We start from the raw sequence: 71,862 nt of genomic DNA, 5'->3' as shown, positions 1-71,862 counted from the left end.
GTTCCCGAAAATCGACTTCTGTAAAATCAGAGTAATTTCATAGAATAGACAAGGCTCTAGACACATCAGAAAACTAGACAGTTTTAGGGGCTAGCGGCCTTTGGGAAGGGAACACTGTGTAAAATTTTCTGCTCATGCCCCCAGATCAACTGCTGGCATTATGGAAGCTTAGTGTAATTTTATTAGTATTGCCGCTTTCAAGCAGCTGTTACAGACCAGTAAATAAAATGAGGAGATGAAAGAAAAACATTATTAGTCCCACAGAGTATGGAGAGAACTTCTCCTCTGCAGTCTAATATCAGATTTAGAACTTGTTTGACCTGCCAAGACCAGAAACATTCACAAGTTTTTTCTCATTCCAGCAAGTTTCCCCTTTTTTGCTCTCACTTTCTCTTCATCATACCAGAGAGCTAAAAGTTCTAAAAATAGTGAGAACATTCTGACTACTGCAAGCCCTGTGTTTTGAGCCTACTGCAGGTACCCAGCCCATTTCTTATTTTTAAAGGTATACGGACAAATATATATGCAAGTTATCGTACTTCTCATGCCATTTCCATAACACTGACAAAAGAATTTATAAAAACAAATTCCTACTATATACTCCAGAATAAAAGAAAAATGTATAGAAGACTGTATTCATTCTGAAGTTCCTATTTCCCTTAATTTCTGGAATCCTGTATAAACCTAAAGCATGCTTCCTGCCTTGCCTTGTTTCATTTCAGACAGCTGAAACATATAGGGTCTGCTTACTGATACTAGCAAGATATAATTGTTGCATTAAGCCCAGAAATGCTTTTTAAAAGCTTCTTTTCACAGGTCTTCTAATGATGACCTTTTCCTTAAATTTGTGATGGTTTCAACTGGCTTTTCGATCTTCTGTGTAGCTATAAAAGGCAAAACACCTCCTCCTAACCCCATTAGGATGAAAGCTGAAGATTTTATTATTCATTTTTAATAGGAAAAAGCTAAAACTCCCTCAAGAAGTGTAAAAGGTAGGCTCTTGATGTATCAAATACTGAGAGGTTGCCACAAAATCATGCCTTTCATAGACAGTCTGATAAAGAGCATACTTTGTAAGAGAAAGAGAGAGGTTGTCTTTTTCCCCATCTTTTTAAAACAAAAAATAATTAAATTTCAATTTGATAGGTCTCATTTTATTCACTCCTATTAGCCTGCTGGGTAGTATTTAAACAGAGGATGTACCATCAACCTAAAATACAGCAAAATGTTCAGGCCAAGACATTGTCTCATGATAATTGTCTGTTAAACAGTAACAGCACACTACATAAAGGTAACTAAATATAACATATCCCTCCAGCATTCTGTAGTTTATAATTGCAAGAAAACCCCTGCTGCAGACAGTGTCATTATCCAAAAGACATTAACATCAATATTAGTATCAAACACCATCTGGCAAAGGAGACTGCAAACTGAAGCAAAAACTAACTAAAAACCTGGTCGGCATAGTGGCTGACTGGCAATAAAAGGAGATTTCCAGAAATGCTGCCCTGTAGCTGTTACGGAAAAGGGCGATGGTCTGAGATGGTGAAGCACGAAGCATTGTCTAAGCATTGAGCATTGTCTGAACCCTTTTTTCTCAGCAAGGGGTTGCAACCCTCAGGGGAGTCACGAAAGGCACTGAAAATTAAAATTTTATTACAATCTGAAGCAGAAAAAAAAACACGTCACTCCCACACACACCCTTACCCTTCAAGTATTTTCTGTCATCTTCTTGAAACACAAACAAATTATATAAGAGTATCATTATCATTTGATTCACTTTTAGTAAGGGTGAGTGAACATTTTTGACTTTGCATAATGGATCACCAACCTGAAAATGTTGAGAAATACTGGCCTAGAGTCAAAGTCACAAGAAGAGTATGGACAAATCATTAGAGTAGCTTAATCTCTCCATGTGTGAAAGAAAAAAAACAGACAAGAAAAAATCCAAGTCTAACTCCGCTGCTTGAGCCAGAGACCTTCGCTGTAAGGAAGAGGTTTTTGGAAGGCCATTCTCCAAGAAGGCTCTATGACTCTGAAACCCACTTCCCCCCTTGGTTCACCATAGCCTATAATCCAGTCATGTTATCTGTTTATCTCCCAGGCATTTGAGAAGGGAATGATCTGTAGGAGCCTATGGCAGAGAGGAAACAAGCAGTCATTGTTATATGGGATAGTACTGGGAAACTGCCAATGTCAATTGTTGTTTGCAGGGTTGTTATAGCCATGCTGCTCCCAGGTTATTAGACCGACAAGGTGGGTGAGGTAATATCTTTTATTGGATCACCTTCTGCTGGTGAAAGAGACATGTTTTCAAGCTACATAGAGCTCTTGTCCGAATGAGCTAAGAGCTCTGTGTAACTCGAAAGCTTGTCTCTGTCACCAGCAGAAGTTGATTCACACAGTCAACCTGTGGAACTCCTTGCTAGAGGATGTTGTGTAGGCCGAGGCTATAAGAGGGTTCAAAAAGGAACTAAATAAGTTCATGGAGGATACATCCATTGATGGCTATTAGCCAGGATGTGCAGGGATGGTGTCCCAAGCCTCTGTTTGCCAGAAGCTGGGAATGGACAACAAAGGATCAATCAATTGATGATTACTTATTCTGTTCATTCCCTCTGGGGCACCTGGCATTGGCCACTGTTGGAAGACAGGATACTGGGTTAGATGGACCTTTGGTTCATTCTTATGATTCAGTAAAAGATTAACTTCACCCACCTTGTCTCTCTAATGTCAATTGTTGTAACACTACCCAGAATGCAGGTGAGGCCCGTTAATGGAATTACAGTAGAACCTCAGAGTTACGAACTGACAAGTCAACCACACACCTCATTTGGCACCAGAAGTACACAATCAGGTGGCAGCAGAGATGACAAAAAAATAAAAAAGCAAATACAGTACTAAAAATATAAAGGGAAAGCAGCATTTTTGTTCGGCATAATAAAGTTTCAAAACTGTATTAAGTCAATGTTCAGTTGTAAACTTTTGAAAGAACAACCATAATGTTTTGTTCAGAGTTAAGAACAACCTCCGTTCCCAAGGTGTTTGAGGTTCTACTGTACATTGTTTATAAATTTGAAAGAACATTTTTTAAAAAGTATCAATAGCTAGAAGATGGCCAGCAACATCACAAGAATAGGTGGTCTGATACCACGGTAATGGGTACCAAGGAAGAACAGAGATATCAGAAAGAGTATAGCTTAGATTTTCTCTTTTCACTTAGAATTTTTCCATTATGTGGAACTCTCACAACAGTAAGGTGTCAGGCTCCACAGCAGCTCTCACCAAGCATCGCAAACAAGTGAAAAAGAACTTCAAAATGACTGAGTCATACTGTACTCCAAATCCAGCCACTAAGTGCTGGGAATTCCAAGTGTCAACAGAGCAGTTTCCCTGTATTCACCCACCCTCCATCATGGCACGTGCTCAAAAATATCCAGAAGACAAATATTTTTCTGATTGCTACCCAAAAATATTTAGCTCAGTGAACACAGACAATCTTCATGCTATCTGGGATGCATCCAGCGTTAGAAAATAGCCTTTTCTTCTGTGTATTTGTACACTACATTGTAGGAAGTATTTCATAATTTGTTGTGTCACTAAACATTGGGCTATATTTCATTTGTTCTACTTATTTAATACAGCTGACATTTTCATTCTGAGATCAATATGGTCATAACTATGTTGAAAATTATAGCGTAAATTATAAACTATAGTAACTTTATTTACTTTTTTTTTTTAAAAGTACCATAAAAAATTATTCTCAGGCAGGACCTAATCAATGTTATAGACTAAAAATATGCCACTCTGCATGAAGCTATAAAAAGATTAATGTACTTTTTTTTGGTAAGAAATTAGTAGCTTAATGAAGTGGATAAAAACGCTGTCACAATTTTTATTGGCTCTAAATTGCGTAGTAGTGGAGGTACAGTAAGTGCCTAACACATAATGACATAATGAGTCATGACTGGAGCTGGAAGGCTAATTTACCCTTAACTGACACACAACCAGGGAATTAACATCACAGTAGTTTCAAGCCAATATAAGATACATTATTTAATTTTACAGCAGGTTTTAAACAGAACTGTTAAATGTAGGAATATTGATCTATTCTTCTGTGAAATTATGGAATTTGGATTTTTTTAAAAGTACATCTTAAATTCTTGTTGCTCCAATGACATTTCTTTTCACAGCATCATGTGTTACAAGTGTATTCAACACGCCAAGTTTGGATATGAACACTCCCTGTGCATCAGTCATTATTCAGACATAAGAGGGTTTGCTCAAAAACAAAAAATGAACTAATGCTAAGTTTATGAAGTGAATACTATCAAATATCTGTGAGTCTGTTATAAACAACTTCACGCCAAAGACTATCACTTGGAAGATACCGTATGTGAACAAAAGTACACTTATGAGCAAAAAAGTGATAACTTTCAAAATCAGAAACATCCTGTCAAACAATTGATGGGAGAAGGAAAAACGGACAGCAAAGGAGCTGAACTTCCAAGTAATAAAGCAGCAAGTGACATTTGGTTACATAAACTCTGTCTCAGGCCTCACTGATGTTTTTTATTTAAAACTTCTTTATTCACAAACAATCTACTTCCTAACTGAATCTAGGAAGAGTCTATGAATATTAAAGCAAGGGTATCCGGATTCTGTATTCATATGTCCATCACAGAACTCTCTCTCCTGTTTCACAATGATTGCATCATTATAAAATTGCTATTTATAAAGGTATACAACTGGAGATAGAGATATAATAGCTGACACCATATATACATGGATAGTGTGGGTTTCATTCAGGACTCAACTGCTACACCAAGTTAAGAACCATTATTTGAGTTTAAATCTGGCTTAAGTCACAAGTAAAATTAGCAGTTTTTCCATCCTAGCACATAGTGGACACATCAATAACCAAATAGTGCAGCATGAGTGGCAATGAAACTCAGGAGCAGTCAAGAACTGGAATGACAAAGGGTTCAACAAGTCCAGACTGAGGTGTGTTAAACATACCTGTGGTTGTGGGGGGAAAGAGCCTGACAGATTTACTTATTCTAGGTAATGTTACAACTTCTATACTTAAATAGCACAAAATTCACTAATTTAAAATACTACTGTCATAAATATAAAGGGAAGGGTAACCATTTTTCTGTATACATTGCTATAAAATCCCTCCTGGCCAGAGGCAAAACCCTTTCACCTGTAAAGGGTTAAGAAGCTAAGGTAACCTCACTGGCACCTGACCCAAAATGACCAATGAGGGGACAAGATACTTTCAAATCTGGACGGGGGAGGAACAGAGGGTTCTGTCTGTCTGTGTGATGCTTTTGCCAGGAACAGATCAGGAATGCAAGCCTTACAATTCCTGTAAAGTTACTAAGTAATCTAGTTAGAAAATGTGTTAGATTTTCTTTTATTTAATGGCTTGTAAAATAAGCTGTGCTGGAGGGAATGTGTATTCCTGTTTTTGTGTCTTTTTGTAACTTAAGGTTTTGCCTAGAGGGATTCTCTATGTTTTGAATCTGATTACCCTGAAAGGTATTTACCATCCTGATTTTACAGAGGTGATTCTTTCAGCTTTTCTTTAATTAAAATTCTTCTTTTAAGAACCTGATTGATTTTTCATTGTTCTTAAGATCCAAGGGGTTTGGGTCTGTGTTCAGCTGTACCAATTGGTAAGAATTATTATCAAGCCTTCCCCAGGAAAGGGGGTGTAGGGCCTGGGGGGGATATTTTGGGGGAAGACGTCTCCATGTGGTCACTTTCCCTGTTCTTTGTTTAAAACGCTTTGTGGTGGCAGCATACTGTTCAAGGACAAGGCAGAGTTTGGGGAAGTTTTAACCTAAGCTGGTAAGAATAAGCTTAGGGGGTCTTTCATGCAGGTCCCCACAACTGTACCCTAGAGTTCAGAGTGGAGTAGGAACCTTGACAACTACATATGTATTTTGTACCCTTAGAGTGCCTGATCCTGTAAACACTTGTGCACAGAAGTAACTTTATTCTTGCAAGTAGTCCACACACTCACTTTTGTCTCTGTTTATTGCCCAGTTATCTCACAGTCCTTTGCAGAAAGATGTTTGTTGAATCATTTACAAGGATTCTGACCAAAAAACCCAAAACAAAACAAAAAACAGTAACAGAAGCCTAAATAAAATGGTCCAGAATAATTTACAGAATTTTAGACATAACATTAATGTTAATGGGAAAAAACACCTTTCCCAATACAAACTGTATACCACAGAGCAAATGTCTGTTTCTGATGTGCCCATCATCAAGCTGTCTGGGTTCTCTGCCCCCACTGACATTCTCTCTCATTCACAGTTTATATTCAGTTCAAAACGCAATAGTGCACCTGCTGTTTATACAATTTTTTCTTCACTGGTAGCCTTAAAAAATGTTGTGCTCATTTACACATACAGTAAAAGAGAATAAAAGCTTAACAGTTATGGGGGATACTTGTAGTTGCAGAACAAGGGTGATGAGACATGTTCAGCACGAGAAACTGTGTTGAGATCTCTAGGCCACCTAAATGCTTTGTGTCTCCCTTTATAATGCAGAGTAGAAACACCTAACATGATGGGTACGAAGAAGAAAACATTCTTTAGGCAGAACTCTATATTAGGGCTGTCAAGCGATTAAAAGGGTCAATCGTGATTAATCGCTCTGTTAAACAACAGAATAGCATTTATTTAAATATTTTTGGATGTTTTCTACATTTTCAAATATATTGATTTCAATTACAACAGAGAATACAAAGCGTTAGAGTGCTCACTTTATATTTTATATTTTCCTATTCACTTAAGTACTGTAGTGCAATATCTTTATCATGAAAGTTGAACTTACAAATGTAGAATTATGTAAAAAAAAATGATTGCACTCAAAAGTAAAACAACGTAAACCTTTAGAGCCTACAAGTCCTCTCAGTCCTATTTCTTGTTCAGCCAATCGCTCAGGCAAACAAGTTTGTTTATATTTACAGGAGATGCTGCCCGCTTCTTGTTTACAATGTCACCTGAAAGTGAGAACAGGCTTCCTCATGGCACTGTTGTAGCTGGTGTCACAAGATATTTACATGTCAGAAGCGATAAAGATTCATATGTCCCTTCATGCTTCGCCTATCATTCCAGAGGACACGTTTCCATGCTGATGACGGGTTCTGCTCAATAATAATCCAAAGCAGTGCGGACTGATGCACGTTCATTTTCATCATTTAAGTCAGATGACACCAACAAAAGGTTGATTTTCTTTTTTGGTGGTTCGGGTTCTTTAGTTTCTGTATTGGACTGGTGCTCTTTTAAGACTTCTGAAAACATGCTCCACACCTCGTCCCTCTCAGATTTTGGAAGGCACTTCAGATTCTTAAACCTTGGGTCAAGTGCTGTAGCTATCTTTAGAAATCTCACATTGATACCTTCTTTGCATTTTGTCAAATCTGTAATAAAAGTAGTCTTAAATCGAACAACATGTGCTGGGTCGTCATCCAAAACAGCCATTAACATGAAATATATGACAGAATGCATGTAAAACAGAGCAGGGGACATATAATTCTCCCCCAAGGAATTCAGTCACAAATTTAATTAATGCATTATTTTTTAATGAGCGTCTTCAGCATGGAAACATGTCCTCTGGAATGGTGGCCAAAGCATACGAATGTTTAGCATACCTGGCATGTAAATACCTAGCAATGCCAGCTACAACAGTGCCATGCAAACACCGGTTCTCATTTTCAGGTGACATTGTAAATAAGAAATGGGCAGCATCATCTCCCGTAAATGTAAACAAACTTGTTTGTCTTAAAGATTGGCTGAACAAGAAGTAGGACTGAGTGGACTTGTAGGCTCTAAAGTTTTACATTGTTTTGTTTTTGAGTGCAGTTACGTAACAAAAAAAAATCTACATCTACATTGCACTTTCATGATAGAGATTGCACTACAGTACTTGTATGAGGTTAATTGAAAAATACTATTTCTTTTGTTTATCATTTTTACAGTGCAAATATTTGTAATAAAAATAATATAAAGTGAGCACTATACACTTTGTATTCTGTGTTGTAAATTGAAATCAAATACTTGAAAATGCAGAAAAACATCCCAAATATTTAATAAATTTCAATTGGTATTCTATTGTTTAATGGTGTGATTAAAAATGCGATTAATCGTGATTAATTTTTTTAATCGTGAATTTTTTGAGTTAATCGTGAATTATCTGTGATTAATCAACAGACCTACTTTATATACATGTATACTGTGCTTGCGATCGTCTCTGACAAAGAAGTTGTCTGCAGCAAAGTAAGTTGCTATAAGTGATCAAGTGCCATTTCCTTCTTGCCAAATCATGTGAAAGCAAATAATAAAAAGAACCTACTAATTTCTCAATACTACACATCATAAGTTCTTAGAGTGATTTTTCTCCTACCTGAGAGATGACCAACTCCGAAGAGTTTTGTGGACGCCAGTAGGTGGTACGGGCTGAAGATCATGGAAGATTTCTGGCAAATGGGAGTCAGGCTGGGTCAAGACACACTCCAACGCCTTCTCAGCTCCATAAAGCCTACCTCTTTCTCTATTCTCCCAAGATGACACCCCTGCCGCCTTCCCTTCCTACCAGATTCGAATCCTCAGGGTGAAAACTCTCCAGAAGGGATGGGGGGGAGGAGAAGTGAGGTGTGCTGGGATTCAGGCCAGTGGATTAGGAGGTACTGGAATTGAAAATATCATCAAGGTGGCATGGCTAGTGGAGAGCAGCAATAGGCACTTGTCCCAGGGTAGGGAATAAGCAGTAACCAGTAAGGGTAGAGAAAGGTACTGGAAATAATTGTATTCAGCTGCACTGTTCTGAGGATCAAGATAGGAAAACTTACAGACACCGCTGAGCTGTATCTATTGGTACATCATCTTAGTGTGCAGATGGCACTGAGAAAATCAACTTGATGCAGAAAGCGGAGGAGGACAACTTCAAAAAAAAAAACTTACTGGAAAACTCAGACATACTACAATAGTGCCATCTAGTGAGAGAACAAGGAACAACAAGAATAATTCAATCAAAGCAAAAAGAAAAGGAGTACTTGTGGCACCTTAGAGACTGGTTAGTCTCTAAGGTGCCACAAGTACTCCTTTTCTTTTTGCGAAAACAGACTAACACGGCTGCTACTCTGAAACCTGTCAATCAAAGCAAGTAATAGTGTACAACATCAAATGGAAGTAGTTAGAAAATTTAAGACAAATATTTCCTATCATGGACAAAAACTAAGATTATAAAAGGTTGTATCTGTGATTTTTAAGAGTTTGGTGGAAGATCTGGGGTATGGAGGGAATGGAAAGTTATATTATCTATCTATCTATATAAATATCTATATCTACATCTATATATCGATATATAAATCAAAATAAGAGCAAGGTCCCTTGGACTTATTAGAGAACCAAAGCGCAGATTATTTGAAGAGTAGTCATCTATGCCTTTCTGCAGACACACCTAAAGAGATGGGTGGATGGTGAAACAGTGCATTTTTTAAAAATAAGATGAGACAAGGACATGCATTCCAACAAGAGGACTTTGACAGATGTTTAGACTGTGAAATACTCAGACTGACAGGACCCTTTTCAACAGACAATCTTGTAAAGCCAATGCGGTCTTAAACTCAGAGCAGGAGGCTAGAACTCCTGAGTTTTAATCCCAGCTCTCACACTGACTAGATGTATGCCTTTAGCAAATCAACTTCTCTGATCAGTTTCCTTACAAGGGTGAGGGGCCAAACAAGGGTGAGGGTGAAGGCACAGATAGTGAGATACCACATATCTCTCAGGGTGTTGTGCGGATTAAATATTTGTACAATGTTTTGAGCTTGCCAAATGTGATGTAAGTGATTAGAATTATTAGTAAAATAAACACATATGTGATGGCTGCTACTGTCAAAACTTAAGTGTAAATAGTGCATTTTAGAATGAAGTACTGCAGAAATGGATTAGGATGAATGGCAGCAGTTCTGGCCACCAGATGGCCAAAGCATTTGCTAGAATTCTGCATATTAGATTAAAAAAAATAATCACAAAATCAGTGCTACAGTAGTAATGAACAATAAATATGTGAGCAACCAACAAACACATCAGCCATATTATATCAGCAGCAATAATCATTTAATGCAAGTGCCCACAGTATTTAGCGCCCAGACACAAATATATGCCAGATAAGAATATTTGCTCTTTAAACTCCACATAAGGAAAAGGTAAGCTGCTGTTTTTTCTAGTTCCTAGTGTTCTTGCTGCAGGTTCCTTTCAGCCTGATTAGTGAATGCAGGCCCCAAGCACACTCATTTAATTCTCTCTTTCAATCCTCTCAGTTATGTTTGCTTATAATTTACTGCAAAGAAACATCAATAATTCAAAGTTATGGTTGCCTAACATTGTCTTGAGCCATTCTTAACTCTCTGAACACCATGAAATACAAAGTTAAGATTATGTCTCCCTCACCACACACCCCTTACAACCTCAACTCACCCTCAGCCTTTGAGCAATGCCCAAACCCATGCCTGTCAGATATCACAAGACTGTAACTTTCCTAGACTCTGTAATATTGGCTGCACTTGAGGCAAAACTTCCTAAAGAAGCCCCTACAGAAAGCAGGCTTAAGTACTGTGCACACCAAATATTCTCAGAAATCTGCCAATGGCAGGACTTGAACTCATGCTATTTGGTGGTGCTCAGGTTTGAGGTTTATCGCTTGTTTCTCTAAACCACTGAGTGCCTCTGATAGGGTCTGAATTCCTCTGCACCATAAGTTGCTACAACATACCAGATTTGAGAAAGCATGTGCACATGCACAAATCACTCTCTGAAATGCTTCCTAGATGAGTGCCAATTTACAGAGCTGGAGAGACCCTCTAATAGCTTCTCTGATGTGATACTGGATGCTGGGCACTAGCAGAGATCAACACTAATCAAGTAATCTCAGTTTAGTGTAGATTAGTCCCATAATGTGAGCCACAAGTGTGTGCACAAGTACCATGTGTCCAGACTGAAATATGGAGCCATACTGATGTTTCCTCCCTTCTTCCCAGGCTTTTAATATATTTTCTTTCCACCCCTGCTCACACACCTCAAACGTACTTTGTTCTATTCCATCCAGTCCCTTCTTGCACTATACACCCTGGTCATTCTGGCTTCAAGCCCAGCTGCTCTTGAAGCCTCGCCCTCTCCTCTGTCCTAGTAAATGCAAAGCAACAGTGACAACTCACCTTAGGAGCATGTTTTCATCTTCCTGTCTGGGCAGCCCAGCAAATCTCTTATTGTCTCTTTCCCATCACTTCCAGCAGGGATGTCTCCTGCCTTAAATAAATGGGAATCCCCAGGTTAGTACCCAGGCTGCAGACCTGCCAAGATTAGGGCTGCTCCGTCCATGCACGAAGCTCCCTAGCCCTGAACAGAGGGACCCTGGGCCTATTCCCCACATCTCAGGAGGAGAGGCAGGAAGGCCCTTCCACCGGCCCACGGGGAGCCCCCCTCTCGGGAGGCCTCAGGACACATGGAGGAAGGAGTCTGGGTCTCCTGGCTCGGCGACAGACACAGGCCGGAGCGGGGTGGCTTGGCAAGCTGCTCGGGAGGGGGAGGTCAAGGCAAAGGGGTACTTGGTCAATGGCAGAGCAGACTCTCTTCGCCTCTGGCGGTCGGGAGGAGGTACTACAGGCAGGATGTCCTGATGCCAAAAGCGTGGGGATTATACCAGTGTCTGATGCTTGGCATCTCCAAGAAGAGCACAAAACGGGTGCACCTTTACACAGCTCAGGGTTATCCAGCATGCTAAAACACTCAGTGAATGAAAACACTCTGGTCTTGTCTGTGTTGCAGCTTCTCTCACTGGTTACACCACTGCAGAGGCTCACAATTCTCCTAGTGTACAAACCCCTCAGGGCTGCTTTGCTTGCAAAACATAGCTCAGGGTGTTACTTTCTATGGTGGGTTGGGGAATGAAGCAGCTCCCTTGGCCTCCTTCCTCACTAATGATTCAGGGTGTCAGACTTCCTGTGGGTTAGAATGACAGTCCCTAAGCACAGCAGGCTCTTTATTATCTTGCAGAAAGAGTTATGGGAGATGGAAAACACAAGTACTCCTTTTCTTTTTGGAAAACAGAATGTCAACGAACAGGGTTGTTAGAGCAAGGGAAACCTTGAGAGGGAGGCCTAAAAGCCTGCAAAACCAAGACGTCAAACAGCTTGGCTTAATTTACACTTTGATTGGAGAAGTCCACTGCCTGTTTGTAATATGTTACAGAGATTGTTGAAGTTTGTATTGCACTTTAGTAAAGTGGATAGAAACCATGGAGGAAGGGAAGGATGTGGTACTCTCATGACCAGCCTCTTGCACTAATAGTTCAGGTATGCAAAGTGGGAGACTAGGTTGATCAGCAAGGAGAGCCTAGAATGACCTCAAAAGGCTGACAGCACCCACCACATTAAACAAATTGGCTCTAGTCAATTTAGAGATGTTATCTGGCCTAACACTGTTAGAAAGAAAATAAACACAGAGAATGTGAACACTGTAACAGAGGTCTCGTAAATTAGAGCTGGAGTGTAATCTTGTGGATAAGGCACTGGAGTGGGACTCGGGAGATGTAGATTCAATTCCCATCTCTGTCAGAGACTGCCTGTTGACCTTAAGCATGTCACTTCACCTCTGTAAGCCTCAGTTCCCCATTTATAAAATGGAGAAAATTATTTTTTTCCTTTCTCTTTTATGTATTAACCTTGTACACTCTTTGGGGCAGGCACTGTCTCTTACTATTTCTATAGGGCACTTATCACATTAGGGACTTTAGGCACTAAAGGAAGTTATTAATTCTCAACAGTGGCCTGAATTTTTATTTTGTATTTATTTATTTTTGACAGCTCCTCCACCTCTCTCTCCAACCAAGCATTACATTCTCATAGGTTTTTAAAGTTGGCTTACACCAGCTTCTCCTCCTCCAGTCTACCTGCCTTTTCCTCCCTCATGTTCCTCCAGCTGTCCTATCTTCTCCATTTTCCTATTTCCTCTGCCACCCTGTGACTCAATTTAATCCACCTGGAAATGAATTATACACTAGCTCCTCCTAGTTAGTCATTAGAAACCATATGGCCTGAAAGCCTCTAAAAGCAGGACTTGAAATTCAGGAAAAAGGTACCTACCATTAAATATAAAGCAATTAATCACAACAGCTGCATCATTCTACAAACCCAAGGCATCTGTCCCCATGCAGTCTGACTGCTCCATTTTCTCTCTCCCTCCACCCCATTGAATTTTAGGACTTCTTCCCCCTGCAAGGATCTGCAAATCCTCTGTTATCCTGCAGTTTCTCTACATGGCATCTGCCACAGAAACACAATTTAAAAAGACAAAACAAAACATGAAACACAATCCTAGCTTCAGTTTTCTTCCTCTCTCTCCCCCTTTGTGCCTGTGCAGGTACTTCAGTCCCATTTTTTAATGTATTCTGTCTCCCTTTTTTAAATTAGAGCAGCATCCCAATGCCCTTGCTTTCTGTCACGTTGTTCCTCCTAAGTGCTGTTGCTTCCCCACCCTTTGTTCTGCAAGATTTCTCACTGCAACAAGCCAGCGACGGGAAGAGATGTTGATTCCCAGAACAGGGGAAATGGAAACATTTTCTTCCTTCACATTGGGGAAGACACTGTCAATGAAGGCAGAAACGCAGACTACTGGAATTATAGCTAAAGAAACTGCAGTTCCAGACAGAACCAGGGCAGCCACTTGCTCAGAAGCAATCCTATTAAGCCTGTAGAGTTGCTGGAGTTGTAGATTGAGGCTGAGTTTAACGAAAATATACTCCTGAATTATCTGACAGCAGCAAGAGAACTTCTGGAGCACGATATTAGCACAGCCCTAAGCTTTTTGTATATTTTAGAAGATAAGGGGTGATTTTATTTTCTTTGATACATTTATTGTGCCAAACTACATTTCACCATCTTTGATGATTAAATACCTGAGTATGGTCAAGCGCTCAATTACAATTCTTACAGCCTAAGGAAAGGGGGACAAGACTAGAGAGCAACAGAATTCTATGTGCAATTTGAGCTGTTTTAGACTTATCAACTCTTTTGAGTGAAAGTAAACAAACTGATTTAAGCAACACCTCTATGCTGACAAACACATTTTAGAAATATCTTGTCAAGTTTTTCCCTTTCTCATTAGTTAATATTAACTCAGAAGGTTAGCACACACAACAACTCACTCTACTTTATATTCCATCCCTGATTAAGATACAAAAAATTAAGGACACCCTCTCACGTAATTCTGTAAAAGCAGTCCTTATCTCTGGAAGCTGCATTTTAGAAATAAAAGTATTTCACACTGTTTACTGGGAAAAAGAAGAAAGCACTCTTTCTTCTTTATTGGACCTAATTACGTCCAGTTAATTTTGACAGTTAACTTTTTTGTGGATGCATCGTTTATCCTCTGACAAAGGAAGGTGCTAGTGATAAATTTGTCGTCATCTCTCACTTTATTTGTGCAGCAAGGTAGAGAGATCAAAGGAGAGAGAGAGGTGAAAAACATCTCTCTGCTTGCACTGTTGAGAGACCAGCAAATGCACTGGAATGATGTCTGCTACCATGCTCCATTACTGGTTAGGTGGGCTGCTAATTCTGACAGTACACACACGTACACACACACACACCCACTGTAATACAGATGAAGGATTATGCTGTAGTGCTCTACTGATCCTGTCAAACCACTTACATGTTATTCTTCAGCATCAACTGCACCCCCACCCAGGTAACTACAATTCTATTGTCAACATACAGCCAAAATCGTATCGGGTGCATGTTTAGAAACTTACTAAGGAACCTGATCTAACCCATTGAATCCCTCCATCCCTGATTTGAATGAGCTTTGAAACAGACCCCTTTATAAAAATGGATGCTAGGTGCAACATCCCTGAAGTCATGAGACAAGGTACAATACGTATGCCAGATGAACACTTGCTGGGGTGAATGCATTTACTCATACACATTTTAAACAGTTCAGGGAAAAGGGGTTCTCTCCCCTGAATATGAGGAGTCAGGTAAACGCTTAATTTGCAGAAATCACTCAAGTCACAATTAAGTATATAGAACTTCATATATACACATTTTACAGTGGGCACTTGTGTACTCAACTGGTCCAGTGACTTTTGAACATACAAGCATTGGTACTAAGGGGAAAGAATTGAAGGGAACAGGGAAAGGGCTTACCACTCATTACATGACAGATAACTTCAAACTTTCATAGTGTATAACTATCAATAAATTAGATTAACGATTCACATATGCTGGTTTTCATACTATGGAAACTATTGAAAAGATCAAGGAGACACTCAGTATTTAAGTAGGTCTGAGGCAAAAAACAATATCATAAGCTATCTATTCTGGAGGGGTATCAATACAGGAAATGGTCAAACTGGCACTCTCGTGGTCATTTAGGTCAATGCCATTGGAAATCAATTTTCCATTCCTACATAGATTGTGCTCATCACCCCAGCCTCTGATTTAGAAATGGGATGAACTGTAGAAAATCCAAAGACTTCTGACATCAAAAGGTGAAGGATTTGGGTTTTTACCCCCAGGAAAGTAGCTTTGACAATTATAAAAATGTTACCCTAAGTGTTAGATATTATGCTAGATGTTTGTAAATTTACAGTTATTTATTTAAATCCCTCTCATCACTGGGACCGAGTAATCAATTCAAGGTTGAGAATGTTTTAGTTTAAGCCTCTTCTGATAAAAGCACAGTGAAAGGTGGTGGTTCTTGCCTTTAGCATTTTTCACCGTATTTGTAAAGAAGATATCTGAAACCTAGGAAGGTAACTGGTCTAGAACAAAGCTAGAGCTCAGTCTTAACTGGACCAGAACATATGAGAGCAGGCAAACCTTGGCCTTCCCTCTGTTTATCAAGATAAGGAATTTTCTGGGACATTCTGAAGAGCAATGCAAGTATAATCAAAGGAATTTTATGGAATGTTTGGGTTTTACTGAAGTTATAGACCACAGACCTTTACAAAGCAAAAAGCATGAATTTAAGGACGTTTCTACATAGTGTCCACACCACCAACTTCTTTGAAAGGCAAAAGGTTCAACTTAAACAAAACTGGATATTTTACAGAACAACTAAAAATGAAGATGAGCAAGTCACTGCAGTATTCCACATTACACAATCATTTGTAAGTTCCACCAAAAGGGACATTTCTCCCATTTATATTATATCCAGACTCTTAAAATAGGACTTTGAACAGGAAAAGCCACCACGATCAGGCTAAAGCTGGTTTTCAGTTGACAATTCTAACTCCACTGAACTTCAAATGTTTTACAGTAGTTTCAGTTGTCCAACATCAGTTAACAGGCTGCTCTTCCAGAGTTAGTGTTGCTCTTTTCTTGTGGAACACACACCAGACTAAGACAGTATTCTTATCCTGTTCTATAAAATTAAACTTTGGAGTGAAGAGCTGGTAAAAGTTGGTCCAACCAGTTTTTAAATCTTCACCTAGACTGCATTTCTAGGTGTGCCATTGTGAGTCACTGCTTTCATGTTTGGGGTGGTTGCTTGATTGCAGGTTCTATGGGAGACAACACCTACTTCAAAGACTTCATGAATAGCTTTGCGAAAACAATGGAAGTTGTAGTCTATCAAACCTGTGGAGGGAAGGAAAAAAGGTTCCTCGGTTCAGTGTCTCTCTCAAATACCCAATGAAACTTAAATTAGCATAAAGTAATTCTGCTTAATTTATTAAGAGATTTCTGAGCAGTGAAAGACTCTATAAAAACCAAAGGAGTCAGAGGTAAGTTATTGTGCAGAATATTTAATGAAAAACAGTGCCAATCTTTATTTACGCTGTTTCACTTTTTAGGATGTAAAGGCATTTGTTAGGAATGTATAATAAAATATGCCAAAAACAGCAGATCATGACTGGGGGCTTGGCTACACTTATATTTTATAGCGCTCTAACTTGCTGGCTCAGGGGTGTGAAAAAATCACCCCCGAGCGCAGCAAGTCAGAGCGCTTTAAAGCACTGTTGTAAATAGGCTCCTAGAGCTGGGAGCCATGCTCCCAGCACTCAGAGCTAATCCCCTCATGGAGGTGGATTACCAGGAGCGCTGGGAGACCTCTCTCAGCGCTCGCACGTGACCACACTCGCCCTTCAAAACACTGTCGCAAGGTCACTACTTCAGCATTACTATTTGAAAAAAAATGTTAGCAGTGATTTTTAGAGACAGCTAATAAAAAGATCTTATATGTCAGAGTTTATAGACAGCCATAGAGGTGGGATAAATGAAGATGAACAGTGAAGAAAAAGGAATCATGTAAAATTAAATATGGCCAGGAACAATAGTAAAGCAGAACCTCAGTTACAAACAGACCGCTCAACCACACACTTCATTTGGGCCCAGAACTACGCAGTCAGGAATCAGCAGAGACCAAAAAAATAAAGGAAAATTTTAAAAAAGATTTGACAAGGTAAGGAAACTGTTTCTGTGCTTCTTTCATTTAAATTAAGAGGTTAAAAAGCAGCGTTTTTCTTCTGCATAGTAAAGTTTCAAAGCTGTATTAAGTCAATGTTCAGTTGTAAATGGCTGAAAGAACAACCATAATGTTTTGTTTAGAGTTACGAACATTTCAGAATTACAAACAACCTCCATTCCTGAGGTGTTCATAACTGAGGTTCTACTGTACACTACCATTCCATCCCTAACACTGCTTTTGAACTCCAATTCAGTAAATGATGTTATGAACACTGTTTAAATCTAAGTTCAGATCAAAAGGCCCAAACTGGAGTAAGAACAAAAAACCACTAAACTTCATAACTATTTTCTAGCATAAATACCCTTACATTATTATGAGTGAACATAAACAGAGGAAAAACAGCAATCGGAGCTACTATATGTTGCTTCAACTGATGTAGATGTTACAGAGGCAAATTACTCAGCCAAAGTTAGATTATCCAGCCCTTATATTAATGGGAGGATAGATCAGAATTAAAACTGTTTAATTTATTTCCACATACTGCAGAGAGAATGAGACGTCTTCACACTTCTCTCTTTTAGAAGAAGAAAAAAAAAGTTTACTCAAAGAATGGAAGAAATAAAGACATCCAAGGTTTAAGTCATCTTAAGGAAGCTAATGATGGTCAAGATACAAATAGTTTTTAATTAGACTTCTTCAGTTGCTTCATAAATCAACATAAGATCTTTTAAGTGATCAACTGCTTTTTTTTTTTCTGGAAAAAGTTTTTTTAGTCAAAGTGCTTACCTTTGCGCTCAAAGCTTTCTTCTCTAAGTATGCAGACAAGTGCTAGAAACTTTGTCACTTCCTTTAAATATAGGACAGTTGTATTATTGAGTTTGATAATCGCCATCGACTCTTTATCGTAAGCACTTCCACTGCCATCTTCCTTTAAACTACAATAATGATACAAACAATGAACCATTCAATATACACTGACAATTTAGATCGCTTTTCAGAAAGAGAACACTTTGTGAATGCCCTACCCCACATGGCTGTATATCAGAATGAGACATGAGAAAAAGAGGAGAAACTCAGCAGCAAATACATTTAGCAAACCCTAATATTCTTATCTTAAACCAGATATGGGCACAAATTTTCCTTAAATGTCAAATCAGCAACATCAATCATACCTCCAATCAACTTCCAGTTAAGAGAGCAGGTTTGAAGCTAAGCATTTCATTTTACCTTTGCAGTAGGGAGATAGGATGATCATGTCTCCATATTTAAGGTTGCCATTTAGATCCATCAGCTACATGTAACTTTGGTTAGAACTAGTTTGATATCAAAATTCCTAGTTTCACTTAGTCAAAGAAAACTGGTCAAAATGCAAGTTCAAACATTAAAATATTGGATTTTGTTTCACTGATTCTTCTTGATCAAAGGCTGCTTGTTACTATCCTTTAAACATACCATTAGTTAAATCTTATACACAGGCTACATTTGAAGAAGTTGTGTTGTAATTAAACATATATAAGTGTGTGGTGACTATAGAAGAGAAATATAGAGAGGGGAGGTTAAGCTTTAAGACCATGGGTGGACATGCAGAATTATTTCACTGACTCACCCTGATAGTTAAAACCAGATGGGTCTCAGAACCAACAAGAGAAAAGGCTAAGTGTCCCTGCCTCTAGCTTTCTTGTCTCGGAGCCAAGAAGTCTCAGAGAAAAGTCCTAGGAAGAAACTGCTTGAGAGGAAATATAGGCAAGCATATATGGAGAACTGTTCACAAGTACAGCCCTGCCTCATGACTATTTCTTACATTTAAGCCATAGAATAAATGCATATCTCATGAAGGGGTGAAGAAAGGAGTTTGGACAAGCCTACTGGAAGTGTGGTATGGGAGACAGCACAGGACTCCCCTTTGTCTGTTATGATTCCCCACCCCCAGCTTATAGGGCATAGGGTCCTTCTACAGTCAAAAGAGCTTCCTTCAGCTCAAGTAGTAGAGGCCTGTGCTTTGAACTGAAATACCAGGGTTTTAACCCTGTATTTGGGGAGGATTAAGGTTTGTTAATTTGTAGGAATGGATTCATTGCAGAATGACACTCAAATGTGTTTTCTTGTATTAAAAAAAAAATAAATAAATAAATAAAAAGACTGTAGGGTTTAGGTATTTAAAGGTTACACTCATGGAACTACTCATTAGCATCCATCACTACAGAGCTGCAACTACAATTCCATGATAAAGTTTAGTTTAACATCCTCCAGTTTATCCCTGGAAAAAAGTATTTTCAGCCATAAAATTGCATATTTGTAACACACCTTATACAGTTAGATCTTATAAAATCTAGAGTATAGGCCAACTTAAAACTACTTGTGGCTTTGTCATCACAACCTACTTATTTGGCATAGCAAAGCACACTTTAAAGAATCTTCTGAATATCAGGCCACGTAGTGCTAAGCACATCAACTTCACTAGAAATTGCTGGGTGTTTGATGCTTAGAACTCCTGAAAACCAGACCACTTATTTAGGAGTCTAAATATAGACTTAAAAATTAATGTTAGATCCTTGTTTCTGGAAGTCTTGTGCCTATATTATGGAAAGAGACGGTTAAGAGAAGATATTCAAGTATTTAGCTACCTTAAAATGGTAATTTAATCAGTTAAAGGAGCTGAAGTGGAGAAGGTGTAACATGTTGATACACTAGAATTATAATGAAGCCTGGATGTCAATTTAAAGGCAAATGATTAAGAAAGCTGCAGTTAAGTTTTAGTTGTGTGTACTTTTACCCCTTAGTGTTTAGCAACAGCATGTATGTACTCCAGAATATACTTCATTTGCTCTTCTCTGTTGAAAGTACTTAGAGTAGTGGTGTCCTCCACCTGGCCCACTCGCTGTATCTATATATGTGGCCTTACATGACAAATTCAGGTTCTACAATATCTCACTTTTAATTTAAAAGCAAGGAGTCTCTGGACCCCCACAGTTGCAAAGAAACACTTGTATCAAATTGGGGAGGTTAACTCATGCAACACTATCTTCCTGGTTCTGGAATGACTGACTAAGAAAGTGAACACCCCTGCCCAACAGTTAGTCTTGTGTATTAACTTTTTAAGTCTATTGAAAACATTAAAGCAAGAATTAACTATTTTAACTGCTCCACAATTCAGTGGATGGAATGGGTAGGGAGTAGGAATCTGGAGTTCTGGCATGGAAGGAAATCCAAAGGGGAAAAAAAAAGAGAGAGAGAAAGGGAAAGAAAGAAAAAAAGAGGGGCAGAAGCAGTGGTCCTATTTGTGAGCCCATTTTCCCCATAAACGATGCTGAATGTAATAAGGTACTGAAAGAAATACTATATTCTACCTGATCTGCATAAAACTTCACATTGATATTGGAGGAAGATCCATCGAGGATTAACAATGTTATTTAATCCTAAATTTATATCTCACCCCTTGGGCTATAATTAAGAATGGAATTCAGCCTTCTCCATGAGTTTGACACCGTTGTGTGAGAGGGTATTTCCAAGCAGCTGTCAATACAGACTAAAGACATCCTATCCGTAGTTGCATTAAGGTCATATTCTGGTTGTGAGTCAAGAGAAGCTAAAGCACACACTGCAGCAGTATATGTGCCACCTCTGGAGGAAATACTTTTCTTATTGCTCTAGCAACCACCCTGAGGCAGTGCAACATCCATTAGATACCACTTAGATGTGAAGCTTAGACTAGGCTGCAGAGGAAACAGTGTTCAGTCTGCCTCCATCAGAAAGGTGTTAACGAAGACTGAGCCTGACCTGCTCAAAAAAGTAACTTCCCCCAGGCAATGAGAACCTTTTGAATCAGTGTAGTTTCATTGCATTGTTAATTAATGCTCATTAGGAAAGTGCATAAGAACAGGAGTGGATGGTATAGAATTTGTAGGCTTTTGTACAGCTCTCATCATCAAGCATTACAGAAATTAAATGGATTTACACTCAACACTGAGGCAAAAAAATGTATATTCACATTTTAAAGTGGAAGCTGGGGCTTAGAGAAGTTAAGTGACTTGTGTAAGGTCAAAGAGAGCTGTGACAGACAGAAAAAGCTCTTATCTGCACAACCCAGTCCAGTTGCTGAACCAGAATACCATCTTTCCTCTCTAAATGGACCAGAGAAGAAGCTCTACAGCCCACCTCACCCTGTAGCTAAGGGGACTGACATGTTTGCATGAAGTTTGCCGCTCTCATCTAAGCCATTTTATAGAGCTTATCTTAAGCCAACTCTCTAAAAGGATTTGTCACTTACCCATATATACAAGACACATCAATCACTACATCGATCATGTCACAGCACAGCTCATATGACTGCATATCCACAGGGGAACTGTCTGTCGCAATGTAGATTTTGCTGACTACATCAAAGAGAAAGGCTTTTTCAATGCCTGAATTCTTCAAAAAGAAAGAATTGGAGATGCATGCTGAGTCATCAGAACATCTAAATTTTAAGTCTTACGTAGAATTCATAGTTTCACATTTTTAAGAGCAGGAAAAAACAAATTTCAATTACTCAAAAGGACCAAAATGGGATTAAGATTTGAACAGTTTCCATAGTCTCCAGAGATTCTGTACAGGGCACTGCATCAGCTTGGAAACCTTTTAGCAAAATGCAGCTAGCTAACTAAATTATCAATTTTGCATTTTAGCTGATGGGAAATTGTACTGAAATTTAGTCTTTATTAACCATAAAAACCTCATGAACTGATGGCAAGTGGGGGTTTTAAAATGTTGCCTTCTAAATTTTTTCAGTAGCTTATATAATGGCCGTTTACAGCAAATAATTCATTCATTCATTCAGAGTGGTAGCCTGTATCAGCAAAAGCAACGAGGAGTCCTTGTGGCATCTTAGAGACTAAAACTTATTTGGGCATAAGATGCATCTGATGAAATGGGTTCTAGCCCACAAAAGCTTATGCCCAAATAAATCTGTTAGTCTCTAAGGTGCCACAAGGACTCCTCATTGTTTTTGCTGATACAGACTAACACGACTACCACTCTGAATGAATGAATTATTTGCCGTAAACGGCCATTATATAAGCTACTGAAAAAATTTAGAAGGCAACATTTTAAAACCCCCACTCCCCATCAGTTCATGAGTTTTTATGGTTAATAAAGACTAAATTTCACTACAATTTCCCAAGGACCTAACTGACAATTACTTCTCTACCTTCTATAGAATTTTTCCTCTTCAACAAGATAGCTGCACATGTGCAAATGCCAATAAACTAGCTCTAGCCACTAAATGAATTCAGTAATGAAAGGTGAAGGACAAGTATTACTATGAACAAATTATATGCAGCGGTGTTGTGGTGTGTCAGTCCCAGGGTATCAGAGAGATAAGGTGAGAGAAGTAATCTCCTATTGGACCAACTTCTGTTGGCGAAAGAGACAAGCTTTTGAGCTACACAGAGCTCTTCTTCAGGTGAAGAAGTTATTTAGGCAGTGGCAAATACTTTCTATAGACCGGAGGCTACTCCTATACAGTTGACTTTCTCTGTAGGTAGCAATCACACCGTAAGTAGCCCAAATGATGTAGGGAATGGACATTCTGATGGGAAAGAGAGGGCAACTAAAATCAGCTACCATATTTGTGACTGCATGAAGAGTATCAGATATTACAGAAGTTATTATCAGAGGACACTGAAGCGATCACATGTCCCTAACGGTCACTTCTTTGAGAATATTCTGACTGGATGACCTAGGGTGCATATATGCATACTGAAAGTTCACCAAATGCCTACCACTGGCAGTAAATAGGTTCAAATGAGTGCAATATGGATTTCAGTCAGAATCTCTATTTATGAGCCAAAAGAAGCATTTATAGTAGCCTCTCCCCAGGTGGTTTGTATACCACATTTCGGGCACATATCCCGGACATCTCTCTGAAGACTATTCACTGGCCACTTCCATATTAAATTTATACTCCATGTTCTATTCCTCAAAGTGTTACACAGCTCTGTTCCAACCTACAGCTCCATTCTTATCCCTTTATCTGGCTAGGTTCTTACAGAGCCATATCAAGAGGATATCCAAGCACTTCCTTGTCTCCTGCTATACAGCATGAATAAGTGAGCACACCCCCCCCCCCACACACACACCCCTCACTCATTTCTTTCTCAGGAGGGCTTTTTTAAAGTTGCCCCTATGATAACAAGGATCTCTTAATGTTTGCTGTACACAGTCCTCCTCATGCAAACCTTTCTGTTGTCTTTCCACTCTACTATTCTGCTTCCTCTCACCAGAGGTTATATTAAAAATAAATTTCAGTGTAATCAACAGAAAACAGCAACACTACCTCTAGCAAGTAATGCTCCCCATGAGCAGTTTTCCCTTCCCGACACTGTGCAATTATCTATAATTGACTAAAACCAGGTCTATACTATAAACTTTCACCAGCATAGTTATGTTAATGAGGAGTATAATGAGATGTGATTTGTGACTAACATAGCTGTGCCAGCAAAAACCCATAGTGTAGATGCAGTTATACCATCAGCGTGCTTTTGCTGGTACAGCTTATTTCACTGGCAAGGGTGCAAGAGGAGCCTGGAATATGCTAAATTTGCAAAAAGCACAATTTTGCCAGTATACACTACAGCATATATTTTAAAATAGTTTATTTTTAAGATAAGGTTAGTAACTAAAAGTAATAATATTTCACTTACTGATATAAAGATATTTAGTAGGTTTTCCAAGGTTGGCAGTTGTGGAATGAGTTTTTGTACGACCTTACTGAAGGCTTCAAATATTGAGTGGTCATAGATACTGGTCAAATAAAAGCTGTAGGTTTAAAAACAAAAAAATCCAATCTAAGAAAATGTAAATCAGTGCTGCAATAAATTGTCAAAGTTAAAAATCCTAACATTTGAACTCTATTGTTTTATCCAAGTTCTACTGGCACAATACCATTCTGCTGCTACAGAAATGAGGAGGCATTTACAGAGTTGTTGGAGTAAGCAAGGGATGATCTCCCACCAAAGCAAGCGAGCGAGAGATCTGGGCATGTTTTTCACATTACCTTTTGCTAGCAGTATTACAACCTCTGGCAGAGAGCTATTAAAAATGTGTTAAAAAGGCCCAGGCCATTCCCTTTCAGAGATTTAAATTTTATAAAAAACTTCCTGTTTTCTACCACTTCCACTTAGGTCATGTCTACACTGAGATAGTGTTAGAACCAGTGGCAATTTTTTAAAGATTTCCCCAGAGTAGAGATGGCCATAAAGAAAAACAGACATTGACCTCAATGTACTCAGACAGAATAATTTAAACAATTAAATATCAATAAGCAAACGACAGCCCATCAACCATGACTATATACCAGAGTTAGCGCTGACCTTGAGTAAAGAAAGAAAAAGTGAGTTACAGAGACACGAAAAGATGCTTTAATACTTGATAAAGCAAAGCTTGCAAGGTGCAATACAACATACATTTAAATTAGTAAGGAATTGGCAAGCAAAATAAAGCCAGGATCATGTATCATAAATTATATTTTCTTTATTGACAACTCATTTAATTAATAATGCTTAGTTCTATACTAGTGAATGTTCTATAGTATATTTTGTAAGACCGAAGTAGTCTGTGTAATATTAGTATCAAAGTGTGGACTAGTCCTCATTAAAGTCCCTCGTATTAAATCTGATGAGAAATTAAAGAAAAAAAGTCACTAGTTTCATGTATACAGTTGTGAGATTGTTACAGATCAAAATTTCTATCACTCACCTAAGATGAAGTTTTTCAAGCCCAGCATCTGCAAGATCATCATTGGCTCTCTGATGAATATCCCTTTGAGTTTCTATTTTATGGTCATCTGACAGACCATCAACTTTGTGAATAAAAACCTCAAAGTTCATTTCTGGATTGACTTTGTAGGCTTTAGAAACTGTAATGTGGAGTCTTGTTAAAGCTTCCATGTAGTCATCCTGTATATCAGTGTAGACAGAGGTTAATGTCACAGCTGCCAGCCAATTAACTGATCTTTCTTCGCTATCCCCCTTCTATTCCACTCTTTGCACACATACAAAAATAGTGAAATGAAAAAAAAGTTTCCACCTTTGAATAGAAGTGTGGCAGAAACAATCTAGTTTGGCAAAACAGAAATCCAGATATTAAGTTCTAAATCCTGTCCTGTCACCTTTAAAGAGGATTAGATCTCATTCATAACATAAATGCACTCACTTAAAAACAAAAAACAAAACAAAAAAAACACACCACCCAACAGGGATACAAACCCTACTCCTGGAGGAATTCTGCGCCACTGTGCATGTGCACAATTTATGTTCCCCCACAGATTTCTTTGCTTCCCCATAGAAAAATGACTTTCTGATGTGGGGAAGCAAAGAGAAGCCACAAGAGTGGTTATGCAACCCTCCACAGTAGTATGTTTCGGGTGTCCAGGGCAGCCAGCAGAGAGGCAAATCACTGTGGGGCACGGGGCGGGACTGGGGAAGACCTGGCTGGTGGCTCCTACCCTGTGCAGGGCTCAGCTGCTAGTCCCAGATGGATTGGGGAGGATGGGACTTCCTCTTCCCCTGCACAGCATCCAGGGCCATGTCAGACCCACCCCCAGATTTCTCCCCCAGCTGTAGGAATCTCTGCAAACTCCCCCACTCCCTGCGACCATTGCTCCTCAGCTACAGGGGGAGGGATCACTGTACAGCGAGCTGCTCCCCCCATCTGCCCAGTTCCTGTGCATCCAGACCCCCTCATACCCAGGCCTCCCGCCAAGCCTCATGCCCCCAGACCCCACCACCCCCATTCCCCCTCACCTGTACCACCTCAACAAGCCACCTGAACCTGGATCTCCACCCCATTGAGCCCAATTTCCCCAGCATCTAGACCCCACCCAGGACCCACCAACAAGCCCCTGTGCAGCCAGATCCCCCACACACACTCTGATCCCCCATTGAGCCACCTGCACCCAGACTGCCCCACACAGAACCCTCTCAACCGACAGCTGGATCCCCTCCACACTTGGATTCTGCCTTGCTGAGCCTGCCTGTCCAGACCTGGCAAGGAGGGGCAGGGCCCTGGGGTTTTTCTGGGGCAGGCCCAGTCCTTGCGCTGTCAGGGTTGGGTGCAGGCTCTCTGCTGAGTCTGTGTCCCGGGGGCAGCTGCACTATGATCTCCCACCTCTGTGAAGCCAGTGGTCTGTGCTCGCTCCCCAATGCCATGCTGGAGCCTCCACATTTATTTGACAAATAAAATTTGCAGAACTTTAAAATATTGTGCGCAGAATTTTTAGGCGCAGAAGGCACCCATGAGTAAAACCCTCAAGCTCAAGGGTGTCAGCCAAACACTAAGAACTAAGACAGAGGATACTGGACTATATAGACTCTCTGCTTTGATCTTGCACAATAATTCTTATGTCCATTAAAGCAGCCAAGCTATGAAATGTAATGGGCCAGTAACAAAGTAAATTCAGGTTTTTAAAAAAAAAAAAAAAAAGAAAGAAAGAAAGAGATTGGTTCTAGCCAGTATTAGGTTTTTAAACAGTCATCTCCGTCTCAAATAGCAAGAAAACTCCCCAGCATTATTAGCTATTAATATCTACCTGGGCGTCAATAACATATATCAGTGCCCCTGTGCCTCTGAAAATCATCTCATAATCAAATGTTGGGTCAAAAAAGTCCATTTGTCCAGGAAAGTCCCATATCTGGAAATTCACAAAGGAACTGTTGGATATATCATCTTTGTAAATCTTGTTGGTACTCTCCAAAAACAGGGTCTCATTGGGAGACATTTTATGAAACACCACCTGTTAAAAGGAAAAAGTGAAGACTGATTGGCTTTTGAAGATTTGACAAAAATCTAGTTAAGAATGCTGCTTTTTCCTCTCAGAATGAACAGATAAAGTAATAATGACCAGAGGATAAAGCCACACAATCAGCATGCAACTTGCCAATAAAATACAAGTCTCAGAATGGAAGAAAAATGGGAAAAAGTTTTTAAAAAAAAAACACATAGCAAACATTCGCAAAAAGAAAAGGAGTACTTGTGGCACCTTAGAGACTAACCAATTTATTAGAGCATAAGCATCTGAGGAAGTGAGCTGTAGCTCACGAAAGCTTATGCTCTAATAAATTGGTTAGTCTCTAAGGTGCCACAAGTACTCCTTTTCTTTTTGCGAATACAGACTAACACGGCTGTTACTCTGAAACATAGCAAACATTGTTTATTTTATCTGATGAAGGAAATTAACCTAAAGTTAAGTTGCACTAAATAGTTTTTCAATTACGTGGATTTTACAAGACTGAATTATCCCATCCCCCAGTCAGCAAAAGACAAGTTGCTTTTTTTCCCATTGTACTAGCGTAATACAGTACCTCCAGATCATCTGTGTACTGCCACAATAACTGTAAGTGGGAAGCTATAACCAGTGTTATAGGGGTGGAGGGTGAGAAAACCTGGATTTGTGCTGGAAATGGCCCACCTGTTGATCACTTTAGATAAGCTATTACCAGCAGGACAGTGGGGTGGGAGGAGGTATTGTTTCATGATTTCTGTGTGTATATAAAGTCTGCTGCAGTTTCCACGGTAAACATCTGATGAAGTGAGCTGTAGCTCACGAAAGCTCATGCTCAAATAAATTGGTTAGTCTCTAAGGTGCCACAAGTACTCCTTTTCTTTTTGCGAATACAGACTAACACGGCTGTTCCTCTGAAACCTGTCATAACCAGTGTTGTGGCTGTGGCCATGTAATATTACAAGTCTTTGGTTCCGGAAGTGTTCACACTTTTCATTTCAGTGGGATAATTAAAACTTGGGCTCCTTAACTAAATGTGTTACTACCACTCCAGGATGAACTTTACAAAGTCAGAAACAACCTGTTCTAAAGCTGTGATAAAAGTTAAGAAAATTTTAACAGATTTCCCAGTTTTAGAGACCCCAAAAATCACAAGAACTGTAGTTAGTCTAACTGAAAGAGTGAGGACAATAATACCACAACAAATCATTTGCTCTTCTTACTGACAGATTTGAGAAAAGCTGACCCCATTCCCTTCAAGAATAAGTGTAGAACAAACATCTGAAAGAGAAGGGGGCAATTTTCAAGTTGCAGTTACTGAACAACATAGCGGCAGCACTAGTAGTAATTATTTATGCTATGGTAGTCCTCAAAGACCCCCCCAACTGGTATTGGAGTCCCAAATATAGTTAGTGCTGTATGAACTGAAAAGAAACAGTCCCTGCCCGAAGATAGCCTACAGTTAAAGTCTGCAGCTCTAGTAGCACAAATTATACGCCATGACTGCATGCTCTACCCCACAAGTCATTTATAACTGAACAATTAAGTGGCTTAATAGTTAAGTAAAGGAAAAAGAATGTGATTTATATAGCACCTTTTGCAAGAGTCAAGATTCTTTGAATGAGCTTCACCCATCTCCAAAAATGAGCCATCTCTGGGGCAGAATACAGCAACCACTGTAACAGAACCAGTACCACAACACAATAGCTTCAGGACAAGTTAAGAACAGCATATTTAATTGCTAATTGCTGAAATTGAGGTGGATACAAGTAATTACTCAAGTTAAGATCGGAATAACAGACTTGGTGGGATAACTCACATGACTGGAGTACTGTCATGGATGGTTATAAACTGTTCAGGAAGGACAGGCAGGGCAGAAAAGGTGGGGGAGTAGCACTGTATGTAAGGGAGCAGTATGACTGCTCAGAGCTCCGGTACGAAACTGCAGAAAAACCTGAGTGTCTCTGGATTAAGTTTAGAAGTGTGTGCAACAAGAGTGATGTAGTGGTGGGAGTCTGCTATAGACCACCGGACCAGGGGGATGAGGTGGATGAGGCTTTCTTCCGGCAGCTCACGGAAGCTACTAGATCGCATGCCCTGATTCTCATGGGTGACTTTAATTTTCCTGATATCTGCTGGGAGAGCAATACAGCGGTGCATAGACAATCCAGGAAGTTTTTGGAAAGCGTAGGGGACAATTTCCTGGCGCAAGTGCTAGAGGAGCCAACTAGGGGGGGCGCTTTTCTTGACCTGCTGCTTGCAAACCGGGTAGAATTAGTGGGGGAAGCAAAAGTGGATGGGAATCTGGGAGGCAGTGACCATGAGTTGGTTGAGTTCAGGATCCTGACACAGGGAAGAAAGGTAAGCAGCAGGATACGGACCCTGGACTTCAGGAAAGCAGACTTCGACTTCCTCAGGGAACGGATGGCCAGGATCCCCTGGGGGACTAACTTGAAGGGGAAAGGAGTCCAGGAGAGCTGGCTGTATTTTAAGGAATCCCTGTTGAGGTTACAGGGACAAACCATCCCGATGAGTCGAAAGAATAGTAAATATGGCAGGCGACCAGCTTGGCTTAATGGTGAAATCCTAGCGGATCTTAAACATAAAAAAGAAGCTTACAAGAAGTGGAAGGTTGGACATATGACCAGGGAAGAGTATAAAAATATTGCTCGGGCATGTAGGAATGTTATCAGGAGGGCCAAATCACACCTGGAGCTGCAGCTAGCCAGAGATGTCAAGAGTAACAAGAAGGGTTTCTTCAGGTATGTTGGCAACAAGAAGAAAGCCAAGGAATGTGTGGGCCCCTTACTGAATGAGGGAGGCAACCTAGTGACAGAGGATGTGGAAAAAGCTAATGTACTCAATGCTTTTTTTGCCTCTGTTTTCACTAACAAGGTCAGCTCCCAGACTGCTGCGCTGGGCATCACAAAATGCGGAAGAGATGGCCAGCCCTCTGTAGAGAGAGAGGCGGTTAGGGACTATTTAGAAAAGCTGGACGTGCACAAGTCCATGGGGCCGGACGAGTTGCATCCGAGAGTGCTGAAGGAATTGGTGGCTGTGATTGCAGAGCCACTGGCCATTATCTTTGAAAACTCGTAGCGAACCGGGGAAGTCCCGGATGACTGGAAAAAGGCTAATGTAGTGCCAATCTTTAAAAAAGGGAAGAAGGAAGATCCTAGGAACTACAGGCCAGTCAGCCTCACCTCAGTCCCTGGAAAAATCATGGAGCAGGTCCTCAAAGAATCAATCCTGAAGCACTTGCATGAGAGGAAAGTGATCAGGAACAGCCAGCATGGATTCACCAAGGGAAGGTCATGCCTGACTAATCTAATCGCCTTTTATGATGAGATTACTGGTTCTGTGGATGAAGGGAAAGCAGTGGATGTATTGTTTCTTGACTTTAGCAAAGCTTTTGACACGGTCTCCCATAGTATTCTTGTCAGCAAGTTAAGGAAGTATGGGCTGGATGAATGCACTATAACGTGGGTAGAAAGCTGGCTAGATTGTCGGGCTCAACGGGTAGTGATCAATGGCTCCATGTCTAGTTGGCAGCCGGTGTCAAGTGGAGTGCCCCAGGGGTCGGCCCCGGGGCCGGTTTTGTTCAATATCTTCATAAATGATCTGGAGGATGGTGTGGATTGCACTCTCAGCAAATTTGCGGATGATACTAAACTGGGAGGAGTGGTAGATACGCTGGAGGGGAGGGATAGGATACAGAAGGACCTAGACCAATTGGAAGATTGGGCCAAAAGGAATCTGATGAGGTTCAATAAGGATAAGTGCAGGGTCCTGCACTTAGGACGGAAGAACCCAATGCACAGCTACAGACTAGGGACCGAATGGCTAGGCAGCAGTTCTGCGGAAAAGGACCTAGGGGTGACAGTGGACGAGAAGCTGGATATGAGTCAGCAGTGTGCCCTTGTTGCCAAGAAGGCCAATGGCATTTTGGGATGTATAAGTAGGGGCATAGCGAGCAGATCGAGGGATGTGATCGTTCCCCTCTATTCGACATTGGTGAGGCCTCATCTGGAGTACTGCGTCCAGTTTTGGGCCCCACACTTCAAGAAGGATGTGGATAAATTGGAGAGAGTCCAGCGAAGGGCAACAAAAATGATTAGGGGACTGGAACACATGAGTTATGAGGAGAGGCTGAGGGAGCTGGGATTGTTTAGCCTGCAGAAGAGAAGAATGAGGGGGGATTTGATAGCGGCTTTCAACTACCTGAAAGGGGGTTCCAAAGAGGATGGCTCTAGACTGTTCTCAATGGTAGCAGATGACAGAACGAGGAGTAATGGTCTCAAGTTGCAGTGGGGGAGGTTTAGATTGGATATTGTGAAAAAGTTTTTCCTAAGAGGGTGGTGAAACACTGGAATGCGTTACCTAGGGAGGTGGTAGAATCTCCTTCCTTAGAGGTTTTTAAGGTCAGGCTTGACAAAGCCCTGGCTGGGATGATTTAACTGGGAATTGGTCCTGCTTTGAGCAGGGGGTTGGACTAGATGACCTTCTGGGGTCCCTTCCAACCCTGATATTCTATGATTCTAAGTTTGGATATCATTGAGATTAAAGCCTGCTCTTTCAAAAACAGCCAGGAGATCCTTAAATACCAAGAGCAGACAGGGCCAAACCTCAGACTTGAAAGGTAGCATTTTATCAGCATGGTGCCCCACACAGACAAGGTAAGGGTGTTGGTTCAGGGCTGACCTAGAAATCTGGTTCTGGAATGGAGCAGACATCTAAAAAAAAAAGCTGGTGCCACAGAAGTACCATCATCTACTAGAACAGGGAACTTTCAGTCAGAAGACGTGAATTCTATTCCTACCACTGATTTGACATGTGACACTAGACAAGCCACCTAAACCCTAACTCATTTTACCCAATTCTGGTATAACAGTAATTATCCAAATATTCAAAGTGTGGCAAGAATTTTGAAAAAAAAAAAAATGTACATTGTAACCAAGTGGAAAGTTACATAATTCTATCATTAGATTTCTGCAATCTTGAGCTAATCTCTCTCAAAACAGACATTTTTGTGGGATTTCAGCTTGAGATTTCAAAACAGAATATGAAAACAGACCCCTTTCAATATTAGATACTGACCAGAACTAGAAAATTTAAAGTTACTATTCCAAGATAGGAACTCACGGACACAACAAAATTTGCAAAAAGCAAGGCCTGGTCTACACTACAGAGTTAGGTCAACATAAGGCAGCTTACATCAACCTAACTCTAAAGCGTCTATACAACAACAACAACAACATTACTGCTGCCAATATAAGTTGCCTATGACACCAACTTAATAATTTCATCTTCATGACACGAGTAGCGCTTAGGTCAAGGTAGTTAAGGCAAATGAGCGTCTGTGTAGATACTGCGTTACTTACATCGCCTGTTGGCTGTCAGTTCACGGCTGGAGGAGCCTCACCGCCCTGTGCTCTCAGCCCCCCCACATTACCCCACTTAAATCAGTGCAAACACTGCTTGAAAGGATGCACACCACTGGCCAAAGGAGGGTAGTATGGACATGAAAAAACACAGTGATTACTGCGGTGGCTATATATCAACTAACTAAGGTCGACTTAATTTTGTAGTCGAGACAAACCCCAAGATTACTCTGGTTAATTGAGTCTGGAGAAAACTGACAGGCTTGAGAGGGACCTGACAACAGTGACCTAGCAACATGAAAGCAGTTTAAATTCATTGTTAATAAATGCAAATCAATGCAAAGGAATCATCTGAATGACTTACACACCTTACCGGGCTTCAAGTTAACAACTCAGGAAAAGAGACTTGGGTATCATTGTGGGCAGTTCAACAAAGATTTGACAGATGTGCATCACCAGTCAAAATGCAGCAAACAGATGGACAACAAGAATGACTCAGACAACTAAAACTTAGGAAAACTTTCATATGAAGAGACGTTTCAGAGTAGCAGCCATGTTAGTCAGTATTCGCAAAAAGAAAAGGAGTACTTGTGGCACCTTAGAGACTAACAAATATATTTGAGCATAAGCTTTCATGAGCTACAGCTCACTTCATCGGATGCATTTAGTGGAAAATTCAGTGGGGAGATTTATATACATAGAGATTATACACACTGAAACGAGAGTGATCACTTAAGGTGAGATATTACCTGCAGGAGAGCGGGGGAGAGGGGTGGGAGGAAAACCTTTTGCAGTGATAATCAAGGTGGGCCATTTCCAGCAGTTGACAAGAACGTCTGAGGAATGGCGGGTGGGGGAATAAACATGGGGAAATAGTTTTACTTTGTGTAATGACCCATCCACTCCCAGTCTCTATTCAAGCCTAAGTTAATTGTATCCAGTTTGCAAATTAATTCCAATTCAGTAGTCTCTCGTTGGAGTCTGTTTTTGAAGTATTTTGTTGAAGAATTGCCACTTCTAGGTCTGTAATCAAGTGACCAAAGAGACTGAAGTGTTCTCCAACTGGTTTTTGAATGTTATACTTCTTGACGTCCGATTTGTGTCCATTTATTCTTTTACGTAGAGACTGTCCAGTTTGACCAATGTACATGGCAGAGGGGCATTGTTGGCACATGATGGCATACATCACATTGCTAGATGTGCAGGTGAACGAGCCTCTGATAGTGCGGCTGATGTGATTAGGCCCTCTGATGGTGTCCCCTGAATAGATATGTGGACACAGTTGGCAATGGGCTTTGTTGCAAGGATAGGTTCCTGGGTTAGTGGTTCTGTTATGTAGTTGCTGGTGAGTATTTGCTTCAGGTTGCGGGGCTGTCTGTAAGCAAGGACTGGCCTTTCTCCCAAGATCTGTGAGAGTGATGGGTTGTCCTTCAGGATAGGTTGTAGATCCTTGATGATGCATTGGAGAGGTTTTAGTTGGGGGCTGAAGGTGATGGCTAGTGGCATTCTGTTATTTTCTTTGTTGGGCCTGTACTGTAGTAGGTGACTTCTGGGTACTCTTCTGGCTCTGTTAATCTGTTTCTTCACTTCAGCAGGTGGGTACTGTAGTTGTAAGAATGCTTGATAGAGATCTTGTAGGTGTTTGTTTCTGTCTAAGGGGTTGGAGCTAATGCAGTTGTATCGTAGAGCTTGGCTGTAGACAATGGATTGTGTGGTGTGGTATGAAGAGATGGGAACTGTTTAGAGTTAAGATGAGGAAGAGGACACACAACAATGGTAAACAAGGTAAATAATGTCAGGCAAAGCAAGCTGAATAGCAATGCCTGATAGTTTTCATAAAAAGAAAAAGAAAAAGGGGGATATTCAATTAATTGATCAAAACAAATAATTTCACACAGTTCACAATTTACCTGTGTCACTCACCACAACAAGATACTGAAAGGTCCAAGTACTTAGTAGGGTTCACAAACAGATTGAATGGTTATACAAACAACAAGAATCTCCAGTTATAATAGATTCTTTCCAAAATGCTTTAATTTTTGCTATCTAAACTTTCAGGGCATCTTCCAAGTATTGGAGATTAGGACAAAAAGATTTTCTTGTGGATAGGTTATTCCATAACTGCCTACTTGCATCTTCCTCAAAAGCATTACATATCAGCCACTGTTAGATACAGGCACTAGACTGTGCTGACCCCGGTATGATAAGGTATGGCAACTCCTATCAAGAAAACTATCATTGAGCCACAGCCAACAGGAAGAGCAGCACTAGATATATATTTGGACTAGATATTCCATTCATTAGGGAATCCTAATAGCTATAAGCAATGCTCCAAAGCATATGGTTGTCCACAATTTCACGGAGTCCAGAGCTGGCTTTTGTCTATTGATTCTTACTGCGCTTCTCAGCAACCATCCACAACTTTTTCTTCTAGTTTCTTGGGCCCCCTTGTACCACAACACAGAGTTTGAAAAATCCACTTGCCCACAACAAGTAGGAATCTTTTCCAAGCAACAGTCATTAGTTTGTCTACAATCTGTGGAAGGCCCCTGCTGGCAATGCTACCCCACACCAGCAGAGGGCTCTGCATATGCGTGAGCCCCTGCGGTGGTTTTCAAACCTTTTTTCTGGGGACCCATTTGAAGAAAACTGTTGATGCCCACAACCCAACGGAGCTGGGGATGAGGGGTTTGGTGTGTGGGAGGGGGCTCTGGGCTAGGTCAGGGAGTGCGGTGCAGGAGGGGGTCAGGGTTCCGAACAGGGGGTGCAGGATCTGGGCTGGAGCCAGGAACGGGGGGTTTGGGGTGCAGGAAGCTGTTTCAGGTCGGGGGCGCCTCATGGCTGAGGCAGAGGATTGGGGCACAGACTTACCTCCAGCAGCTCCTCCTCAGTGGTTCAGCCAGGGCGCAGAGGCAGGCTTCCCCCGTCCTGGCACTGCGGACCATGCTGTGCCCCGGAAGCGGCCAGCAGCAGGTCCGGCTCCTAGGCAGAGGTGCACAAGCTGCTCCGGACAGCTCTCGTCTGCAGGCACTGCCTTAGGTCCCATTGGCCGGTTCCCAGCCAATTGGAGTACGGAGCCGATGCTCGGGTCAGGGTCAGCGCATGGAGCCCTGTGGCCCCCATGCCAGCAGCTTCCAGGGCACAGCGTTGGAACAGTTAGGCACTAGCTTGCCTTCACTGGGCAGCACCACCGATAGGACTTGTAAAGTCCCGGTCAGCGGTGCTGATAAGAGTGACCCAGTGCCTTACATGCTGCAACCTAGTACTGGGTCACAACACCAACTTTGAAAAACACCGTCAGAAGGCTTATTAGATCCTTCCATATACAGCACTTGGCTGGATGGGGTGGTATTGGGGGATTCCCAGTACAAGAGTCCTCTGCTAGGATGGCAGGTAGAGACCTTCACTGGTCTTCAAGCAGTTCAGCTCCATGTTTCCTGTTTTTGACCAGGCTAGGAGCCGCAAGCAGAGAACTGTATGGGGGACAAATGACCTCCCACTCCAGCAGAGAGCAGCACTGGGTGTGGCCCAGCATGAACTAACATTATTGCCAGACTCAAGCATTCAAAAGTCATGAGTCAAGCCCCCCAGAAATCATGAGATTAGTTTAATCCTGAGATTTAAAATAATACATTTGGAGGAATTTTTAATCTGCCTTTTGGATTTATTATCTTTAGGTTTCACATTTTCCAGTATTTCTCCACAACCGTGAGAGCCAGAAACTTTTGTTAAAAACTGAAGTTACCTCCAAGTCCAGGGCTTTAAACAAGTAAGTACCAAAAGACTCATGACAATAAAATTGAGAGTGTTTACGTATCTGGTGATGGCAGCATTATTTTGGAGCTCCGAGCTGAGTCTACGTCCAACTGAGGTTATCATCATCATCGGCGATCCCTCAATTCAAGGATGATCTGTACCACAGATTTACATATGGGTCCTGAGATGACTCAGGAGTCCGATCCTGGAACCAGAGAACCACCCACAGTTGGTACAGACATTTCCTGGTGGGTCAGCTGCCTGCTGAAAGAAAGTTCTTTTTTCCTTCCTGCTCTCTTTTTCAGCTTTGAGGGCTGCCTGACAGAGAACGTGGCACCATTGAGAATGGTTGGTGGCTTGCTCTTCCCAGCTTCTGATGTCCACATCAGTTTTCTTGAGATGCAATTTCAGTGAGTCTTGTAGCGTTTTCTTTGACCACCATGGGATCTCTGACCATGGGCGAGTTGAAAGTAGAGGACTTGTTTTGGGAAGTGAGAGTCTGGCATGGGCACGCAATGTCAAGACTAGCAGAGTTGGTGCATGAGGTCATACGACCCAAGCACTTGAGATGGAGGAGAAAGGGAATAAACCCAGGAGACTAGGCAGAAGGAAGGGTGGTCCACCAGACCACTGAATTTCATGCTGTTGGGAAGGCTTGGCCCTTTGGCTAACAGACGTTGAGAACGGTTAACAAGCTCAGATTGCTACTGCCGTGGCAATGCTCTACACTGCGATACTCTGACACATCTTTACATAGGGGGTCACAGAAAAGGGCTTAGCAAGGAGAGCTATGTGTAGACTCTGAAGAGCTGCAGACAAGTATTGAGGATCACTGTCACACCGTTCCATTTTTCTAAACTTAGATTTCTACTGTGAAGCTCAACACAATGACCTTGATGGGCAGAATGCCCTAGCAACCCTATGAAGCCTAACAGCAAGTCTAACACACTGTTGCCATTTGTTAATGCATTCACCATCCAAAACTGTCCATCTTTCTCTTTGTCTCAAAGAAGTAAATCATCCAGAAGATCTAATTATACTTTTGCACCCACAGATAATGAAATCTGAGTAGCTCCCAAAAAATGTTTAAAAAACTAAAGGCTTGTCTGAACTGGCAATTTTAACAACAACAATGCAGATTCATCACACTGGTGTGGCTTACCCTATTTTTAAATCAACATGTAGATAAAAATCTCAGAAACATCTGCCTGTTTCATTTCCTGAGGCACACCTTGGTTTTGGGGAGAAGACACCTGTGCATCAGAAATAAAAAAGGCTGAAGCCCAAACTCAACGTGAAGCATACATCTCTGCAGACAGAGAATACATTTTTTAGGAAATAAGAACCTTTTTGTTCAATTTCTCTATATGCTGCTACTTTAAAAAGAAGAAGTTGCCTACTAACACGTACAAAGTGGAGAGAAGTTCTCATCAGAAACAAGCCACATAGACGGTTCAAGACAGTGCAGGTGGCATTTACCCTCCCCCAGCCCGGGAGACAAGGAGCCAGTGCCACTCTCCCCGCCGCTGGGCTACCGGCCTGCTAAATAGTTAGTTAAAAGGGAATGGCCCCCTGCCCTAGACAGCTTACCACACAATTTACTGAGAAAATAGGGAAACAGAAAGACCAAGCAAGCTCAGGGCCCATTTCAATGAATAAAGGCAACTACACTGGAAGCGTCTATATAACCGGTGTCAAGGCCTGAACTGCAGCTCAGAGAAATGTTCTTCTCAAGATTCGGGTGCCTCATTTATGGGGGGTGGGTGGGGGGGAGGAGGAGGAGAGAGATAAAGGAAGACGAGAGTCGAAGTGCAGGTACAAATAGAGCGGCTACATCTTAGCCCCTGCACCCCTTAGCCACCCCCTGGGGCCCTCTACCCACGAACAGCCCCCGTACACTCCCGCTCCCCACAAAACCCCCCACACCTACAGGCCTCACCTTCTGGATAGACGATTTCCCGCTGCGCCGCAGTCCCATGAGTAGAATACGGGGCTTGGAATCCGCACCACCCGGGCCGCCCCCAGCCACACCCGGGACACCACTGCTTCCACCAGGGCCGGAGCCCCCCTCCAGTTCCGCCTCCTCCTCTTCTCCGTAGCCGAAGTCCTTGGGGAACGAATCAGACGCGCCAAAGCTTCCCCCGATTAAAGCCGGCTCCTCAGTCCCCCCGACCGGGCCCGGCCCCCCAAACTGCAGCGCCATCCCCACAGGCCGCCCGCTCCAGCGCTGCCTACCCCGCAAACCCTCGCTTTCGCTCCGCCTAGAGCGGGATGGAAGGAACCCCCAACTCCTACCGCGTTAACGCAACCTAACATGCCTCCGCGCCGATTGGCCTAACCTGACAACCGTGAGTTTTGATTGGCTGGGCCCCGCAGGGTAGGCTTACTCGGATCAGGTGATGAGTCACCTGATTATACCGCTACACGTGACAGAGGGAGTCGGGCGGGGCCATGTAGCTGGGATTCCATTCCTCGGGGCGGGGTGGGACGCCCCACGGAGATGGACCAGTCCCTGCAAGGGAGGCGGTGCCTGGGTCGGGGCCAGATGTGTGTTCCCCTCACGGCTGCGATGGGTGCATCAAAAACCCGGAGCCTGGCCCACCGGACCAGCAGGGGCGGGGAATCTAAGCGCGGAGCCCGAGACTGCTTCCCGCTGCTCGGGAAGGATGGGAGGGTTGTGATAACTGCCAACTTGGGGAGCTAGAGTGGTACAAGGTACAACACTCCTTCCGTACTCCACCTGACAATCCCCCATACCAGGAGACCTGCTACCTGAACACCTCTGCTCCCTCCACAACCTACCTCATGAACAGTGAACAAAATCACCCTATTAATGTAGAAGTAGCTTAACTTTATGTATGTGAATTAGGGTTGCCAACCCTCTAAGATTGTCCTGGTGTCTCCCTAACTTAAAGATTAATGCTTAATTAAAGATTGCCATGTGATGAAATCTCCAGGAATTTATCCAAAGTTGGCAACCTTACAGTGAATACCAGCAATCTCACAGCTCTGATTTACAGACAGCCAACCTAAATAATTTGTCAGCCAGAAAAAAGTGATAGTAGGTGTGGTAAAGGGATGACAATCCTGGCCTATAATAGGGTGTAGCCCTGGAGACTGCCAGAATTTATCACCTTAAACTTCATCCATTCCTCACTTCTTGTCCCTTAGCGAGTATAGTTTCATTAAACCTGTATTTATAGATCTTCACTAGTGGGTTTTTGCTGTGCAATGTAATCAATCCTCACATTTGTAAATAGCTAGGAATAGAATGCACCCTGCAGCTAATATGAAAAGCAATATTTAGTCTTAGTAGTGCTACTGAAATTATTCACTGTACTTCAGGCACTTTGTGCTAAATTAGTCTTGTTAGCCTGTTCTGAAAGGTATAACATTCACATCACATGAGTTAACTCCTTCCAAAGCTTATAAAAAGTTAGGTTTAGAACACTACAAATGTTTGCAGATTACCTTAAGAATCATAAGGCCTTTTTTCATAGATTTGTAGGACTGGAAGGGACCTTGGGAGGTCATCTAGTCCAGTCCCCTGCACTCATAGCAAGACCAAGTATTATCTAGACTAGTGATCCTAGAGGATCTTCCAGTCAATCACCATCTTGGGGGGGCTGACTCCCTACCCCAGCCCCACACTGCTCCCAGAAGTGGCCAGTGCGGCCCCGTGAGTGAGCAGGGAGGACAAGGGTCTCCCTCTGCGCACTGCTCCTGCCTGTAAGCACCACCCCCACAGCTCCCATTGGCCAGGAGGACTGCAGGGGCAGTGCTTACAGAGGGGCAGCTTGCAGGGCCACGTGCCCCCCACTCCCAGGGGCACATTGGCCCCTTCCAGGAGCCCTGTGGAGCTGGGGTAGGCAGGGAGTCTGACTTAGCCTTGCTGCACCTGCCACAGATCAAAAGCCACCGAAGGCAAGTGCTGACCCACGAGAAGCTGCACCTCAACCCCCAGCCCTGAGCCCCTTCCCGGAGCCAGCACCCCATGCCCCCTCTGCACCCCAATCTCTTGCCCCAGCCCTGATCCCCCTCCCAGAGCCAGCACCATGTACCCCTTCCTGTATCCCAACACTCTGCCCCAGCCTGGAGACCCCTCCTGCACCCAAATGCCCTCCCAGAGCCTACACCCCCTTCTGCACCCCTAACACTCTGCCCCATGCTCAGCCCAGAGCCCCCTCCCACACTGCAAACCCCTCAGCCCCAGCCCAGAGCCCACACCTCCTCCTGAACCCCAACCCTAGCCTGGTGAAAGTGAGTGAGGGTGGGGGAGAATGAACAACCAAGAGGAGGAGGAAATGGAGTGATTGGGGCAGGGCTTTGGGGAATGGGCAGGGCAGATCCTGGGCTGCCCTTAGATTCAAAAAGTGATCTTGGGCATAAAAAAAAAGTTGGAGACCACTGATCTAGGCCATCCTTGAGAGGAGTTTGTCTAACCTGCTCTTAAAAATCTCCAAGGATGGAGATTCCACAACTTCCCTAGGCAATTCATGTAGTTGTAAGATGATTGCCAACATATTGCATGAAATGTTTCAAGATATTTATATCCAAAAAAAGTCAAGACAGTAAACTTCTGATGAAGCCCTTTATTCAGGTAAGTAACCAAAAGGTGAAAGCATTCCTATTCACCACGCTTCTCTTCTGGAGGTGGTTCATACTGAGACAGCTGTAGAATTTAAAAAAAAAAAAAAAAGTGTGATTTTGTTAGCTGTAGAATGTTAAAAAAGCCCTGATGGCATATTTTACCCCAACAGGAGAGAGGAGTAGTTGTTTTATAGCAAGCTTTATTCTACAAAATCTAATCTGCTACTGAATACTTAGGTCCCCTTATTTTCAAAGACTACAAACATGCGGTAAACCTTTTTTCTGTGGGGGTGCGGGAGAAGGGAGGGAACAATGCATTGTGCAAAGATGCAGCTATGAGAGAGAGAGGTTTTTAAAGGTGCAGGGCACGATTTTCAAAAGTTCTTAAGTGACTTATAGAGTCAGGAAATTTCAGCACACAAGATCTATTAAATGCTTTTGACAGTTTTTCCCCCTGACAAATATTTAATTTCTTACTTTAAAGAAGAGAGGGTTTTACATTGTGATTGCCCAATACTGGCCATCTTGAGTTAGTTTTGGGCAGAATGAGCGTCCTACATTCTTGTATGCTGTACTGAAATATGCTGGAGTAAAATAGTCTGACTGCCACCACTAGAATTGGGATTAGCTATTCATGAGACTATTCCAAGTTTAAAATAGAGGACAAACCTACCATCAGAACCTTAGATCAAAACTTCACACTGATTTAGTGATAATTTGGCCACTTAAAATACACACTGAATTCTACAGTTAAAGATGCATAGGTATAAAAATTAGGTAGCTGAAGACCAAGTAGATTTCACCAGACCCTTTGAAAAGAATCCCAGACATAGGGAAGGTTATGAAAGTAAATATTAGAATATCTGGAATCTGCCATTCAGTTTTAAATTTTGCATTTAAAATGTTTCTCATTTATGGGTTAGAAATTCCAAGTCTGATCGAAATATTCATCTGGCATTTACAAATAATGTTGGATTAAACTTATCACAGTGTGCTGCCAGCAACAGCTGCTGAAACAGTGCTCCATGTCTTTTGCATACCAAGCTAGCTACAAAATAAAACTTCTGGACTGTATGAGTGGATCTTAGTCAAGTTTTGCTTTTCAGTTAATTACATGTACTTTCTTCAGATTAGCAGGTTTTCCCCTGTGCACAGAGGTCTTTACACAGGCACCCAACTGAAAAGGGAAACTTGCTAGTTACTTAAACTCGCTACAGTACTTAATGGAAAGGGAAAATAAATGTTTCCTCTTTAATGCTCTGCATGCTAAAAGACTAATGAAAGAAACTGATTAGAACATGATTTTGCTCCACAATCCTCTCATGTAAAGTTGTTCTGCTGCCATTCAGAAACCCAACAAAACTCAAAGATCCAGGGGAATGGGTGACTGTGCAGGACAAAAAAAGACAGATGGAACAAAAGAGGTAAAGTGCATAAAAAGCAGATAGGAGGGGAGAAGGGAAAGTACTAATCAATAAGGAGAAAAATTTCAGAGATACAGAGGGAGGAGAGATACAAGGAAATGAGAGCAGAAAAATTGTTGGTCCTAATGGCACTCTGAATCATTCCTGATTTCCCCAACAAACTTGGTTACTGCCGAGGGCAGCCTCTTGCACCTTTTCACAGAGTTGTGGCATATGGCCCAAAACTTTGTAACTAGCCCACACACTAAGGTATAATTCAACCCTCGTTACCAAATGAGTTTATCAGATCTCTTAGACCACTTTCATAGGAAAGTCCCCCTTCTGCTAAAGTCAGATTACTCTCATTTTAAGCCATCTGAGACCAAAAAAAATGCCTGCCAGCTGCAATAAACTACATCCATACTCCTCCTACAACCCATCTAATTTTTTCCCCTCAAGGAAGCACTCCCATTTTAACCCAAGCCAGGACCATTTAGATAAGCATGGCAGCTTGACTCAGCAGAATGTTCAAGTCAAATACTTATAGCCTTTTTACTGTAAAACAAATGTGGACAAGAGTGATCAAGTGGATATAGTGTACTTGAACTTTCAGAAAGCCTCTGACCTGGTCCCTTACCAAAGGCTCTTAAGCAAACTACACAGTCATGGGATAAGAGGAAAGGTCCTCTCATGGATCAGCAACTGGTTAAAAGACAGATAACTAAGAGCAGGAATAAATGGCTAGTTTTCAGAATGGAGAGAGGTAAATAGTGGCATCCTCCTCCCCTCCCCTCCCCTTCAGTGATGAGTCCTGGGACCAGTGCTGTTCAACATATTCATCAATGATTTGGAAAAAGGAGTAAACAGTGAGGCAGCAACATTTGCGTGATACAAAATTAGTCACGATAGTGAAGTCCAAAGCCAACTGTGAAGAGTTACAAAGGCCTCTCACAAAACTGGGTGAGTGGGCAACAAAATGGCACATGACATTCAAAGTTGATAAATACAAAGTAATGCACACTGGAAAACATAATCCCAACTATACATACAAAACCATGGGGTCCAAATTAGCTGCCACTCGAGAAAGATCCTCCAGTTATTGTGGATAGGTCTCTGAAAATATCACTCAATGTGCAGCAGCAGTTAAAAAAAAAAAAAAAAACACAACACAAAAACAAAAAACCCTAACAGAATACTAGGAACCATTAGAAAAGAGAAAAATAAGACAGAAAATATCATACCACCACTATATAAATCCATGGTACACCCAGACCTTGAATACTGTTACAGTTCTAGTTGCCCTATCTCAAAGAAGATACAAGAAAAAAATAGAAAAAGCAACAAAAATGGTTAAGGGTATGGGACAGCTTTCATATGAAGAGAGATTAAGACGACCGGGATTGTTCAGCTTGGAAAAAAAGACAACTAAGGGGAGATATGATAGAGGTCTATAAAATCATGAATGGTGTGGAGAAAGTGAATTGAGAAGTATTATTTACCCCTTCACATAACATAAGAACCAGGGGTCACCTGATGAAACTAATAGGCAAGAGATTTAAAACAAACCAAAGGAAGTACTTCTTCATACAAAACACAGTCAACCTGTGGAACTTGTTGCCACGGGATGTTGTGAAGGCCAAAAGTACAACTAGGTTAAAAAAAGAATTCAACAAGTTGATGGAGAATAGGTCCATCAATGGCTATTAGCCAATGGTCAGGGATGTAACCCCATGCTCTGGATGTCCCTAAGCCCCCAACTGCCTGATGCTGGGACTGGACAACAGGGTATGGGTCATTTGATAATTTCTCTGTTCATTTCCTTTGAGGCATCTGGCATTGGCCACTGTCAGAAGACAAGATACTGGGCTAGATGGACCACTGGCCTGACCTAGCGTGGCCATTCTTATGCATATATGTCTTGACAGCAAATTTAACGGAGAGATCATTAAATCTGACCAATGAGTTTATTGTTAAGTAGGTGTTTTCTGGACCAAATAATGGACAAATAGTGCCTTTGTTCTATTGTGGAACTACCACTGATAATATATGGTGTGTACTAAGATAGCAGCTTGCAGGCTTCAGGCTTCTTTGTGGGCAGTCCCATAATCCATGCAAAAAAGCTTGCATGATCAAAAGCTGTAGAAGGTAAAACATAGTATGTAGTAACTAGTCATTTGGTAAGTAAAGTTAGTGTAGAAAACAGCATCACTGCATGGGAAAAAGTATGTCACACACTTTCAGAACCAGCACTGTTTCTGCCCCTCGTTTATGTGGCTATTTGCATGTGTAGTTATGGATCTGTATAACTATGGTAACTGTACAATGAATTATTTGAAAAATCTGTCTCAAATATAATTTGGTTTAAGAACAGATACCCTACTTAGATAGCTGAGAGGTGCAGGCAGTCTGTATACCCAAAACAATGACTCTGCCTTAGTTTACACTCAGGATCCATTCAGAAGGTTTTCAGAGTCAGAGAACTAGAGGTATTTTAAACTAGAGTTAAAGGTTTTATTTTGCATACACATAAATGCCTCCAGTGGGTCAGATCTTGCAAGGTGTTGATCCCATTGACCTAATAGGACTCTTCCACCTTGAATTTATTTTCTGTAAGAAGCTTTTTCAGTTAGCATCTTTAAAATGTTGTAATCTGTTTGGGAAGTATCATCTAGATTGATTTTTACACCATTTTTTAAGAAGTTAATTCTATAGTTTCCACTCAATTTTACTTGAGTTTGGTACTTGTAATGGTTTCCCATGGCTTTTAAAGAAAGTTAAGAAAAAGAAACTGAGTGGATAGTCATATTAAAACACGAAAAGTGTTCTTTTCAATTGAGTGGCCCCCCCACCAAGAGCCTATCAGGCTTTCCCCTTGTTCTGAGACTTGCACAAAGTGACACTGCATTATCACTGATGAATGTTGACTACTGATACAGTAACGAATACCAGTGATTTTTTTTCCACTGAATGCATCCAATGACGTGAGCTGTAGCTCACAAAAGCTTATGCTCAAATAAATTGGTTAGTCTCTAAGGTGCCACAAGTACTCTCTCTTTTTGCTAATACCACTGTATTTTTCTTTTACATTTTAAGAAGATACAGCAATGGAGACTCAAATATTTACCTTTGCTTTTAGTTTTTTGTTTTCTTCCAACACAGCTTCATATTTTTCTTTCATCTCTGCCACTTCCAGGCGAAGGGCCTCTACTTCTGGATTTTCTGGAGCTGCAGCTCCTATATGATGCTTCAGAAAGCTAATAAAAGTTAAGTGTTTCTTCACTTAAAAATGATAGCCTGAATCTGAATAAACTACAACACTGGTAGAGCAAGACATAAGGGCAGACTGACAGGATACACCAGATATGTCAGTTAAGAAAAAAGCCAAACAGAATTGTTTTAAAGAAGATGGCAACATGGCTGTCTGCAGGCCTTTAAAACACAATGAAGGAGAACAGCAAGGTTTACTTAGCTTGTAAAGAAGATTGAGAAGGGCACTGTTATAAAATAGTATAAAGTAAAAGCTGAAAGATGTTCCTTTTACCCTCTCCCACAACATAAGAACAAGGGAATACTAAACTGTAAGGCAGAAAATTTGACAGTAAACACTTGTGTAGTAAGCCCTCATAATTCACTGAGGCAGAGGTCAAAGAGGAAGCCCAGCAAGATTAAGAAGAACTAGATAGTTGTCAGTAATAAACAGCAGTTATGCAAAATACACTGTTCCAAACTAAGCAGTACACCTGCAAATAAAAGGAAGGCATTCCTATGCAAATAGCCTTATAGAAAATGTTTAATACCAAAAGGAAGGCAAAAGTCTATTAAAAACACAAGCCACTGCCAAAAAAACCAACCAACCAAGATACTGGGTTAGATAAGCCAAAAGCCTCAGGCTGTTGGTAGTAAGGACTTGTATCATGCAAGAGCTAAATTTCCAGTTCTCTATTGTACTTGGTTGACCGAGTGCCATTTCCCCAAAATTGCTGCTGTTCTTATTTAATATGGAAATAAAATATTTTGTTTACTTTATATAATATGGAGACAAACGAGTATCTGCCTTGGACTATGCTTCCATCTTTTGCCTCACATATGTCTGAAATCAATTCACAGAAGGAAGAAAAAGGATACTCCAGTGCACTATTTGGTTTCTCTGGCTCTTCATATAGGGCTACCAACACTGTAAATAAAAAGCATCCAACAGTTGAAAGCAGAAAACACCTCAAATGGTTCAATTTCTGAAATGTGCACCAGTAGTCAAAGGTAATACATATGAGACTTAAAAAGGATTACTTCCAGATTAGTGTTCTAAAGGTGATGTTTCACTAATTTAAACATTCACACACAAAGTTAACTTTTATTATAATCAAAAATTAGGACAATGAACACGTATTCGTGATTATGCCGAGTATTACTGAGAGACTCCTGTGCATCCAACATAAGCTTTGACTACAGTTATACAGCTGGAATTCTTTTGAATACGCTTTTTTTCAACAATTCTTTAATGAACTGTAAAGCTAAATGTTTGCACTAAATTCTGCACTTACATAAACACAAACATTACAAGTAACTTTCAAGCAGTTATATTTTTCCATAAACTGATCAAATACATACCTATTTAATAATAGTTCCAGGATATATACATTCTCTACCAGTAAAGAAGTTGCCTACTATCATATCTGTCACTTATAATAAAGGTAATCAAAAGTAATCTACACTAAAGCTTAAAATCAACATAAATTATGTTGCTCAGGGAGTGAATTAGCCACCCCCGAGCAACATAACTTATGCCAATTTATGTGCTGGTGTGGACAGCACTCTGTTGGCCAGAGAGCTTCTCCTACTGACATAACTACCACCACTTCTGAGGGCTGCAGTAATTAAGCCAAACAGGAGACCTCTCTCCCATCATCTTAGAGCAGCTACACTAGAGACCTTACAGCGGTGCAGCTGCACCGCTGTAAGCCCTCTAGTGTAGCCAAGGACAGAATCTTCTTTACTAAGTTTGAAAAACTCAATATTCTCCTCCATCACCAGGCCTCCTTTACTGGGGGATCAGGGGGAACTAACAAATCGCAACCACCTGCTGCTTTGCTTCTAAAGTGGAAGCAAGAATCCTAAATGGTGTCTCAAGAATGCAGTTGCACTCTTACAGTCGCACACTTGGCTCCTCCATCACCCATCTATAGGTTGTTCTCATCTCCAGGGGCACTCAGAGTCTTACATTGGGTATGGAACTCAATAACTAATATTTTGAGTTAACACAGATGTGCACCAAAGACAGCCACCAGGCACGAACTTCTGAAGTATTCACTGTTCAACGCTTTGTTGACTGAATCCTCAAAAGAGCCTGAGCCATCAGTTCTCCTGTTGATTAATTCATACTTAGATTTCTGGACTTGGAATGAAGCCAAAATGAATACCATTTATCACGGTCAGTATGTCCACACTTGGTTTTTTTGTTTTTAAATTATTCCCAGTCACAGACCAGAATATCACTGTCATAGGTACCAAGTTAATGTATTGTCAAGTAAGCCAACACATCTTAACTTGCTAGCCTGGACAGTCCCAACACTTGTTCATGTAATTTTGGATTCCAAAACTTCCCTTCCAGGACAACTGTATTAGCTAGTCGAGTTCACTGTCAGTTAACTGAAGAGTAGCTACATCCTTTTAGACTAGTTTGTTAGTGAACAGCAGCAGCTTTAGAGCCACCAGATGGAGCACACCGATTTACCTAAAAGTGGCAAAAAGACTGACTTCACACAAAAAAAAACTGCATGTGGAGTGAAGTGTCCTCCACACTCTAAATATGTATTCACCATGGAAGTGAGTAAAAGTAAGCTGATCTGCACTCATACCACGTTTCTTAAACGAAACGACGGAATGTATGTGCAATTTAGCTCCATTCCAAAACAGTCACTATAATCTGAAACTTGGTACAAATGGTAGAATATACCTACCAAAGTGAGATACCAGTATTGAGTGTCCAACTGCTCCATTTTACAGAATAGTTTTGACCTAAAAGCTATGGCAGCACTTCATAAAGCAATTAAACAGAGATTACTTGCTTTCATTTTCATTCAAGGAGAAAATATAAGCTAACTAGAAATAGATAAAACAAATGTTAATTTTTTTGTTTCTAATATGGTATTAAAGAATGGAAAGCTATGAGAACACTTTATATAATACGCTTTGAATTAGTGTATATATCCCATTCAAAAAGAACAAGAATGTTAAGGTTGCACAGTTTAACTTGCAACCTTGACTGTCTGCTTGTGAAAACGTATTATGATGCAGTCTTTAATTACACAACAGAGTATTCCTGAAACTCAAGATACCGTATTTTTTCTACAAGCTTAAGTATGCACATGCAACATTTTGTGATACGTTTTCATTTGCATAATGCCTATTTTCTCTCTGACAGACTTTTGCTATGCACCACTATATTTGCATAGTCTTTTTCACTAGGCACTTATGACAAAAATGAGAGGGGAGAAGCATCAAAACTAAATTTGCCATTACAGATACAAAAAAAAACCCCCCAAACAAAACAAACCCATGCATGGATTTATAGACTGAGGAAGTGAATATTTATGCAATTACAAAACTAAAAAGTACAGAGAGAATTAAATATTTCTTGAGTGCTATATATATTTTGCTTGACTTTCTTAGATTGTGAGCTATACACATAGGGAACTCTGATGAGGGCAGAATAAAAACCAACACAGAATTTCTACTGAAGTTGTCAGATTTTCTGTGTTTGTTCAATATTTAACCCAGTGGCACCCCAATCCAGATACGGATGGGTACTTTCACAACACAGATTATAGCCAGCGCTGGTAATTAGACCTGTGGGTAAGGTTGCTTAATACTTTCCACTGAGACCCCCTGTTTGTAGTTACAGGTTTCAGAGTAGCAGCCGTGTTAGTCTGTATTCGCAAAAAGAAAAGGACTACTTGTGGCACCTTAGAGACTAACCAATTTATTTGAGCATTAGCTTTCGTGAGCTACAGCATCCGATGAAGTGAGCTTTAGCTCACGAAAGCTTATGCTCAAATAAATTGGTTAGTCTCTAAGGTGCCACAAGTACTCCTTTTGTTTATAGTTACTTTTAACTTTATGGACCATTGGACTGAAATTTTACTTACATGCCATGTGCATGCCTCATGCTGAAATTTTTGGAAAGTTGTACCCAACAGTTCAGCTGTTTCCAAGAATGAGATTAAGGCAAAAAAGTTGTTTTGCCCATGTTAAAAATTCTTACAGTCATTTGACTAAGAATCTCTAGTGCCTCTATGTGTCACGCATGGATGGCCTTGGTGTCAGGAGTATGTCTTTTGCCATCCACATTACAAGTCTGCCCAAATTACAGAGAACCAAGAAATTGCTCAGCAGAGGTGTGTTACTCTTGTTGGCTAAATTTCTCCAAAATTCAGTCTGCTCTGAGCCTGCTTCACCTGTAATTGCAATTGCTCCTCCTAGTTGCGGGGGGGCCTTATGTGGACTCTCTCCTGTGCTCTCTATTCTGCACTTGCTACACCCAGGCAACATGACTATATAAAATAATTAAGCAATCCATCTGAAAACATCTAGAAGATAATAAGGTCATCAGTGACAGTCAACATGGATTTGTCAAAAAAAAAAATTAGGTCAAACCAACCTGATAACTTGATTTAACAGGGTAACAAGCCTTGTGTATAGAGGGGGAAGCAGCAGCATAAGTGGTATATTTTGAATTTAGTAAAGCTTTTGATATGGTCACATATGACCTTCTCATAAACAAACTAGGGAAATACAACCTAGATGGACCTCCAACATTTTTACACACAAGATCACTTTTCGAATTTAAGTTCAACCCAGGATCTACCCTGCCCCTTCCCCAAGGCCCCACCCTGTTCACTCCATTCCCCCCTCCCTCCATCACTTGCTCACCCTCACTCACTTTCACCAGGCTGGAGCAGGGGGTTGGGGTGCAGGAGGGGGTGCAGGCTCTGGGCTGAGTGGTTCAGAGTGTGGGAGGGGGCTCTGGGCTGAGCTTGGGGCAGAGGTGCAGGAGTGAGGGGTGCAAGCTCTGGGAAGGAGTTTGGGTGCAGGGGTCATATGGTCACAATGTACCTAAACTCAGACTCCACTGGACATTTTAGGAGTTGTACCTTTTATTAGTGTCATTTGTGGTTATAGATCCAAAATCCTTCAGACAGTATCACAAATCAGTAACATTCTCAACTGTGCGGTGTGCATTGGTTGAGTCTGGGGCAAGGGTGCAAGAATGTGGGGTTCAAGCTCTGGGACGGAGTTTGGTGCAGGAGGGGGCTCCAGACTGGGGCAGGGGGTTGGGGATACAGGAGGGGGTGCGAGGTGTAGGCTCCAGCTGGGAGACGCTTAGCACAGGCGGCTCCCAATCGGCAGCACAGCGGGGCCTGCCTGTCATGGCCCCATACTGCTCCCAGAAGCGGCTAGCTGCTGGCACATCTGTACAGCCCCAGGCCGGGGGGGCGCAGTGGCCGCGGGGGCAGGCAGCGCACAGACACCCGCACCCCAGAGGCCACAGAGACATGCCAGCAGCCAGCTGCTTCCAGGAGTGGCATGGGGCCACGGCAGGCAGGCACACAGCCTGCCTGAGTCCCACTGTGCAAGATTTAACTTGGCTCCTTGACTGATTCACCTGGAGCAGCACTAGGGTGAGCTCGGAGGGATTCGGGGCCATTCAGTCAGGATCGGAGGTGACTTTTAGTGGCCCAGGGATGGTGATCGAGTAGCAGAGGCTCCAGGATTGACGAGTCAATCGCGATCGATGGGTTGGTGACCACTGATTTAGATAATGGCATAGACAGTACATTTAGAAAGTCTGTAGACAATACCAAGCTGGGAGAGGTTGCAAGTGCTTTGGATAGGATTAAAATTCAAAATGATCTGGACAAACTGGAGAAATGGTCTGAAGTAAATCGGATGAAATTCAATAAAGACAAATGAGAAGTACTCCACTTAGGAAGAAACAGAACAATCAGTTGCACACATACAAAATGGGAAATGACTGCCTAGGAAAGAGTACTGCGGAAAGGGATCTAGGGGTCATAGTGGATCACAAGCTAAATGGTCAACAGTGTAACACTGTTGCAAAAAAAAACAAAAAAAAAAAAACTGAACATCATTTTGGAATGTATTAGCAGGAGTGTTGTAAGCAAGACACAAGTAGTAATTCTTCCACTCTACTCTGCACTGATTAGGCCTCAACTGGAGTGTCAAATTCTGGGCGCCACATTTCAGGAAGGATGTGAACAAATTGGAGAGAATCCAGAGAAGACTGACAAAAATGATTAAAGGTCTAGCAAACATGAACTATGAGGGAAGATTGAAAAAAATTGAGTTTGTTTAGTCCGGAAAAGAGAAGACCGAGACGGGACATAAGTCCTCACCTCAGTCCCTGGAAAAATCATGGAGCAGGTCCTCAAGGAATCAATTCTGAAGCATTTAGAGGAGAGGAATGGGATCAGGAACAGTCAGCATGGATTCACCAAGGGCAAGTCATGCCTGACTAATCTAATTGCCTTCTATGACGAGGTAACTGGCTCTGTGGATGAGGGGAAAGCAGCAGACGTGTTATTCCTTGACTTTAGCAAAATTTTTGACACGGTCTCCCACAGTATTCTTGCCAGCAAGTTAAAGTAGTATGAGCTGGATGAATGGACTATGAAGTGGATAGAAAGCTGGCTAGATTGTCGGGCTCAACGGATTGTGATCAATGGCTCCATGTCTAGTTGGAAGCCAGTATCAAGCAGAGTGCCCCAAGGGTCGGTCCTGGGGCCAGTTTTGTTCAAGATCTTCATTAATGATCTGGAGGACGGCGTGGATTGCACCCTCAGCAAGTTTGCAGATGACACTAAACTGGGAGGAGAGGTAGATACGCTGGAGGGTAGGGATAGGATACAGAGGGATTGGGCCAAAAGAAATCTGATGAGGTTCATCAAGGACAAGTGCAGAGTCCTGCACTTAGGACGGAAGAATCCCATGCACCGCTACAGACTAGGGACCAAATGGCTCGGCAGCAGTTCTGCAGAAAAGGACCTAGGGGTTACAGTGGATGAGAAGCTGGATACGAGTCAACAGTGTGCCCTTGTTGCCAAGGCCAATGGCATTTTGGGATGTATAAGTAGGGGCATTGCCAGCGGATCGAGGGACATGATCGTTCCCCTCTATTCGACATTGGTGAGGCCTCATCTGGAGTACTGTGTCCAGTTTTGGGCCCCACACTACAAGAAGGATGTGGAAAAATTGGAAAGCTTCCAGCGGAGGGCAACAAAAATGATTAAGGGACTGGAACACGTGAGTTATGAGGAGAGGCTGATGGAACTGGGATTGTTTAGTCTGTGAAAGAGAAGAATGAGGGGGGGATTTGATAGCTGCTTTCAACTACCTGAAACAGGGTTCCAAAGAGGATGGCTCTAGACTGTTCTCAGTGGTAGCAGATGACAGAATGAGGAGTAATGGTCTCAAGTTGCAGTGGGGGAGGTTTAGGTTGGATATTAGGAAAAACTTTTTCACTAGGAGGGTGGTGAAGCACTGGAATGCATTACCTTGGGAGGTGGTGGAATCTCCTTCCTTTGAGGTTTTTAATATCAGGCTTGACAAAGCCCTGGCAGGGATGATTTAGTTGGGGATTGGGTCCTGCTTTGAGCAGGGGGTTGGACTAGATGTCCTCCTGACGTCCCTTCCAACCCTGATATTCTAGGATTCTAGGATTCTATAATAGTTTTCAAGTAAGTAAAAGGTTGTTACAAGGAGGAGGGAGAAAAATTGTTTTTCTTAACCTCTGAGGATAGGACAAGCAGCAATGGGCTTAAATTGGAGAAAGGGTGGTTTAGGTTGGACATTAGGAAAAACTTCCTAACTGTCAGGGTGGTTAAGCACCGGCATAAACTGCCTAGAGAGGTTGTGGAATCTCCATCATTGTCTAACCTGCTCTTAAAAATCTCCAAACACCTCTCAGGGATGGTCTAGATCGGGGTTGGCAGACTTTTTGGCCCGAGGGCCACATCGGGGTACGAAATGGTTTTAAGGGCTGGGTAGGGAAAGCTGTGCCCCCCAAACAGCCTGGCCCCTGCCCCTATCCACCCCCTCCCAGAGCCCCAACCCATCCAACCCCCCCCCACCCGCTCCTTGTCCCCTGACCGCCCCGTTCCAAGACCCAAAGGAGAAGTGTTTATGACTAGAAGCACATTCCCCACCAAAACGTGGAATTGAACACAAGATTATTTAATAGCTTCAGAATCACTGGCAAAATGTGTCTCATCCCTCTTTAGTGATCAGTCTACACAGAGTAACAACCTGCTGCGGCTATCGGTAGCTCCACTAGCTCAAGTGGGAGAGGTTTGTGCAGTGGATCTAGAGGTCACAAACGTGCTAACAATCCGTATGGGGATCAACAGGATTCCACATGATGAAATTTGGTCAGTTTTTGTTTCTAAATGTGTAATTACAAAAAAATATGTTAAAGGAATAGTCCAGTTGCAGAGAAGTGTCAGGATTAAGGCTGCTTGTGCCCCTTTTTTGCATGTGCATGACACTCTTTAGTTACATGATCACATACTTTTCCCCCCCTACAGGACTTCTGCCTCATTCAGTGCACCAGAAATCAAACCGAACTGTGTAGTGAATGAGGCTTTTGTCTAAAAAGAACCCTGCCTCCTTTGTTGTAGAGGCTGGATGTTGTGTAGCAAATAAAGCAGAGAATTACAGGGAGAAAAAGGATAATCTCGTGGTTACAGACCTTGAATGCCCCCCTGAAGAACTGCATTTTATCCCTGCTTCTGCAATGCTGAACAAGCCACTTAAACCAAAATTCACAGGTGCCCACTGTGTGGAGTGAGTACCAGGGATCAGGAGCCAAGGGGTCAGAATTGCAGAAGTAGGGTGTGCTCAACACTACAACTGAAATCAAGTGGAACTCTGCTTTGAACATATAAAGTGCTACAGAAATATTAAGTATTCTGACAAAATAAGGCCTCGAGTATCTTAAGTCTTGACCCACAGGATTTTCAACAACGGCTGCTGGCCACCTGCCACTCCTGGCCGGCGAGGGTCGGGGGACAGCAGCTGCTAGAGAAAGGGCCCTGCAACCACCTGGCGTGGGCACAAGGGCAAGAGAACACGGACCTTCGCCCCCCGCGCGGGGCAGGGGGGACATTTCCCTTCCCGCGCGCTGGGGGCAGCGGCTCGGGGCTATTTACCTTTGGTGAGCGTGTCCAGCACCCCGGATTTCTCCAGGTAGCGGCGGAACTGCTCTCGCTTAGAGTCCGCGGCCTGAGGGAAGGATGGGAACAACGTTAGCGCGGGGCAGGGCGGTCCGGGGTCGGCGAGCCGGCTTCGCCGGGCCTGTCTGAAGGGCGCAGAGGCAGCCGGCGGGATACCGAGACTCCCCGATGTGGGGAAAGGGAACAAGAGAGGGTGGTGGGTTCCGGGAAGAAATCGCAGTCCCGCACCTTGTAATGCGCCATCCCAACCCTCTCTGCACCGAGCTGCACCCCCTCCGCTCTGACGACTGCGCCGCGCTTGCGCCCTGTGTCTTTTACCGGCGGGAGGGGAAGACACGCAGCGTCCTATCAGTTACCATGGAGACCGGCAACGCTGGCACACAGCCCCGCCCCGCCCCTCCTCCAACTTCTTTTTGGCGTCCTGCCTTGGGCCTTTCCGCGAGCTGTATCTCCTCCCCTCAGGCCGTGTCCAGCCCCTTTTCCCGCCTTCCCACTTCAGGCCGTGCCCAACCCCCTTCTCCCGCCTTCCCACCTCAGGCCGTGCCCAGCCCCCTTCTCCCGCCGCCCGCCTAGCCCACGGCCCACCTAGCCCCCTTCTCCCGCCTTCCCACCTCAGGCCGTGCCCAGCCCCCAGCCCCCCTTCTCCCGCCTTCCCACCTCAGGCCGTGCCCAGCCCTCTTCTCCCGCCGCCCGCCTAGCCCACGACCCACCTAGCCCCCTTCTCCCGCCTTCCCACCTCAGGCCGTGCCCAGCCCCCAGCCCCCCTTCTCCCGCCTTCCCACCTCAGGCCGTGCCCAGCCCCCTTCTCCCGCCGCCCGCCTAGCCCACGGCCCACCTAGCCCCCTTCTCCCGCCTTCCCACCTCAGGCCGTGCCCAGCCCCCAGCCCTTCTCCCGCCTTCCCACCTCAGGCCGTGCCCAGCCCCCTTCTCCCGCCGCCCGCCTAGCCCCCAGCCCCCTTCTCCCGCCTTCCCACCTCAGGCCGTGCCCAGCCCCCTTCTCCCGCCTTCCCACCTCAGGCCGTGCCCAGCCCCCTTCTCCCGCCTTCCCACCTCAGGCCGTGCCCAGCCCCCTTCTCCGGCCTAGCCCTTCCTCCCTTCTCCCGCCTTCCCACCTCAGGCCGTGCCCAGCGCCCTTCTCCCGCGCCCGCCTAGCCTCCAGCCCCCTTCCCACCTCAGGCCCTGCCGAGCCCCCTTCTCCCGCCGCCCGCCTGGCCCCTACCTTCTTCTCCCGCCTTCCCACCTCAGGCCCTGGCTAGCTCCCTTCTCTTGCCTTCCCTTCCCTCAGAACATGCCCAGCGCAGCTGCCTCCCGCCGAAGCCGTTCCCACCCAGCTGCCCGCGTGTTAGCCACTCCACGCCGCGACCACCCTGCTTTTTATCCATGTGGGGCGCTGTGCTCACGGTGCCCCGTGGTTACGCTTGGAGCAGGAATGCTAGGTGCCACCCAGTGTAAAAGTAAGTGCTGGGACACGGCGTCATACAGATTGCTGCACAGCCTCGCTGGCTCTGCTACTACACCGTATGTAAGTCACTACAGTGGCCAGGGTCTGACAAATTCTCGGTGCTACTCAGTATCACTGCCGCTGTCGCCGCGGGGGAGGGCGCATGTTATATATCCCCGCCGGCCGCCACTACGTATCGCTGGCATGGCAGGGGAGCAGAAGTTCCTGCCTTGCCTTCTTTAATGCTTCTTCATGATGGGGAGGAAAGCTACAGTACAGTGATCTGAAAAGGAAAAGGCGGCGAGGTCCTGTGTGTTTGCTACGTAGTATCTAACAGACATGCTACTCAGAATATAAACTGCCCACAAGTGGAAAGGGCTTATCTACACAGGGAAATTATTGCAAAATAAGCTAGAGCAGTGGTTCTCAACCAAGGATATGCTTACCCCCTATGGATACACAGAAGTCTTCCAGGGTGTGTCTCTACTTATCTACATCAGTGTTTCTCAACCTGGGGGGGTGTCGATGGATGGATTTAGGGGGGCTGTAAGCAAGGCAATTGCCTGGCACCCCACACCACAGGGAGGGAGGCCTGTGAAGCTGAGTTATATGATTCAGCCCCAGGCAGTGGATCTCGGGCTTCAGACTTCTGAAAGGGATACAATGGTCGGGAAAGGTTGAGATTAGAACCATTGAGCTACAGTGTGAATTTAAAATGCAGTAGCTATTCCATACTAACTCCCCATGTGGACATTTATTCTTAGGGCCCTACCAAAATCACAGCCATGAAAAATGTGTCACTGGGAAATCTGGTCTTTTATGTGCTTTTACCATATACTATACAGATTTCACATGGGAGACCAGCATTTCTTAAACTGGGGGTCCTGACCCAAGAGGGAGTTGCAGGGGGGTCACAAGTTATTTTAGGGGGTCCCAGTATTGTCATCCTTACTTCTACACTGCCTTCAAAGCTGGACAGACAGAGAGTGGCGGCTCTTGGCCAGGTGCCGAGCTCTGAAGGCAGCGCCCCACCAGCAGCAGCACAGGATTAAGTGTGACAATATCATACCATGCCACCCTTACTTGTGCGCTGCTGCCTTCGGAGCTAGGTGGCCGGACGATGGCAGCTGCTGACTGAGGGTCCAGCTCTGCCAGCAACACTGCAGAAGTACGGGTGGCAATACCATACCATGCCATCCTTACTTCTGTGCTGCTGCTGATAGCAGCTCTGCCTTCAGAGCTGGGCTCCTGACCAGCAGCTACTGCTCTCCAGCTGCCTAGGTCTGAAGGCAGCGCCACCGTCAGCTGCAGTGCAGAAGTAAGGGTAGCAGTACCACAACCTCCACTGCCATAATCTTGTGACCACCCCCAACTCTTTTTTCGGTAAGGACCCCTACAATTACAAGACTGTGAAATTTCAGATTTAAATAGCTGAAATCATGAAATTTACTATTTTTAAAAAATTTTTCATGACCGTGAAATTGACCAAAATGGACTGTGAATTTGGAAGGGCCCTACTTATAAAAAGTGATCAGGAAAGTGATCAGGAACAGCCAGCATGGATTCACCAAGGGAAGGTCATGCCTGACTAATCTAATTGCCTTTTATGATGAGATTACTGGTTCTGTGGATGAAGGGAAAGCAGTGGATGTATTGTTTCTTGACTTTAGCAAAGCTTTTGACACGGTCTCCCACAGTATTCTTGTCAGCAAGTTAAGGAAGTATGGGCTGGATGAATGCACTATAAGGTGGGTAGAAAGCTGGCTAGATTGTCGGGCTCAACGGGTAGTGATCAATGGCTCCATGTCTAGTTGGCAGCCGGTATCAAGTGGAGTGCCCCAAGGGTCGGTCCTGGGGCCGGTTTTGTTCAATATCTTCATAAATGATCTGGAGGATGGTGTGGATTGCACTCTCAGCAAATTTGCGGATGATACTAAACTGGGAGGAGTGGTAGATACGCTAGAGGGGAGGGATAGGATACAGAAGGACCTAGACAAATTGGAGGATTGGGCCAAAAGAAATCTGATGAGGTTCAATAAGGATAAGTGCAGGGTCCTGCACTTAGGACGGAAGAACCCAATGCACAGCTACAGACTAGGGACCGAATGGCTAGGCAGCAGTTCTGCGGAAAAGGACCTAGGGGTGACAGTGGACGAGAAGCTGGATATGAGTCAGCAGTGTGCCCTTGTTGCCAAGAAGGCCAATGGCATTTTGGGATGTATAAGTAGGGGCATAGCGAGCAGATCGAGGGACGTGATCGTCCCCCTCTATTCGACATTGGTGAGGCCTCATCTGGAGTACTGTGTCCAGTTTTGGGCCCCACACTACAAGAAGGATGTGGATAAATTGGAGAGAGTCCAGCGAAGGGCAACAAAAATGATTAGGGGTCTGGAACACATGACTTATGAGGAGAGGCTGAGGGAGCTGGGATTGTTTAGCCTGCAGAAGAGAAGAATGAGGGGGGATTTGATAGCTGCTTTCAACTACCTGAAAGGGGGTTCCAAAGAGGATGGCTCTAGATTGTTCTCAATGGTAGCAGATGACAGAACGAGGAGTAATGGTCTCAAGTTGCAGTGGGGGAGGTTTAGATTGGATATTAGGAAAAACTTTTTCACTAAGAGGGTGGTGAAACACTGGAATGCGTTACCTAGGGAGGTGGTAGAATCTCCTTCCTTAGAGATTTTTAAGGTCAGGCTTGACAAAGCCCTGGCTGGGATGATTTAACTGGGAATTGGTCCTGCTTCGAGCAGGGGGTTGGACTAGATGACCTTCTGGGGTCCCTTCCAACCCTGATATTCTATGATTCTATTCTACATTGTAGTAAGCTAGTACAGAATAGCTATTCCAGGCTATTTCCCCACAAAGACAACACCTTAGAACAGTGGTCCCCAAGCTGTGGAGCATGCCCCCCTAGAGGAGCATGGAGAAATGTACAGGGGGCAAGGCAGGGCCCAGGCAGCCCCCATGGGGGGCAGGGAGGGAGCACACCCAGCCCTACTCTGCTCCCAGCTACGCTCCAACTCCGGCCCCAGCCGAGGCCTCAGCTTCTGCTCCCATCCACAGTTTGGCTCCTGGCTGCAGCTCCCGGCCCGGGCCAGCCCCATATGGGGCAGGGAGGGAGCACCACCCAGCTCCACTCTGGCCCCAGCCGAGGCCCTGACTTCGGCCCCAACCACAGCCTAGCTCCAGCTGCAGCTCCCATTGGAGTAGTGGAGATAATTACATTACAGTTAAAGAGGGGTGCATGTCATAAGTTTGGGGACCACTGCCTCAGGGCCCTGTCCTGAAGTCCTTATTCAGGCAAAACAACTTGATTACCTGTTGATCACTTGATGATTACCTGTTCTGGTCATTCCCTCTGAATCACCTGGAAGATAGGATACTGGGCTAGATGGACCTTTGGTCTGACCCAGTATGGCTGTTCTTATGTTCTTAAAACTCCTATTAAGTTCACATGAAGTACATTTATACAGCAAACAGTTGCAAGCCTCCCAGACTTGGTCGACACACTCACACTTAGGCTCTGAAACCTAAGGATAGGAGTGGGTGTCAGAGCCCATGCTGGTAGCACTAGCCCCACAACCCCAAGCCTGTCAACCCAAACTGGGAGGCTTCCAGCCATTGACTATGTAGATGTATCCAGGGAGACTCCAGAATTTGGCCCGATACTACTATGTGAGCAGCTTTTGAAAACCCCAGCTATCTAGCTAAGTTAGTGATACACCCTCTCCGCACACACATCATCATAGTATCTGAACACCTCACCATCTTTAATGTATTTATCCTCACAACATCCTTGTGAGGGAAGGTAGTACGTACTATTATCCCCATTCTTCAGTTTGGGAAATGAGGCACAGAGAAACTAAGTGACTTGACAAGGTCACGCAGGAAATCTGTGGCAGAGATTATGAGTGGGGTTGTATGGAGTCAGCTGAACACAGTATTCTCACCTCCAGAGGCAGCAGATATTCACTCACCTGCGTATGAGTTAATGCTACTTGAATAGGGGTCTTGCGTAGGCACTGGGGAACTGGGTAATGGTAACATGTACCCTTCAAGAACCATGCTATCAGGGACCAGGTAGGTCGAGAATAGCAGCAAGTGACTCTAACCCTCTCCAGAACTGGGGGTCCTCATCCTGCCTCCATACCTTAGTCATCTTAAGCCTCCAAGGTCCTTTCTCTTGACAGGAAAGTTTGCAAAAAATTCTGTAAGGTCAAATACCTTTCTCTCTCTCAGCTCCAAGCCCCAGTGCCCCTTCTGCAGTTATTTCTATAGAGAGGTATATTTTGGTTCTTCATATTTATTTAAAAAAAATAGACTGCTTTTCAAAGTTGAGGAGCACCCACCCATTAACTGCAGTGAGGTTTTTGGGTACTCAGCAGTTCTGAAAATCCAATCTTAAAGCTTCATTATTTACAACTATTACCATATTTCCCATGTTTGAGGAAAAGTAGCACGGAACATAGAATTTAATATAATTCCTACCACATGACAATGCGTAGACAAAAAGAGCAAACACAAAGGGAACATTTGTTTCTCTCTGTGTTTTTCTAAAGAAATATCACCATATGGATGAGACCTGAATGTAACATACATATCTCAAAATAACATATTTTGGAGTTTTCTATGGCCCTCCTTACAGTGGTATGCATCTAAGTATTATGTGTTAAGTATTATTAAAACTGTGTGCCTCACATATAGAATCATAGAACTGGAAGGCACACTGTTGACTCATAGTTAGCTTGTGATCCACTATGACCCCTAGATCCCTTTCCGCAGTACTCCTTCCTAGGCAGTCATTTCCCATTTTGTATGTGTGCAACTAATTGTTCCTTCCTAAGTGGAGTACTTTTCATTTGTCCTTACTGAATTTCATCCTATTTACTTCAGACCATTTCTCCAGTTTGTCCAGATCATTTTGAATTTTAATCCCATCTTCCAAAGCACTTGCAACTCCTCCCAGCTTGGTATGGTCTGCAAACTTTAAGTGTACTCTCTATTATCTAAAAAGAAAAGGAGTACTAGTGGCACCTTAGAGACTAACAAATTTATTTGAGCATAAGCTTTCGTGAGCTACAGCTTACTTCATCGGAGCTGTAGCTCACGAAAGCTTATGCTCAAATAAATGTGTTAGTCTCTAAGGTGCCACTAGTACTCCTTTTCTTTTTGCGAATACAGACTAACATGGCTGCTACTCTGAAACAGCTCTATTATCTAAATCATTTATGAAGATATTGAACAGATCCGGACCCAGAACCGATCCCTGCGGGACCCCACTCATTATGCCCTTCCAGCATGACTGTGAACCACTGATAACTACTCTCTGGGAATGATTTTCCAACCAGTTATGCACCCACCTTATAGTAGCTCCATCTAGGTTGTATTTCCCTAGTTTGTTTATGAGAAGGTCATGGGAGACCGTATCAAAAACCTTACTAAAGTCAAGATATATCACATCTACTGCTTCCCCCCATCCACAAGGCTTGTTACCCTGTCAAAGAAAGCTATCAGGTTTGTTTGACATGATTTGTTCTTGACAAATCCATGCTGACGGTTATTTAACACCTTATTATCTTCTAGGTGTTTGCAAATTGATTGCTTAATTATTTGCTCCATTATCTTTCCAGGTACAGAAGTTAAGCTGACTTGTCTGTAATTCCCCGGTTTGTCCTTATTACCCTTTTTATAGATGGGCACTATATTTGCCCTTTTTCAGGGCATGTCCTACTTTCTTATCGTCCCTCCATTAAACTTCACTCTGAACCATTTAGTTATGTTGTTGCATTTAAGACTTAATATATTACTAACGTTGATTTTTAGGCTATTGTAGGATATCTTTGGATTAAACTGTGGTTCCTATTTTCTGTAGTCATTTATAAATCATCAATGAACTGAAATGTAAAGAAAACATCAGTAAAAGTAATATTAATGTAAATAACTTTTTAACTAATGGTACAATTAAGGATGCAAAAGTTTTTCAGTAATAATTCCATTTTCACTTACTCATAGTTTTCTTCAGCAGGGCTTAAATTCTCGTAGGATATGTCTACACTGCAGCTGGGAGGTGAGAGTCCCAGGCTGGGTACACAGACTTGAACTAGCTCAGCTCAAGATAGCATACTAAAAATAGTAGTGTGGACATAGTGGAACGTATTCATATATAAGCTAAATTATGATTTAATTGGCATCAAGAGGCTTTGTGGGATAAGTCTCATGACTGAAATAATGGTATAGTGGGGGACAGATCATTCAGTGAGGATGTGCAGGGGGAAAGAGAAGGTGGTGTTGCATTATACATCAAGAAGGCAGACCACCTGAAAGTCTTTGGGTAAAAATAAAAGGGGGGGGTGGAAATAGGGATAACATCATTGTAGAGGCTTGCTATAGACCACCAAATCAGGAAGAAGAGGTAGATGAGGCATTTCTAGAACAAACAACAAATATCCAGAACACAAGAGCTGGTAGTAATGGGGACTTTACCCAGACATCAGCTAAAAAAGTAACACAGCAAAACACAACACTGCCAATAAATTATTGGAATATACTGGGTCAACTTCTTGTTTTGGAAAGTGGAGGAAGTAACCTGTGGGACAGCCATTTTAGACTTGATTCTGATCAAGGAGGAATTGGTAGTGAATCTGAAGGTGGAGGGCAATTTGGGTGAACGTGATAATGAAATGATTGATTTAATGATTCCAAGGAAAGGAAGGAGTGAGATCAGGGGAATAAGGACAACAGACTTCAAAAAAGCAGACTTTAACAAACTTAGAACATTGGTAGGTAAGGTCTCATGGGAATAAAATTTAAGGGAAAAAGGACTTCAGGAGAGCTGGCAGTTTCTCACGGAGACAGTATTAAAGGCACAAATGCAAACTATCTCAGTGTGAAGGAAAGATAGGAAGAATAGTAAGGAGCCAATATGATTCCATCAGGAGCTCTTTAATGACATGAAAATCAAAAAGGAATCCTACAAAAAGTGGAAACACGGACAAATTGCTAAGGAGGATTACAAAAGCGTAGCATAAGCAAGTAGGGAACAAAATCAAAAAGGGTAAAGCACAAAATGAGTTACACCTAGCAATGGACATACTGTAAAAGGCAGTATGAAGAGGTTCTTTAAATACATCAGGAGTAAAAGAAAGACGGAGGAAAGTGTAGGTCTTCTATTTAGTGGGGAAGAAGATCTAATAACTGATGATATCAAGCAGGCTGTAGTGTTTAATGTCTATTTTACTTCAGTCTTCAATGAAAAAGTTAGTGGTGATTAGATATTCAACAAAGTTAATATTAACAACAAGGAGGAAGGATTGCAAGCCAAAATAGGGAAACAGGTTAAAGGAAATTTAGATAAATTAGATGGATTCCACTGGGCAGTTCCTGATGAAATTCATCCTAGAGTACCTCAGGAACTAGCTGAAGCAATCTCAGTCCCATTAGCCGTTATCTCCGAGAACTCATGGAAGATGGGTGAGGTTCCACAGGACTGGAGAAGGGCAAACATAGTACCTGTCTTTAAAAAGCAGAACTAAGAGGACCTGGAAAATTATAGACCAGTTGGCCTACCTTCAATACCTGGAAAGATACTTGCACAAATTATTAAACAATCAATTTATAAGCACCTAAAAGATAATGTGGTTAGAAGGAATAGCCATCATAAATTTATCTAGAACAAATCATGCCAAACCAACCTAATTTCCTTCTTTGACAGGGTTACTGGCCTAGTGGATAGGGGGAAACAGTAGACCAGGTAGATATTGATTTTAGTAAGGCTTTTGACACAGTCCCACATGACATTCTCCTAAGCAAACTAGAGAAATGTGGTCTAGATGAAATAACTACAAGTTGTGTGCACAACTGGTTGAAAAATCATACTCAAAAAGTATTTATCAACATATTGATGTTTGCTGTCAAACAGGGAAGGCATATCTAGTGGGGGTCCCACAGGGGTCTGTCCTGAGTCAAGTACTATTCAATATTTTAATTAATGACTTGGATAATGAAGTGGAGGAGAGTAAGCTTATAAAATTTGCAGATGACACCAAGCTGGGAAGGGTTGCAAGCACTTTGGAGGACAGGATTAGAATTCAAAATGATCTTGAAATATTGGGGAATTGCTCTGAATTCAACAAGATAACATTCAATAAAGACAAGTGCAAATTTCTTCACTTAGGAAGGCAAAATCAAATGCAAAACTAGAAAATAGGCAATAACTGGGTAGGTGGTAATACTATTGAAAAGGATCTGGGGGTTATAGTGAATCACAAATTGAATATAAGTCAACAATGTAATGTTGTTGCAAAAAGGCTACTATTCTAGGGTGTATTAACAGAGATATTGTATAAGAAACAGAAGGTAATTGTCCCACTCTTCTTGGCAGTGGGGAGGCCTCATCTGGAGTACTATGTCCAATTCTGGACATAACACTTTACAAAATATGTGGACAAATTGGAGAGAGTCCAGAGAAGAGCAACAAAAATTATAAAAGGTTTACAAAACCAAAAGACAACTGAGGAGGAACTTGATAACAGTCTTCAAATATTCAAAAATAAATAAGGGCTATTAATAAAGAGGACTATGATCAATTGTTTTACAAGTCCACTGAAGGTAGGACAAGAAGTAATTGGCTTAATCTGAAGCAAAAAAGATTTGGGTTAGATATCGGGGGAGGGGGGGAATTAAACTATAAGGACAGTTAAGCTCTGTGATAGGCTTCCAAGGGATACTGTGGAATCGCCATCGTTAGAGGCTTTTAAAAACAGGTTGGACAAACACCTGTTAGGCACAGTCTAGGTTTACTTGGTCCTGCCTCAGTGCTGGGGGCTGGACTAGATAACCTCTCAAAGTCCCTTTCAGACATACGTTTCTATAATCATAAAGGCCTGATTGAAAGCCCACTGAGGTCAATTGAAAAACTCTAAGTGATTTCAATATACTTTGGATCAGATCTCAAACGTGGTTTCACAAGACTTTAATGGAATGCTTTCCTCCACTATAAAAAAAAAAAATCATTCCCACACGAACACATAAATAGATTAACTTTGACACTTGGGATGTAAATAGTGTTCACTTCAATATGATCATGACCATGGTAAGGTAGTCATTTAGCAATATCAATAGAATAACATACAACTATGTATTTACCTCAGATGCTAAACTGATAGATACCAAAGAAAAAACTAAGATAGATTTAACAAGATACACAAGAATAGTAAATACTTCAGCATGTGCAACATGTCTAATGCTAAAAGAAAAATTACTTTTCAATTTCCTAGCTTTTGTTTTTTTGTTCTTGTTTTAACCTTGATGTTGCACTATCAGTTATGCAAATATTGCTTGAAACTGTGAATTTAACTCAGGGGAGGCACAGAAGAGAGCATGTATGGCCTGTTCTAGGGGTGGGTGAGCAGAGCAGTCACCGTGGGCACCAATTTTCCAGGGAGCTGTGTCACCACTTGGCTTTTCTGGTTTGGGGGTTTTTTTTGTTTTGCTTTGCCTTTTTTTTTTCTTGGGGGGGGGGGGGGGAGGGCCTCCAATGCACAGGCGGAGAGGGTGCTGAAAACATTTTCCACCCTGGCCAGCAACAGCTAGGGCTGCTCCCTGGGAGCATGCAGGCTACGTCGCATAGTGCTCACTTCTCCCCATCCTCACATAAACCCTTTTATATTTCACAGGTGCTTCATGGAATTTGGGCTTCACGGATCTAGAGAGGAGGCAGTAGAGGTCCATTCTTTTCAGTATGTTCCCCCTAAAACAAAACAAACCAAACAACACATGTTCCCCATCCTTGATGTGGAACCCCCACTAACATGCTTTTCAGAGGCAACTGCAGCAAGCGAATCCCTGTCAGCACAGTCCCCCTGGCATGGAGCTATGTGGGAGTGAGGGTGAAAAAAGGCAATGAAGAGGCACAAAGCCTCCACACAAAGATGGCTCCTGTGTCCATTACTTCTCCTCCCCCTCCCCTGCCCCCCACAAAAAAGTCAGTTCAGATTGCAGTGATCCGTAGATTTTTGAGGCTGAACTTGGATGCACTTCATACAGGAATTACTGGGTTGAATTAAAAGTGACTGACATCTGTTTGCTTTAGGAACAGGAAAGATAATGGGGATATCTGCTCTATTAGATTTTAAGTCATCTTTTTATTAAAAGGAAGTAGAATCAATTTCTCATTTCAAGAGTTCTTAACTACTGCACAAGGGTGCATAGTTCTTTCCATTACCTCAGTGAAAGAGCTGGTGAAAGTTGATTAACTTAACTACAATTACAAATAGGTATAATTCATGCGACAGCGTCCAATAATTTCCCTCAGTACTCATGCATGTAACATATAGGTAAGGTAACAAACACTTAGATCTGAAGATCGGTGGGGGCACGCCTGCTGCTGGCATTACTTGCCAATGACATTCGCCGAGAGGGAGAGAAAGCCTGAGGACTTTCACAATTTCTGCTCTGTTTGGATTCTGAGCTCAACTCACTTAGAGAATCAGGAGTGTCCGGTCTGCCAATTTTTCTTAGGTCAGTCTTGGAAAGGCCTTGGGCTCTGCTTCCACTGAAGTTGTCTTGTCCTCGGTTGCTGCTCGTTGAAGGAGAATCGGTTGGAGACCCTTCACTCTCAACTACTGTTGAGCAGTTCCATGGGGAACTGACTCCACGTAGCTTTCGAGCACAGTTAATTGAAATAGGGGAAGTCATATCAGGTTGCAATGAACTTCCAGGTGGCAGTTCAGCCAGGTTTCCCAAGCACAGACCAGAAGCAGCAACTAGATTAGAATGCATGCCACTGAGGCAATGTTTCTTTTCATCTTGTTGTTGACTACCGTTAATTTCTGTCCCAAATACCTTGCTTAAGCCTTCATTATTATTTGAGCTGTTATTTCGAGGATGATGGTCCAAAGTATTAGTAGTTTGCGTCTCATCTGGCAATTTACTTTCCTTTTCATCATGGAGGCGATTATTGCTATTTTCAGTATGGTTGTTTTTAACAGATTGGAATGCAGAAGATGAATTTAGATCATGGCCTGCCGTGTAAGTTTGTTTTTCCATTAACATGGTATAACTACTAGGGACAGAAGGGAGAGTTCTTTGTGGAGTTGCGGATGTTCCCATACAAGGGTGGGGTATTACAGAGTTTTTCTTGGATTTACTTACATAGAAATCATCAAAGTCATCCCTGTTTTTATCAGGCCTACAAAGTCCCTTTTTAATTTTTTTGATCCCTAGATGGACAATTTCTAAGATGTTTAAAAACAATGATACAATTGCTATTGACTGCATAAATAATATGAACACTGTCTTTTCTGTTGGTCTTGATATAAAACAGTCAACTATGTTTGGACATGGCTCTCTCAGACATTTATAAAGAGGATTGAGCTGGAAACCATAAAGAAGATATTGGCCAATCATAAATGCAACTTCAACTGCAGACCTAGTAAAAATATGTATCACATAAGTGCAGAGCAAGGAGCCTCTCAGGGGTGCTTTGTTGAGCTTTCTTTGTTCCAGTTGCCGGAGTTCTCGCTCCAGTCTTTTCCGATCTTCAGTCATTTCTAGTTCGACTCCTTCAAGTTCCATTCTTACTTGTGCCTTCTTCTTTTGTCTCTCTTTTTCTAAGGCTCTTAGTCTGTATAAAGCATGGCCCATATAGACCAAGGAAGGTGAAGATACAAATATAACTTGCAAGACCCAATATCTTATGAGAGAGATAGGAAAGGCCTGGTCATAGCAAACATTTCTGCAGCCAGGTTGCTCTGTATTGCATATGAATTCTGACTGCTCATCATTCCAGACATCTTCAGCTGCCACACCGAGGACCAGCATTCGAAATATGAATAGGATAGTTAACCAGACCTTTCCAATAATAGTGGAATGAATGTGGACCTCTTCCAAGATGCCTCCAAGAAAATTCCAGTCTCCCATGGTTACTCTGCCATCTTAGCACTAAAAGCCATGAAAGATAAACATAAGATATTGTCACAGTTTCAGCCCTTCTACACTATATTAAACAAAAGCTGACACTGATTCTCTCACATTCAAAACACAGTAACCTAGCTCATAAGGTGCCACAAGTACTCCTTTTCTTCTAGCTCATAAAGAACACCACTCTTTCATGAAAGGCCTGAGATTTTAATATCTCAGGTACAACATGAATACAGTGATGATTTCTAGCTTTTTTTCTTCAAATTAAAAATAAAAATTACCTAAGTAGGGACCAAACCTTACATGGTACTAAGCATCCTCAATTTCCATTGAAGTCAATGGAAGTTTAGGTGCTTGGCCCTTTGCAGAATTGGGTTCTTACTGAGGTTATTAAAGTCCAGTAAATATGCCTTTAATAATTAGTTGATATCTAAAGTAAGTATAGAAAAAATCTCAAATCTACATAAATTGTATACTGGGGAATGTTTCTTCTGAACAGGGAAATCAGAAAAGCTACGAAGAGGGTTGAAAGCCACAAAATCAGGAGGCTTTTATCTGGTATAAATAAAGGTCAAACATAGTATACTGGATTTAAAAGAAACCTGCAGCGATTAGTTTTCAGAGTAGCAGCCATGTTAGTCTGTATCCGCAAAAAGAAAAGGAGTAATTGTGGTACCTTAGAGACTAACAAATTTATTTGAGCATAAGCTTTCGTGAGCTACAGCTCACTTCATTGGATACAGTGATTAGTTATACTTCCTTTGATTAGTTATAGTTCCCTTGATAGTTAATAAAACATTATTATTTAGTGAATACGTTTAATGGATTTTTCAGAACAGTTTTTAGAAATATCTGTCACTATCCCATTAGGTTGATAGCTGAGAATGGATTTTTTTTATTTTTAATTATGCTTCTCAGCAGTAGCTTCACCCTCAAGAAGCCTGGAATAGAATGGATTGCTTTCTTCTCTTCACATACCAGAGCTATTATTTTCTAAAAGTCATTTGACCTGAAGAAGAGCTCTGGGTGGCTCAAAAGCTTGTCTCTCTCACTAGAAGAAGTTGGTCCAATAAAAGATGTTACCTCTCTCATTTCAGTCATTGCCATTTATGGTGAAAGGTACATCACTCATGTAAAGCCTAAACAAATAGGATTTACAAAGGATTTGCACAAGCGACCTACAGAGATTTGGGGGGGCCTGATGGTCTCACCCATGCCCTTCCTTCATCTCATTAGGAACCATCTCCCACATGCTCTGTGGAGAGAGCCACTGTGGCACACTGCTCCATTGCATTCAAAGGACTCTGGAACCCTTTTATGACCTCTCTGTGGTCTGTCATCCTACACCATACTTGTGCCAGAGCAGTATCACCGTGGCTTGGATTGTGCACTCTTGTGAAGGCTACCAGACTTTCCTTCTCTATGAGTAAATAGGTGAAGACATTTTCAGGTCTTGGTTTTCAGAATTGTTGAGCACCAACAACTGCAGTTGAAGTCAGTGGGAGTTGCAGTTTTTCAAGTACATAAGAAAATCAGGCCCCCACTGACTGTCTCACACAGTGAAGATTTATCATCCTCACTATCTGTAATACTTCTTTCAGTCCACAAAACAATTCAGTAGCTTGAGTTCTGAAATATGTTAAAATTAAAAAAAAAAAATCTGACTTTTTGAACACACAGTTGTGAGCTCACAATATAATCAGTGAATAAGTGGCACATAATGAGAACTGTAGTCATGGTTTATTAAAATAAATATTTTAAGTAAAAATACACTGAAAAATTGCCAGCATTTGCCTAAATGTTTATAGTAAAATAAAATTTAAAGCTGGTAATATTTCCATTAAATCACAAGACTTGCATTTACTACAGAGAAAGAAAAGGAGTACTTGTGGCACCTTAGAGACTAACCAGTTTATTTGAGCATGAGCTTTTGTGAGCTACAGCTTTGCTGCTTTCTGTTTTACAGTGAAATATCCTGAAAATACCTGGTAGGATTATTTATAATTTTTAACATATTTATTGAATATTATGCAGTATGTTGACAAAGAAACTGTTTTACTATGTTTTTGTAGCAATAAAAGATAAGCAATTATGCTGACAGTATTAATTTAAAATGTGCTGCATGTATAATTTTAATAGGCTCCTGTTATACTAAAAACACTTGTAGTAACATTGATGCAGGAGACATTTTATACATTAAGAGAGCCTGCTAGAGGTAAACAATATAATTTCAATTGATTATTAATTAACTGGATGAAAGAAATACCAATGATTAAAACATACCTGTCTTGACTAAAATGTGCCATGTAAGAACACTATGGTATCCAATAAAAAGTCACATCCTCTGTCATCTTTCATCTGCCTCAGAGATTTTACAAAATATCAAAAGAGAGCTTCTTCCACTGCTGGAGGATTTATTTAATGGAGTTCAAGCCTTGTGCATTGAACTTATAGTCAGGAAAAAAATCAATTTGTTGTTCAGTCTGCCATGGCTTCTAGCAAAATTTAACTATGACCAAAATTAACCTGATGCAATGAAACAATCACTCCCAACAGCCAGAAATGCAAAACTTCAGGAGTCTAGGATGCTTCCCAATTCTCCCCCACCACTTTTTTTTTTTTTTTTTTTTTTGGTAATTCAGCATGACAGTCTCAGTCCTCAGAAGGAAAAAAAACCCACAAAACTATTTTTATAGGTTTTTTTTAAAATCATATTGCAGTTATACTGCATGTATTGACCCTTTGTCTCCAACAAGTTATTTCCAGTTTAAATGATCCAACATTGCTAATTTAAAACAACTATATATTTTACTCATAGAGAGGCAAATACTGAGGGGTCCGGATACTGACAAATTCAAATTCATTAGACCCGGTGCGAGTTTGTCCAAGTAAGGACTGCTGGACAACCAAGTATTTGAATGCCCTGGCTATTGGAAAGACCAACAGGAGGGGCTGATGAGTGGGGGTGGGGGGGAGAGTATTTTACCAGGTTCCCCTTTTGGAGTTTTCCTCCGAAGTCTCCCATCAGAGGGGTAGGGTTTGACCTCTGTGGAAGAAGCAGTGGATACAAGTTCCACCTGTGAGTCTCTGAGGATCCCTTGGAGGCCATCAGTGGTTGGCACAACATAAAAAATGTAGGCAGAGACAGAAGGCACAGGATCACTGGTGCAGAAGCTCTGTGCCTCCACATCCCGGGGCAACCTGCTGGTTTTCTTGGCCATGCAGCTCCATTAGTTCTGGGGACAGTGGTGGCTGATCTTCGCACACAGAAAACTTGGCATGTAGCGTGGATTTCCATGCATACAAATATAATGAAATGATCAGTCTCTGAGTAAGGTGCTCAGGGCCTGGCCTATAGGTTTTTAACACCTTTGTTCGAAATTCTGTCATTTTAATAACCAAATTTAAAGATTATCTTTAGTCTCAGAGGAGTATGGAAGAGCAATATTATTGTTATATATAGTGCCAGACACCAAAATTGATTATTTTTTAGGAAACTTGCTTGTTTTCACGTGTGCTGGAAATTCAGATGGATCTCTGTGGCTAGAGAGGCACAACCGTGGCATGGAAAGGGTATGACTGGTTCTCTTAATTAAGAGGGATCTCGGATTCAATTTTTTTTTTTAAAACACACATTCTAGAAAATTAACCTGTCATTTAATGGCAGATGTTTTATTCCTTATAACTGGTGAGCAATATCATCTTTCAGGTTTTATATATATGCATTAATATTTATATAAACATAATTTTTATAAGGCACTTCAGCCTTATTTACTTGGTGGGAGTGGTAGTCTGGACCTAATGGTGTAAGTATTTACATTTATTTTCCTAGGGCCTTGTGACAGGATTGCCTCTGCAGCATCCCTTTGTGGCCTATAAGG

The 71,862-nt window shown here is 42.3% G+C and overlaps 3 protein-coding genes across 4 annotated transcripts; all 3 read right to left on the bottom strand.

Annotated features, from left to right (window-relative positions):
• Positions 1–14,975: 14,975 nt before the first annotated feature.
• RRAGC (Ras related GTP binding C) lies at positions 14,976–38,724 on the bottom strand. The gene is made up of 7 exons (XM_073318022.2): positions 38,320–38,724; positions 27,052–27,255; positions 25,221–25,420; positions 24,167–24,281; positions 21,754–21,896; positions 18,273–18,421; positions 14,976–16,657 (listed from the first exon to the last, which is right to left on the bottom strand). The coding sequence occupies exons 1-7, from the start codon at positions 38,581–38,583 to the stop codon at positions 16,509–16,511; spliced, it is 1,224 nt and encodes a 407-aa protein (XP_073174123.1). The 5' UTR covers positions 38,584–38,724; the 3' UTR covers positions 14,976–16,508.
• Positions 38,725–40,957: 2,233 nt separating this feature from the next.
• Positions 40,958–54,984, bottom strand: MYCBP (MYC binding protein). 2 transcript variants are annotated; one of them, XM_073318028.2, is made up of 5 exons: positions 54,850–54,984; positions 54,598–54,670; positions 46,499–46,547; positions 45,498–45,627; positions 40,958–44,509 (listed from the first exon to the last, which is right to left on the bottom strand). In XM_073318028.2, the coding sequence occupies exons 1-5, from the start codon at positions 54,862–54,864 to the stop codon at positions 44,393–44,395; spliced, it is 384 nt and encodes a 127-aa protein (XP_073174129.1). In that variant the 5' UTR covers positions 54,865–54,984; the 3' UTR covers positions 40,958–44,392. The 2 variants fall into 2 exon arrangements, with proteins under 2 accessions (XP_073174129.1, XP_073174130.1); XM_073318029.2 differs by having other exon boundaries at positions 40,958–41,052; positions 54,850–54,963.
• Positions 54,985–66,101: 11,117 nt separating this feature from the next.
• GJA9 (gap junction protein alpha 9) lies at positions 66,102–68,093 on the bottom strand. Its single transcript, XM_078849408.1, has one exon. The coding sequence runs from the start codon at positions 67,979–67,981 to the stop codon at positions 66,413–66,415; it is 1,569 nt and encodes a 522-aa protein (XP_078705534.1). The 5' UTR covers positions 67,982–68,093; the 3' UTR covers positions 66,102–66,412.
• Between the last annotated feature and the right edge of the window lie 3,769 nt (positions 68,094–71,862).

Source organism: Lepidochelys kempii, chromosome 19 (assembly GCF_965140285.1).
Source record: "Lepidochelys kempii isolate rLepKem1 chromosome 19, rLepKem1.hap1, whole genome shotgun sequence".
NCBI lineage: Eukaryota > Metazoa > Chordata > Testudines > Cheloniidae > Lepidochelys > Lepidochelys kempii.
The sequence above is the reverse complement of the archived record's forward strand: the minus strand, read 5'-3'. Positions and strand labels throughout refer to the sequence as shown.

Coding starts and splice junctions, on each gene's coding strand:
- RRAGC (XM_073318022.2), bottom strand. CDS start 38,583: ATGGCGCTGCAGTTTGGGGGGCCGGGCCCGGTCGGGGGGACTGAGGAG. Junction 18,422..21,753: donor GATGTGTCTTGTATATATGG/GTAAGTGACAAA, acceptor TCATTATTGTAG/TTTAAAGGAAGATGGCAGTG. Junction 16,658..18,272: donor AGAAAGCTTTGAGCGCAAAG/GTAAGCACTTTG, acceptor TTCCCTCCACAG/GTTTGATAGACTACAACTTC.
- MYCBP (XM_073318028.2), bottom strand. Junction 46,548..54,597: donor GCTGGACACGCTCACCAAAG/GTAAATAGCCCC, acceptor TTTTATTTACAG/TGTTGGTAGCCCTATATGAA. Junction 44,510..45,497: donor ACAAAAAACTAAAAGCAAAG/GTAAATATTTGA, acceptor TACCTTCTACAG/CTTTTGATCATGCAAGCTTT.
- GJA9 (XM_078849408.1), bottom strand. CDS start 67,981: ATGGGAGACTGGAATTTTCTTGGAGGCATCTTGGAAGAGGTCCACATT.